The sequence below is a fragment of the Bubalus kerabau genome, chromosome 17, assembly GCF_029407905.1.
Source record: "Bubalus kerabau isolate K-KA32 ecotype Philippines breed swamp buffalo chromosome 17, PCC_UOA_SB_1v2, whole genome shotgun sequence".
NCBI classification, from domain to species: domain Eukaryota; kingdom Metazoa; phylum Chordata; class Mammalia; order Artiodactyla; family Bovidae; genus Bubalus; species Bubalus kerabau.
In genome coordinates this window covers 34,698,174-34,770,262 of record NC_073640.1, presented here as the reverse complement: position 1 = coordinate 34,770,262, position 72,089 = coordinate 34,698,174, and the positions used below count along the sequence as shown (strand labels likewise).

Genomic DNA, 72,089 nt, shown 5'->3' with positions numbered 1-72,089 from the left:
TAGGTTCAGGGAGAAGTGTACCATGGTGATTTTAAAAAATCTACTAATTAGTAAATGGCATAATTTTTGTTGTTGTTGATTTTCTCAATTTTTAAAATTATTTAGTTTTTCTTGAAGGATAATTGCTTTACAGAATTTTGTTGTTTTCTGTCAAACCTCAACATGAATGTTTTCATAGTCAAGAGGTCAGCCCTCTATGGTTAAATCCCCTTGTGCCTAAAAAAATTATTTTCAAGAATCTCCTCTACCTCCAATATATTATTTTAAAGAGATAGATGAAAAGATTATGAACTGAGAATGGAAAGACAAATTTGAGAGCTAGGGATGCTGTGTACCCTTGGGAATATCTCTTGCCCTCTCTGAACAACATTGATATTGTCAGTAAATGTCAAAGATTCAATAAATACTCTAGAAACCACTTCCATACTTGGAAATATACTTTCTTTTCATTTATAAAAACCTCCACAAAGCTATAGTCAGAGGGCAATAGAAGAAACCTAATTCAGATAAATGTTCTCATGGATTGCATTTGCAGTTTGTTCTAGACCAGTTTTAAATTGGAATCATTAAGCTTCAACTCCCATGATGTTCCAGAGGAAATGATAAAGGTAGTTTCAGTAGACAATATAAGGAATAGAAAAATATCCGTTGTTCATCATATTTTCCTGCAAGTTATACTGAGATTTTAGAAGAAAAGAAATAAACCAGGAAAATACATAGAATAGAATATAAATTTCATTCTACAGTACTGTATATTCCACATGCTGAAATAAAGCTATCTAATAAAAGACCAAATAGAAGAAATAACAAGAATAAATTCACCTGCATGGGCATCAGTATACTTATGAGTTACCACGAGATCCCCGGAATATGGGTCTTAAACAGATAATTATATATATATATGTGTGTGTATATATATATGTACACACACACACACACACACACACACATGCACACACATAGAACACAGAGGAAAATTGAAAAATTCAAACTGTTTCCCTGGGTCGGGAAGATCCGCTGGAGAAGGGACAGGCTACCCACTCCAGTATTCTTGGGCTTCACTTGTGGCTCAGCTGGAAAATACTCCTCATGCAATGTGGGCAACCTGGGTTCGATCCCTAGGTGGGAAGATCCCCTGGAGAAGGGAAAGGCTACCCACTCCAGTACTCTGGCCTGGAAAGTTCCATGGACTATGCAGTCCATGAGGTCGCAAAGAGTTGGACGCGACTGAGCGACTTTCACTTTCACTTTCTTTGGTGAACAATTAAGGCTTGGACTGGAAATGTATCATTTAGATACTATCTTTCTTACAAGTAATTTAAAAGAAGACTTTTAATAAATATACCCTCGCCTATATGGATGCTTTCCTAGCCTCCCTTATCCTTAATTATTCACTCTTTTCTCACACTTTCACCCTAAGGTTTTTTACTTTTGGTTTATCATGGCACATTTCAATTTATTTGTGTTTGCACCAGTTCCCTATCAATTCCTGGACTGTATCTTGAGTTCAGTTTCAATGTCTCTTTTAGTTTTTTTGTTGCTACAACCCAGCAGGTTCCTGGCATATATTGGGTATACACTAATGCTTGTGGAACCAATTTCAATAAATTATACTAAGCTGTCCTGCCTTTAAACTTAACTTAAATAAAGTAAGTTTACTTTAGAGAATATCATTAATAAAATTTTATTTCACTAAGCTTGGGTATACATTAGGGTCAACTGATAAATTGTTAGAAGTATAGATTCCTGGACCATCTCAGGTGCTGATTCAGTAAGAAGAAAGCCAGGAATCTATAATTTGAAGAAATCTTTCTTATTTTTATTTATCTTTTCTGGCTATAGCCGAGTGGAAGGTAATTTGAGCAAAGTGATATGAACTATGTGCTTTGAGGACACAGAGCAGGGAATTCTCAAGCATAGCCATCTCTAGTCTCTTTGGAACATGTATTTATCCTCAATGAGCTCCAGTTAAGATTTTACCTTTACCTGCTGAGGATAAGACAGGCTATCTACTTCCCAAGTTCGTTCGTTCATTCTTTCTTTCTCTCTTTTTTTCTTTCTTTCTCATGCTATGATAATGCATAGAGCACCTCTCACATAGTAGAGGTTCAAAATGTTGCACAAGTAGACATGGAAGCTGAGTAGAAGAGTGTCACACCTAGCCTAAGAGTCAAGGATGTGATTCCTGACCAAAGACCCATGAGGCAGGTAGAAACTAATAAGTTGAAAATGGGCACATACGGGATTTTAGACTTTAGGGAGAGTTACAAATAGCAAAAGGGTTGTTCTTCCTTGAAGCCACTGAGAATATGTACTGGACCTTTATACATCTAAAGCTGTGTGGCCTCAAGCATGACATATAAAATCTCTGATTCCTGATCTGTTAGATGAGATGCTAATAAAATCCTCACAGTGCTATTGGAGAATGAAATAGAATAATTTATATAAATTGTAACATACCAGTATCTCAAATTATCTAGCATAGAATTTCTCAAATTATCTAGCATACAGTTTGGGTATAGGAAAACAATTCCATTGAAAAAATGAACAATATTAAGTTATGGTCACAATTATTTCAATTAACAAGTTTAATTTATTTTAATAAACAAATTAACAAACTTGTTTAATTTGTCCAATAAGTGATAATAATTTTTTGAGAATATGTGCATCAGATCAGTCTTGATCTTTTAGGGTACACAAACCAAACTGACTTAGAATTGCTAAGATATGATCAAGTTAAAGAAAACAGTGATCTCTTAAATATAAATAGGAAGGATGTTTGCTTTTTGTTGACCCTTTATCATTCATCCCTGAGTGGGGACATAGTTCTTTTAAAGTTAAACAAAAGATGTAGATCCTCAAGATATATTAATGCTCTTCCAGAATAAAATGTTTGAGGAAATTAAAACAAATACAATAATATCACCACTGTATATGGAGTGTTCTAAGGGAAAAATAGAAAGAAAAGCTCAGGACAGAAATTGTCATCTTTGAATCTATATGTAATGCATATTTTTTTCTGGGCAGTTGAAGATGAGGAATTTAAAGTGTTGAATGGTTAATTAAAGATGAAGAAAATATGGCCTCTGACTCCAAAGATTCTAACCAAAGTGACACAGTTAGAAGTAAATCATTAATTAGGAATTCCATGAGTTCTACGGAAGAGTTGTTCCCAAACAGTTAAGGGAGGGTACTGTCCATTCTCCATATTAAGAAAGAAGTCAAAGAACAAAGGCTTTACAAAGGGAGGAATGATTTGATCGGGAAAAATGAGAAAAAAAAATTCAATACATTCTCATAGGATTGAGAGAAAGTAACATTCCAGAAAGAGGGAATAGCGTATGCAAAGGTCAAAGGATGTGTTTAGAGAATGATGAGCAATTCAGTATGACTGAAGCACAGGCTGAGTGCAGAACTGCCTGGAAAGGCAAGTGAACATGTGCTCTCCAGGGGTTTTATAAGTAATGCCTAGGAGAGCCATTCAAGATGTCTACATATTTGCCTTCTTAATTTTTTGTTGTTCTTTCCATGTGTATAGGCAAGTAATAAACTTGTGTATCACCAAGTGTTGTTACATGCAATGTCCAATTTGATTCTCATATCTCTATGAAGTAGCCATGGCTAAGAATTTTGCAGGTTAGGAAAGAGATATCCAGAGAATGAAATCATTTGAGTAATCTCAGATTATTAACAGATCTGAGAATAATTTGCGTATGTTACTACACAGTTTTAGTAGTAGTGCTGCTGCTGCTGCTAAGTCACTTCAGTCGTGTCCGACTCTGTGTGACCCCATAGATGGAAACCCACCAGGCTCCCCCGTCCCTGGGATTCTCCAGGCAAGAACACTGGAGTAGGTTGCCATTTCCTTCTCCAATGCATGAAAGTGAAAAGTGAAAGTGAAGTCGCTCAGTCGTGTCTGACTCTTAGCGACCCCATGGACTGTAGCCTACCAGGCTCCTCCATCCATGGGATTCTCCGGGCAAGAGTACTGGAGTGGGGTGCCATTGCCTTCTCTGTTAGTAGTAGTGAGGATTATCTAATTTCCTAGAAGAAAATGAAAGTAAAAAGTCAAATGAAATGTATCAAAAAACAATTGAATAGAAGTACATATAATGTAAGACAAAGTCAAGCCAAAATGTTGGACATCCAGAACAATTGGAGTCATGATTGAAAGCCACTGGATCAATCCTGTCTCTATCACTCTCTATGCCACATTATTTTTTTTTTCTCCAAAGATACATTTTTTTTTTCTCTGCAGATTTTTCTTTGTTTTTTTTCACTGCAAATTTTTCTTTGCTTGTTTTCTCTGCAGTTTCACGTACTGGGAAATATGACCATGGACATATTCTATTTTTATATTGTATGACTGACCCAACCCTTTATCTGGTCTTGTGTTAAAGAAAAAGGAAATTGGCTAGGTGCTCAGCTCTGGATGAATCAAGTCAGATGCAGTGTGAAGGAGTAGACTTTACACTGTGGTTAGGTGTAGAGTTTATGTGGTTGACGTGAAGAACATGCAATCCAGGAGGTGACCACAAAAGAGTCGACTTTTCATTTTTAAAGCTATGGTATGTTAAGTAAAATGTGAAGGAGTATTCTTTTTATTACCATGACTTTGAACTACAATAATGATCTGTAAATATTTCTGTTCCCAAGCTAAGCTGCAGTTACCTCCTTCTGCCTGTGAAATATCCAGCCATCATTTCCCTCCCTTGGAAATCTCTAAGAATTGTGTGATATGATAGGTACAGTATTGTTCAGCCAATCAAAAAGATGATGGTTCCATATATAGCTAAATCATTGATTTGGTAGTTTTATTGTATATCCATCCTTTTATCTGTCTGAGCCTATAATTTCCATAGCAGGAAAATAGGTATAATAATGCCAGCTTTGTAAGGATGTCTGGATAATTGGAGTTGGCAAGGCAGTTGACACAAAAATAGTCTCTGTTTAAAATTAAAAGGGAAATTTCTCAAGCGAGACAAAACAAAATAAGTTGGTTCAATTCAATGTAATGTCCATAAATGCAGTTACCTGGCTTACTTTCAGTTCAGTACAGTTCAGTTAATTTGCTCAGTCGTGTCTGACTCTTTGCGACCCCATGAATTGCAGCACGCCAGGCCTCTCTGTCCATCACCAACTCCCGGAGCTTACTCAAACTCATGTCCATCGAGTCCGTGATGCCATCCAGCCATCTCATTCTCTGTCGTCAACTTCTGCCCCCATTTCCTCCTAGCATCAGGGTCTTTTCCAATGAGTCAACTCTTCACATGAGGTGGCCAAGGTATTGGAGTTTCAGCTTTGCATCAGTCCTTCCAATGAATACCCAGGACTGATCTCCTTTAGGATGGACTGGTTTGATCTCCTTGCAGTCCAAGGGACTCTCAAGAGTCTTCTCTTGTACCACAGTTCAAAAGCATCAATTCTTTGGCACTCAGCTTTCTTCACAGTCCAACTCTCACATCAATACATGACCACTGGAAAAACCATAGCCTTGACTAGATGGAGCTTTGTTGGCAAAGTAATGTCTCTGGTTTATAATATGCTACCTAGGTTGGTCATAAGTTTCCTTCCAAGGAGTAAGCGTCTTTTGATTTCATGGCTGCAATCACCATCTGCAGTGATTTTGGAGCCCCCAAAAATAAAGTCTGTCACTGTTTCCACTGTTTCCCCATCTATTTCCCATGAAGTGATGGGACCAGATGCCGTGACCTTTGTTTTCTGAATGTTGAGCTTTAAGCCAACTTTTTAACTCTCCTCTTTCACTCTCATCAAGAGGCTTTCTAGTTCCTCTTCACTTTCTGCCATAAGGGTGGTGTCATCTGCATAACTGAGCTTATTGATATTTCTCCCGGAAATCTTGATTCCAGCTTGTGCTTCTTCCAGCCCAGCATTTCTCATGATGTACTCTGCATAGAAGTTAAATAAGCAGGGTGAGACTATACAGCCTTGACATACTCCTTTTCCTATTTGGAACCAGTCTGTTGTTCCATGTCCAGTTCTAACTGTTGCTTCCTGACCTGCATACAGGTTTCTCAAGAGGCAGGTCAGGTGGTCTGGTATTCCCATCTCTTTCAGAATTTTCCACAGTTTATAGTGGAAAATCCCATGGACGGAGGAGCCTGGTAGGCTGCAGTCCATGGGGTTGCGAAGAGTCGGACACGACTGAGCAACTTCACTTTCACTTTTCACTTTCATGCATTGGAGAAGGAAATGGCAACCCACTCCAGTGTTCTTGCCTGGAGAATCCCAGGGACAGGGGAGCCTGGTGGGCTGCCGTCTATGAGGTCACACAGAGTCAGACATGACTGAAGTGACTTAGCATAGCATAGCATATAGTGATCCACACAGTCAAAGGCCTTGGCATAGTCAATAAAGCAGAAATAGATGATTTTCTGGAACTCTCTTGCTTTTTCCATGATCCAGCAGATGTTGGCAATTTGATCTCTGGTTCCTCTGACTTTTCTAAAACCAGCTTGAACATCTGGAAGTTCATGGTTCACGTATTGCTGAAGCCTGGCTTGGAGAATTTTGAGCATTACTTTACTAGTGTGTGAGATGAGTGCAATTGTGTGGTAGTTTGCGCATTCTTTGGCACTGCCTTTTTTTGGGATTGGAATGAAAACTGACCTTTTCCAGTCCTGTGGCCACTGCTGAGTTTTCCAAATTTGCTGGCATATTGAGTGCAGCACTTTCACAGCATCATCTTTCAGGATTGGAATAGCTCAAATGGAATTCCATCACCTCCACTAGCTTTGTTCGTAGTGATACTTCCTAAGGCCCACTTGACTTCACATTCCAGGATGTCTAGCTCTAGGTCAGTGATCACACCATCGTGATTATCTGGGTCATGAAGATCTTTTTTGTATAGTTCTTCTGTGTATTCTTGCCACCTCTTAATATCTTCTGCTTCTGTTAGGTCCATACCATTTCTGCCCTTTATTGAGCCCTTCTTTGCATGAAATGTTCCCTTGGTATCTCTGATTTTCTTGAAGAGATCTCTAGTCTTTCCCATTCTGTTGTTTTCCTCTATTTCTTTGCATTGATGGAAGGCTTTCTTATCTCTCCTTGCTATTCTTTGGAACTCTGCATTCAGATGCTTATGTATTTTCTTTTCTCCTTTGCTTTTCACTTCTCTTCTTTTCACAGCTATTTGTAAGGCCTCCTCAGACAGCCATTTTGCTTTTTTGCATTTCTTTTCCATGGGGATGGTCTTGATCCCTGTCTCCTATACAATGTCATGAACCTCCATCCATAGTTCATCAGGCACTCTGTCTATCAGATCTAGTCCCTTAAATCTATTTCTCACTTCCACTGTATAATCATAAGGGATTTGATTTAGGTAATACCTGAATGGTCTAGTGGTTTTCCCTACTTTCTTCCATTTAAGTCTGAATTTGGCAATAAGGAGTTCAAGATCTGAACCACAGTCAACTCCCGGTCTTGTTTTTACTGACTGTATAGAGCTTCTCCATCTTCAGCTGCAAGGAAGATAACCAATCTGATTTTGGTGTTAACCATCTGGTGATGTCGAGTGTAGAGTCTTTTCTTGTGTTGTTGGAAGGGGGTGTGTGCTATGACCAGTGCGTTCTCTTGCCAAAACTCTATTAGCCTTTGCCCTGATTCATTCCATACTCCAAGGCCAAATTTGCCTATTACTCCAGGTGTTTCCTGACTTCCTACTTTTGCATTCCTGTCCCCTATAATGAAAAGGACATCTTTTTTGGTGTTCATTCTAAAAGGTCTTGTAGGTCTTCATAGAACCATTTAACTTCAGCTTCTTCAGCGTTACTGGTTGGGGCATAAGCTTGGATTGGCTTACCTTAGTTACCATTATATTTTCAGTCATGGTTCAATAAATATTTATTAGGAAAGCAAATATTAAAATAATAAAATAACTAATTAATTGGATAAGTAAGGATTGGATAAAATTTATTTAATGTGAAAATTTAAAGATTATATCATAAGTAGGATATTAATATTTCTCAACTTCAGGTAAGTCTATAAGAAATATTTTCAAACACTATCAAAAGAGTTAAAATGGTAAACAGATTTCAAAATAGTTGACAGTGCTAAAGTATATTGAATATTGATAATTGATGGAAATATTTATATTTAAAGATATTGAAAATCAAAGTTTTATGTTTTATGTATAATTACAGGAAACTAAATTGCATAAAAGTAAGAAATCAAAAAGAAATCAACCCACCAACAAAAAAAGATCTTTAATCTTGATGACTTCTAGCTAACACTAAAGTTCTTGGCCTTCTATTGTTAAAGCACTGTGTTTTAATCAGTACTTTACTGAAATATAGGTAAAGCTACCATTTTAGAGAAGGGAAAATAATACAAACGGTTTTACACTGTCTATATGTCATTGCATCTTTGTAAATCAATACCTTTACAATAATTTTCTAGGATACACAAAAATTTTTTTTTCACCACCACTTGTTAAGGGTTAAGAAGTGTAATTACCAAAACTGATAAATGTTGTTGAAATCATAATTAATAATGTAGTTATCAACACATTGGATTTCTCTGATTACAGCTTTGACATTGGTAATAAGTGCCATCATAGGGTGATGATGTCTTCTCCTATGAACATGTTTCGCATTATTTACTTAGTTATTTAGCCTCAGTTTCTCTGTTTTAAATATACATCTGTCCTTTGGTATCTAGGACCCCTGCTGATATAAAAAATACACAGATGTCCAAGTCTCTTATATAAATGTAGTACTTGCATATAACCTATGCTCATTCTCCCATATACTTTAAATCATCTCTAGATCATTTATGATACCTAGTACAATGTAAATGCTATGCAAAGAGTTGCTGGGGGATGGCAAATTCAAGCTTTGCTCTTCGGAACTTTCTAAATTCTTTTTTTTTTTTTTCAGTATGTTCCATCTAGGTTGGTTGTATCTGTAGATGTGGAACCTGGGGAGGTAGAGGGTGGAAATGATCTCCCTCTCCCTTTTCTGGGTGCTCTTTGGTAGTCTGTAATTCATTGTAGTATATTTTGTGTGGAGCCTGTGTACTATGAAACTGCATTTCGAAGACAGCACACCTTTTTGGAATAATCCATCTTCACAGTGATGATAGAGAATGTGATATTTCCTCCCTCTAAATCATGCTGGAACAATTCTAACCAAGAGTGATTTGTGTGTGTTGTGAAAACCCACTAAGGAGATTTACGGGACTTCTATCATCAGAGAGCTGCTGTGTCCAGGCTCATTATGTGCCAGAACCCAAGTCCTGGGAAGAATGCCATTCAGGAGTCACGATGCCCATCCTCAGTCCTGGCCTTGTGTGTGGCCTCAGCTATGGAGAGTTCCAGCCAATTGAACTCATTAGGGCAAATTTAATAAATTTCCAGGGCTCCAGAATTCTTCAAATGTGCCTCAGGATCCCTATGTAGGGTGCCTTAGATGCTTAAGCATAGAGTTATAGATCCACATGCATGACTAAACTGGGCCAGCTTAATTTTTTTTAATCTTACACAGTTGCAATTCAGGTAGAATTTTATTTGAACAAAGAGTTGGACAACTTTGATATTCTCAGACTTAAAATAAGACAGAAGCTCTCAGATTTTTAGACTAAAAGATCACACAATGATCTTAGTCGTAATTTAAATATCAAATGAAAATTATAGTCACTGTAGGTTCAAAGCTTTTATTTTGTTATGACTTTTGGGGAGTCCTGTGTTGAAGATACTGAAATTTTAGTGTAATGTTAGTCATCAAACCTAGAAAGAAAGGGGGCTTATAGTTGTTGACACTACTATTATGTTAACAGTCTCATTTTTGCTTGCTTATTTGTTTTCAGAGAAGGCAATGGCAACCTACTCCAGTACTCTTGCCTGGAAAATCCCATGGACAGAGGAGCCTGGTAGGCTGCAGTCCACGGGGTCGCCAAAGAGTCAGACATGACTGAATGACTTTACTTGTTTGTTTTAGATGAGAAATGTGTATCGCTAAGCAATGAATCAATATGTCTAGTATCACAGGGACTAGATAATATTAGGCATGATTTGAAGAATTATGATACCATAACAATTTTACTACCCTAGGTCATCTTAAACAAGGAATTCTATTGACATTATCAGAAACACAGACTTATTATTTATGTACCACTTAGGAAAACCATGTATGTTCTCTTTGATATCATCATTAAGAGCATTTTAAAAGTTTAATGTACTAGGCCAGGATGAGCAAAATAAAGAAGAGAAAAGAGGGATTTCCTGGATTCTTTCCTACAAAATATGTACAGAGTCAACACCTTGTATCCTGAGTGAAGAAATAAAATAACTGCAGAGCACAAACTTTGTGCCAGGCAGCCAAGTGTGGCTAAGTGGTAAAAAAAATCTGCCTGCCAATACAGTGAGACACAGGAGATATGGGTTCAATCCCTGGTGGAAGATCCCCTGGAGGAGGAAATGGCAACCCACTCTAGTATTCTTGCCTAGGAAATCCCATCTACAGTAGACACTGGTGGGCTATATTCCATGAGGTAGCAAAGAGTCAGACAAGACTTAGTGACTGAGCACAGCATTCATATGCACAGCTTAAAACATCCTCTTAACAGCCCTTCACCAATGACTAAGGGGATTAGGTATCTAACACTCCAGCTTTCTTGCTCTTTGAATGGGGTAATTCCAAGGCACCTTCTCTACTTTTTTCTCAGATTTTTCCAATGGGATTGAACCCCAGATGCCTATAACAATCATCTGTTTCTTTAGGCTCCTTTAATCAATATCCTTCCTTCTTCCATGTCGTTTCCTCACCCTGTTATATTCAACTTGTACTTTACTTCTTACCCCAGAGTCCTATTTCTGACGTACTCTAAATTTAAGACACTCGGTTGCTAATTCATGAAGTTGGGTTTCCTTTCTAGCTTCCTCTAACTCGAAACCCATGATTTGCCAACTGTGTGCTGCTGTTGTCTTTAATTGGAGAATACAGTTTTTTATAGTGTTTATGCAGTTTTTAGGCAGGTGGGATTTTTCCCAAAATCGTGGATTTAATTTTAAATTCACTTTCACAAAGCAAAACGTTTTTACACAATGTTAAGATGAAAACACACATGGGCTTCTTAAAAACGATTGAGTGTGGCAACATTCACGTACGGGCTCCACAGTGCTTCCTCTTGCAGTGAGAGAAAGGGAAGGTTTCTGTTACAGTCTGAAGTATCAGAGAGATTATCTCATGGTGACCCTGACTACCCTCTCAAGGCTTTGAACAGGCTTCTTGATGACCTGGGCCATGTGGACATGCTGAGTTATCTTGTGGAACAGCTTCTCATTGGAAACCCAAGGAGTTTGTAACTACCCAAGTATAATACACAACAAATGAACTCTTTTCTCTGAAAGTTTGATTTGAACCAAGAGCAGCTACTGGCCTAAAATGTAAGAATTAAATTCAGTTTTAATAATTACAAAACATAGTAATACACAGAAATATTTTTCTAAAACAAGGAAATCACTTAACAATGTGGGGGTTAATTTAAAGTAATTGCTCTTTAAAATTGAAAGTAATATAATATGTTCAAAAATTGTAGGAGAGTAGAGAAAGTGTAACCCCACTCCAATACTCTTGCCTGGCAAATCCCATGGACGGAGGAGCCTGGTAGGCTGCAGTCATGGGGTTGCTAAGAGTCGGACACGACTGAGCGACTTCACTTTCACTTTTCACTTTCATGCATTGGAGAAGGAAATGGCAACCCACTCCAGTGTTCCTGCCTGGAGAATCCCAGGGACGGGGGAGCCTGGTGGGCTGCCGTCTCTGGGGTCGCACAGAGTCGGACACAACTGAAGCGACTTAGCAGCAGTAGCAGCAGCAAAGAAAGTGTAATACATGATCCCATTATTCCTTCATACAAAATAAAATGTATTTATTTACCTTAAAGTAAAATAAACTCAAAGACTAGCATCAGCCTTTAGTTTTATTTGTGTGTCTATTTAAAATTTGTATCAAAACAGTTTATGTTTTTTTATCCCTTTGATTTTTAAATTAACATTAATTTTATGTTTTTTTCATTATTGTTCTATGACCTGTTGGAAAATTCTGAAAATTTTACACAGACCTTAGACCCCATAATTGGACACATAGACTATAAACATATCTTAGTTATCTGAGAAAGAGTTAAAAATTATTCTTCTTTTCTTCCTGTTTCTACTTACTGTTTCCTCTTTACAAATCATCATGCTCCTAATAACTTAGGATTCAAATGTTGGGTCAATCCATAGCTCATGGGTTAATGATGGGTAGTGTGTAAAACACTTTGTAGTCCACAAGAGGTATTAAATAAATGTGAACTACTCTTAGATTCCTGTCTTACCCATCTCAGGTTTTCAGTTTCTCTTGCTGCTCTCTTAGTTCAGGTTCTTGCAGCCTCCATGCTACTATTGCTGTTAATTCTGCAGTTTTCTCTTTTTTTGCCCTCAGCATAAAACCCAACATAAGTAGAAAATATAAAAGACCATTGAACTCAAGTTTTTGATTCAAATGAACTCAGCCAGGGTTGATTCCAGCTTTGATTTGTCTCAGCTATATGAAATTGAGAAGTAGCTTAACTGCTCATAACCTCAGTTTTCCTTTCTATGAAATGGGGGCAATAAATACCTAATTATCAAGTTTTGTCAGGATTCATGATGACATACATTAAGTGCTCATCACAGTGCATTATAAAGCAAATGCTTCTGGAAGAATAAATATTTCTATGAATGGAGTCTTCTCTCTTTTTTAGCTAAAGTTGCCACTTGACTGAGGGTGGATATTTTTATCATAATAATCCCAGTACTAATCCAAAGATCTGTCTTATCTGACTTGGGGAAAAGAGAATTTCAGGCTATACTACAGCTTCCAAACCAATCATATGATCCTTGCTTTTGAAGATATATAAGTGAGGAATAGCTTTGTCATTTTCATATTTGAAAAGAAGAAAAAAAAAAAAAGCATGGTGAGAACCAGCAAAAACAACAACAACAACAAAATTATAAAATTCCTATCGCAAGAGAAGGCAAAGACATTTATTTAACTCTCTTAAATCAATTATTGTGAAAATAATCTGAATACAACCCATTTAATCAATAAGAGTGAGGCCCAAAACTCTGGGAAGTGGTGTTTTTCTTCTCTAATTTTAATTTCATCTTCATAGTCCTTAAATGAAATTGGATGAATTACAGCAGCTGAAAAGATGAACTGGCTGTTAGTTTCTGTAAGAAAGACCGATGACAAAAATTGGTCTGGACAAAAATACCCGTTATAATCACCAGCCAACTGGTAAGGGGGAGGAAGTGCTATTCATCCCTAATTCCAACTGTTAATTACCTAAAAATATATACATTTCTTACTTATATTTTTGGCATATCATGATTTAAACAAAACATGGTCTGTCATAAGTTTAAGAAAAGCATACTCAATTTATAGGGCATCTTTAACAGTATAATATTCCTGATGATTCAGTGCAATAAAATATAAAAAGGTAACAGAAGTATATACAATATGTAGTGTTGTTAATATACTAATATCCTAAATTAGGTACCAGTTGACAAAATGCTATACTTATTCCTAACCTATTTTACAATTTGTATGATGAAATCTGAGCTGTTTGGCAGAGGTGTTCTGTGGGGTTAGGCAGAGATGGCAATTACTGGTGCTTGGAAGTAATATCCAGGATCCTCAGGTAGAAAATAAACTCAGTGCTAGATCCATGATGAGGAATCTACATTTACACATATATTAAAGTATCTGTTAGAACACACCTTTTATTGTTTATAAGATGTAGGTCAAAACAGCTTTTTTCTTTGTCTCGATTTCTTGTCTGTGAAGTGGAATAATAGAAAAATAGTAAGTTCAAATAATATTAACCTTATTAATGTTTCAAATGATTAGAATTAATCAAGTGCTTCACTTAATGTTCCAAGAACTACTTAGATGGCATCAGGTTAAACCTCACATTATTTATTTACTTATACTTAAATGGGCTTCCCTGGTGGCTCAGCTGGTAAAGATGCCTGCAATGTGGGAAACCTGGGTTTGATCCCTGTGTTAGGAAAATCTCCTGGAAAATGGAATACCTATTTCCATGGACTGTATAGTCCATGGGGTCGCAAAGAGTCAGACACAACTGTGCGACTTTCACTTTCATTTTGATACTTAAATGTAAGTATACTTCAGTTCAGTTCAGTCGCTCAGTCGTGTCTGACTCTTTGCGACCCTGTGAACCGCAGCACCAGGCCTCCCTGTCCATCACCAACTCCCATAGTCCACCCAAACCCATGTCCATTGAGTCGATGATGTCTTCCAACCATCTCATTCTCTGTCGTCCCCTTCTCCTCCTGCCCTCAATCTTTCCCAGCTTCAGGGTCTTTTGCAATGAGTCAACTCTTCGCATGAGGTGGCCAAAGTATTGGAGTTTCAGCTTCAACATCAGTCCTTCCAGTGAACACCCAGGACTGATCTCCTTTAGGATGGACTGGTTGGATCTCCTTGCAGTCCAAGGGACCCTCAAGAGTCTTCTCCAACACCACAGTTCAAAAGCATCAATTCTTCTCTGCTCAGCTTTCTTTATAGTCCAACTCTCACATCCATACATGACCACTGGAAAAACCATAGCCTTGACTAGACGGACCTCTGTTAGCAAAGTAATGTCTCTGATTTTGAATATGCTGTCTAGGTTGGTCATAACTTTCCTTCCAAGGAGTAAGTGTCTTTTAATTTAGTAGTATATTAAGTAAATGGCAACCCACTCCAGTTTTCTTGCCTGAAGAATCCCATGGACAGAGGAGCCTAGCGAGCTATAGTCCATGGGGTTGCAAAGAGTCGGACATGACTGAGCAACTAACACACTAAGTATAAATTTATTATATGTAAACTACCCAGTATTCAAGCTTGTTTTATACTCCTGTCTTCGTCTGTAGAACTGGGGACACCAAAGCACAGTGAGATTAAGAAACTTGCTCAGTGTTGTGCCGTCATCAGAGATGAATGCTGTATGTGAACACAGGAAGTGAGACACACAATCCTGCCATCTTAACCATTCCATCATACAGACTTCGCTACAGGGAGTATATCAAGAAAAAGCAATTGCAATTGTAAGTATAGTTGTTATTACCTAGGAAAATGATGATTGTTGCTGAAGTTGGCAGGATTTCAGCCTATCATAGAAATGCAGATTTTGCTAAAACATAGAATCATTACACGTATCTAGGAAAGATTCCACTAAGAAAAGACTATTCAGCTGGCCCTTGGAAAGTGCACAGACTTTGAAGGTGAAGATGGATAGTGTCCTTCTTAATTTGGGTTGCTGTAACAGAATTTCTCTGAATGACTGGCTTGAAAATGACAGAAATTTACTTTGAATCATTGTGGAGCCTGGAAAGTCCAAGGCCAGGGTGCCATCAGATTCAGTATTTGGTGAGACCTGCTTCTGATTCATAGACAGCCTTCTTGCTGTGTCATCACATTATACATGGGGTAAAAAAACTCTCTGGTGTGTCTTTTGTAAGGGAATTAATTCTGTCCATGGGAGCCTCTCTCATGACTTGGTCATTTCCCAAGGACTCTGCCTCCTAATACGATCCCACTCAGTTCAGAGCAGTTGCTCCGTTGTGTCTGACTCTTTGAAACCCCATGGACTACAGCATTCCAGGCTTCCCTGTCTATAACCAACTCCCAGAGCTTGCTTAAACTCATGTCCATTGAGTTGGTGATGACATCCAACCATTTCATCCTCTGTCATCACCTTCTCCTCCTGCCTCCAATCTTTCCCAGAATCAGGGTATTTTCTAGTGAGTCAGTTCTTCGCAGCAGGTGGCCAAAGTATTGGAGCTTCAGCTTCAACATCAGTCCTTCCAATGAATATTCAGGACTGATTTCCTTTAGGATTGACTGCTTTGATCTCCTTGAAGTCCAAGGGACTTTCAAAAGTCTTCTCTAACACCACAGTTCAAAAGCATCAATTTTTCAGTGCTCAGCTTTCTTTATAGTCCAACTCTCACATCCATACACAACTACTGAAAAAACCATAGCTTTGACTAGATGGACCTTTTTCAGCAAAGTAATGTCTCTGCTTTTTAGCGTGCTGTCCAGTTTGGTCATAGCTTTTCTTCCAAGGAGCAAGTGTCTTTTAATTTCATGGCTGCAGTCACCATCTGCAGTGATTTTGGAGCCCAAGAAAAGAAAGTCTGTCACTGTAGAATTTCACCATATAGATTTCGGAAGGATTGCAAACATTCAGTCCATAATAGGCAGGTATGCTTGTCAGAGGAGCAGGGAAAGTAGAAAACCTATAAGCAAGATGAAAAGACAGCCTTCAGAATGGGATAAAATAATAGCAAATGAAGCAACTGACAAATAATTAATCTCAAAAATATGCAAGCACCTGATGTAGCTCAGTACCAGAAAAATAAATGACCCAATCAAAAAATGGGCCAAAGAACTAAACAGGTATTTATCAAAAGAAGACATAAGATGGCTAACAAACACATGAAAATATGCTCAACATCACTTATTATCAGAGAAATGGAAATCAAAACCACAATGAGGTACCATCTCACACCCGTCCAAATGGCTGCTATCAAAAAGGCTACAAACAATAAATGCTGGAGAGGGTGAGGAGAAAAGGGGCCCTCTTATACTATTGGTGGGAATGCAAGCTAGTACAGCCACTATGGAGAACAGTATGGGGATTCCTTTAAAAACTGGAAATAGAACTGCCATACAACCCAGGAATCCCATTGCTGGGCATACACATCGGGGAAACCAGAATTGAAAGAGACACATGTACCCCAGTGTTTATCACAGCACTGTTTACGATAGCTAAGACATGGAAGCAACCTAGATGTCCATCAGCAGACCAATGGATAAGACAGCTGTGGTACATATACACAATGGAATATTACTCAGCTTTAAAAAGAACACATTTGAATGAGTTCTAATGAGGTGGATAAAACTGGAGCCTATTATACAGAGTGAAGTAAGTCAGAAAGAAAAACACCAATATAGTATATTAACATGTACATATGGAATTTAGAAAGATGGTAATGATGACCCTATATACAAGACAGCAAAAGAGACACAGATATAAAGAAAAGACTTTTGGACTTTGTGGGAGATGGTGAAGGTGGGATGATTTGAGAGAATAGCATTGAGACATGTGTGTTACCATATGTGAAATAGATCACCAGTCCAAGTATGGCAAAAACCACTACAATATTTTAAAGTAATTAGCCTCCAATTAAAATAAATTAACTAATTAAAAAAAAGAAAACCTATTATTTTTTTCATGTAAAGGGAGCAATTATTTCATTGGTAGAGAGTTAGGAAAAGACTGATGTGACTTGAAATTTGAGAAACTCACTTCAGCAGATTCTAGAACATGATGCTGTGGTATATCGAAGAGGAGGGTCTATGAGAATTTGACACAAGATAATGAAATATAAAGATCAGAACACTGGAGCTTTACCATCAATAGTCCAATGGTTAACCAACTTTTTAAATGGCAAGTGGGAAAAGAGAAGTGAGGGATGATGATAGGACCCACTGACATTTTTACATCTGTGGTTTTCACAATGTTGAAATTTGGATTAAAGGAAAGAGATTCTGTTAGCAAGGGGAACCAGCCAGTGATATGATTTCTCCTTCCATTTGGCTCTCCTATAGACTAATGTAACTCTATTTCTGGTCAATGGGAATCTCTGTTGTTTTTAAGATCTCTCAGTTACATTTCTTCAGCTTTATAAGGCTTAGAGAAATCTTCCAGAACACTGAGTTCTGTGCTCATTATGAAACTGTCAAAAGTGATTTTTGCTTTGCTGTAATGTGTGGGCTGCTACAGAAAAACACATTATCAACTGGTACAAAAAGATGCCCTAATAGGAAAAAAAAAAAAAAAAAACACTGTACAGGGATGGAGATGGACAGTTTTCAAGGTAGTGAGCTCCCTGACACAGGACTGCACAGTAAAGTAAAGATGGGATAGTTTGTGTTAAGAATCATGTTAAAGTGTTAGTTGCTCAGTTGTGTCTGACTCTTTGCAACTCCAAGGACTGTAGCCTGTCAGGCTCCTCTGTCCCTGGGATTCCTCAGGCAAGAACACGGAAGTGGGTTGCCATTCCCTTCTCCAGGGGATCTTCCTGACCCAGGGATTGAACCCAGGTCTCTTGCGTTGCAGGCAGATTCTTTACCACTGAGCCACTGGGAAGCTCAAGAATCATATGAGAACCTTGTTTTAAATTTAAATTCTAGCTTCCCTGGTGGCTCAGCACTGAAGTATTTACCTGTCAATGTAGGAGACACGGGTTTGATCCCTGGGTCAGGAAGACCCCCTGGAGAAGGAAATGGCAGCCCACTCCAGTATTATTGCCTGGAAAACCCCATGGACAGAGGAGCCTGGTGGGGTACAGTCCATGGGGTCACAAAAGAGTCAGACACAGGTTAGTGACTAAACAACAACATTCAATCCTAGAGACTTAGTAAGTCTGGGTGGGTCCCAGAGATATTTATGTTTAGAGGGCTCTCAGTGTTTTCGACTGATCTAGGCTATTGACTCACTTTTAAGACACAACAATCTTGATATTATCTTTTTTCTTTTAATACTATTAATAAATCTTAATTACTCACTGGAATGAGCCTTTCAGATCCTGGGCAACAAATTTGGAACCCAATGACAGCAGACAGAGGTACCATGTAGGATGGTGGTGGTGATGATGATTTCTGAATAGAACTTACACTAAGTTTTTCTTCTTTGGAACTATTTTAAGCTTCAGTCTAAAACTTGTGATGTATGGTCAAATTATGAAATTTTAAAGGGTTTTTTTTTTTCCCTCCCAAAACAAGAAATTTAAAACAGGATCATTTATACTAATGAGTCTGGAAGCATGAAAAATTGATTAAACTCTTAATTGTATCTTTGCTTCACACTTAGAATGTATGAAAGATGGCAGAGATCTTGGTTGTGCAGTCTTTGTGGTGGGCTCCCATTCTACAATCAGGAGGTTTGTGAAATTGTTAGTATCCTACAGTATTGTTCCTTTCCAGTCAAAAGAAGAGACTCAGAACAAAGATTTCTGACTTGGGTATGGATACAGCATTTGGAAAGAATAACAGGAAAATGCTGAATTTGGGGGTTGGTTATAAGTCAATTCAAGTTGAATGAAATTGATCAACTTTGGAATCACTAAATGGCAATTACCTACCTTTGCCTCTGGGCACTTTTCTCTTGCCTTTGAATGTGCTATCACCTGTAGTGGAGTGTACTCTTGATTTTCAAACCTAGGCCTGTTAACAGTCTCACCTGGGAAACCTTTGCTACATGAGGTCAGAGTAGACATTGCTTATTATTTTCTGGCCAGCAGAACTGTGTTTGGATTCCAGTTAGGTTGTGGTCACTTATAAGCTTCATCATCCCATAAGAACTACTAAAATTCTCTAAGAATCAGATGATTTGTCTGTGAAACGAGAATAATAAAACTGTTTTTGTGGGAGTTCCCTGATCAGTTCAGTTCAGTCGTTCAGTCGTGTCCAACTCTTTGCAACCCCATGAACCACAGCACACCAGGCCCCCCTGTCCATCACCAACTCCCGGAGTCCACCCAAACCCATGTCCATTGAGTCGGTGATGCCATCCAACCATCTCATCCTTTGTCATCCCCTTCTTCTCTTGCCCTCAATCTTTCCCAGCATCAGGGTCTTTTCTAATGAGTCAACTCTTCACATCATGTGGCCAAAGTATTGGACTTTCAGCTTCAACATCAGTCCCACAAATAAACACCCAGGACTGATCTCCTCTAGGATGGACTGGTTGGATCTCCTTGCAGTCCAAGGGACTCTCAAGAGTCTTCTCCAACACCACAGTTCAAAAGCATCAATTCTTTGGTGCTCAGCTTTCTTCACAGTCCAACTCTCACATCTATACACAACTACTGGAAAAAACCATAGCCTTGACTAGACGGACCTTTGTTGGCAAAGTAATATCTCTGCTTTTTAATATGCTGTCTAGGTTGGTCATAACTTTCCTTCCAGGGAGGAAGAGTCTTTTAATTTCATGGCTGCAATTACCATCTGCAGTGATTTTGGAGCCCAGAAAAATAAAGTCAGCCACTGTTTCTACTGTTTCCTCATCTATTTGCCATGAAGTGATGGGACCGGATTCCATGATCTTAGTTCTCTGAATGTTGAGCTTTAGTCATTAGTATTCTGATTTGTCACTGCCGGGACTCATATTCAATCCCTGGTTAGAGAACTGAGATATTTTTTATTTAAAAAGAAAAAAACATTCTTGTACTGTGAATTTAATTAAAATATCATCCAGTATTGGAAATTTTTTGATGTTTTCCAGGTATCATTAATAACTACAAACATATATGGAGTTATGCAAACAGACTGTATTTTGTTTTTCCCCTAATGTTCAAGTGATGACTAATTTTCATTTTTTGGTCAATTTGACAAATATTTGAGTGCTTATATTAAATTCATACTTCTAAGTGGATTCACCTAGAGGAATCTGAAAAGAAGGTCCACTTTTAAACAGACACACAATGTCCTTACTCTCTTGATGATTGAGAGATGTGATGAATAAGAATGCACATAAGAAGATGTCAGAGGAATCTATTATTATCATCTGTTGATTAGTTGGTTTCTAATTTTTTTCATAATTTTATGAGGATTGTATTATGACAAAGCTGCTGTCCCAGTTACATGCATCTGACCATTCCCTCCATGCTTGATTCCCTCACAAACACAGTACTGACTTCAACTCTGGTAGTGTTATCTAACAGCTTTAAAGCCTCTTCTTGGCCTTTGGTAGGCAACAGACCATTGTTTCACTCACGGGAATAGCTGTTGGCAGAAAGAAGAGTCATCACACTGCATCATAAGTGGAGAGAAAGCAATATTCATGTTAGATAGTTGTTCTAAAGTTTCAAAGAATTTAAAACCAAAATAAAATATATATGTGTGTATATATATATATGCCGGGAGCCAGCGTGAGGAACTCCGCCCATGACAAAGGTCATGAGGAAGGAGGCTTGGCATATGCAAAGGCGGGATCGAGCCTCAGGAGTCCCCCTGGAAATTCTCGAGCATCTACCCCCCAAACCAGAGTCTGCCTACTTTCTGCTTTGTGCTTTCACCTACACCTCTGACTTTACGGGGGGCTGTCCCCCACTACCTCTCTCTGAAAAAAGAGTTAGCTTACAGCTCCAGTTAATAATTCCTGGGTGTGACAGTGTTTCAACCTAAAAACTCCTTTGGAAATCCTCTAGCCTGCCTGAATAGGTTTTTCCGGCCACATGTGATTGTTCAGAGCCTCCCAACTGTGAGAGGCAGGAGATGTTCTAAACTGCCTAAACACAGATTCCTTTGAGTAGTTAAAAGATTGATTAGAAATTGTATTGGTGAAGGGTTTTTCACTTGTTGGGCCGATGTTTGCTGCTAAGTCTCCATACTCCTTACCTACTGTGTCCTTGGCAGTGTATTGATTGATATAATGGGTGTATAGAAATGTAAAATGCAGCTTTGTCCAATGCTTTTTTGGAGGCTGGTGCCTGACTTTGGAATAATCACCTTTAGAGAAAAATAAGTTTCTTAAAATGTTAACAGGCCTCCGGGCCAGAAGATGATGTCAATCACCTGAACTTTTGCATATGATAAGTTTGAAAGCCTGGCTTAGATTAGAACCAGGAACTGCTGTCCTTGCATGACTCCACCCCTTCCCCCATTATCCTCTATGCATAACTTAAGGTATAAAAACTACTTTGGAAAATAAAGTGCGGGCCTTGTTCACTGAAACTTGGTCTCCCCATGTCACTCTCTCCCAAATTCTGGCTGAGTCTCCATCTGGAGCGCGGAACCCACCATGCTTGCTAATTATGCCTGGGCTTCTAAGATCCGACCGGGGAGGCCTCAGTGTCTCCTCTCCTTCGGGAGAACGGAAGGACGCCTGCGGCCTACGTAAGTGGTGCAAACTTCTTGTCTTGAAGTTTTATTGGTCTCCCGCGTAAACCAAGCTACTCAGCCTCTTTTCTCCACTGAATTTTCCTACTGAGCTATCCTTATTTCAGCCGCTTTTCTCCACTGAATTTCCTCACTGAGCTAATCCAGGGTATTCGAAGGAGAGACGGCATAGGCGAGGGTCAGGAAACAACTGCTTAACTACACTTTAATTAAAGATACAAAGAGTAATAGAATAAGGATAGCTCAGTGAGGAAATTCAGTGGAGAAAAGAGGCTGAGTAGCTTGGTTTACGTGGGAGACCAATAAAACTTCAAGACAAGAAGTTTGCACCACTTACGTAGGCTGCAGGCATCCTTCCGTTCTCCCGAAGGAGAGGAGACACTGAGGCCTCCCCGGTCGGATCTTAGAAGCCCAGGCATAATTAGCAAGCATGGCGGGTTCCGCGCTCCAGATATATACATATGCATGCACACACACACACACACACACATATATATATATATATATATACAGGTAAAAAGTCACCTTCCAATGCAGAATACAGGAGATACAGAGACAAGGGTTCCATCCCTGTGTCAGGAAGATCTCCTGGAGGAGGGCATGAAAACGCACTCCAGTATTATTGCCTGGAGAGTCCCATGGACAGAGGAACCTGGAAGTCTACAGTCCATAGGGTCAGTCCCAAAGATATAACTGAAGCGACTTCACATGCATGAACACCTGTATGCATGTGTATGTGTGAATACACACGCATACACACACATACAGTTATATTGTCTTTTGTTTAACGATGACCATGTTATTTAATCAAAAATTGTCTTCAAAATTGAGTTTTGAGACACAAGATCAGAGATATTATTTAAAAAACTACTTTTGAAACAGGCAGCCTTGCTTCAGATCACACTTAGCTCAACATAAACAATCCTCTCATGTCTATTAGCTTCACCTCTGATTTTTTTCTATTCTCTACCCCACTGCCTATTGCAGAAACTTGTATGAAGTACATCAATGAGCTCCCTTGTCTATGATTCTGGGGCTGGATTAGGACATTAGGGAGCCTGGCAGGAGACAAGAGGTAGAAAAGAAATTGAGTGGATTTAGGTCCCCGGATTCCTTTTTGCAGGGTTATCTTGAGCTTGCTTTGTCCTCTGCTCAAGGTCCTTGGTTTTCCCAAGGTGAGCTTTGTAACACAATTCCATATTTCAGTTACTGCTTGTTTCCTTTGTCTCTTCAGATCCAGGGATAGTAACAGCTCTCCTATTACTAGCCCAGGTTTTTGCAACATTCGTTGTGGTTATCCTACCACCCACACTCCAATATATGGTCCATTTTTAGATAAACTTTCCTGAAATTATCCTAATTTGAGCATAGCATCTGTTTCCTGTTGAATTGCTGACAGTTCCAACTATCACCAGTAAAAGCATTCATTCACATACATTAAGTGATTCAGAATAGAGGTAGTAGAAAGCATATCAGAACTAGAAGTTTGGGATTCAAATCTGGGTATACTTTCCATAAATGTGTGCCTGAGGTCAAGTATTTGGACTCTATAAATTTAAATCTCTCATGTGCCAAATGGGGATAATAGTGAGTCAACTGCATAATAAAAGCATGAACCAAAGATATTCTATGTAGGAAACAATCTACATGAGGCATGAAAACAGTAACCCAGTAGTGTTGGTCTTTGTGGCTACACTAGTGGTCATTACATGGCACACACTCTTGATTTCTTCAGCTGTATAACATTAATAAACTAAGTGTTCTTAATTTGCATCTCATCCCTATGATTCCAATTTGGAATACAGGTTAATATGTCTAAGAGTAAGTTCAGTTCAGTTCAGTCGCTCAGTCATGTCCAACTCTTTGCGACCCCATGAATTGCAGCACGCCAGGCCTCCCTGTCCATCACCAACTCCCAGCTGCTGCTGCTGCTAAGTCACTTCAGTCGTGTCCGACTCTGTGCGACCCCATAGACAGCAGCCCACCAGGCTCCCCCATCCCTGGGATTCTCCAGGCAAGAACAGTGGAGTGGGTTGCCATTTCCTTCTCCAGTGCATGAAAGTGAAAAGTGAAAGTGAAGTTGCTCAGTCATGTCCGATTCCTCGCAACCCCATGGACTGCGGCCTACCAGGCTCCTCCGTCCATGGGATTTTCCAGGCAAGAGTACTGGAGTGGGGTGCCATTGCCTTCTCCAACCAACTCCCAGAGTTCACCCAAACTCATGTCCATCGAGTCGGTGATGCCATCCAGCCATCTCATCCTCTGTTGTCCCCTTCTCTTCCTGCCCCCAATCCCTCCAAGCATCAGGGTATTTTCCAATGAGTCAACTCTTTGCATGAGGTGGCCAAAGTAATGGAGTTTCAGCTTTAGCATCATTCCTTCCAAAGAACACCCAGGGCTGATCTTCTTTAGGATGGACTGGTTGGATCTCCTTGCAGTCCAAGGGACTCTCAAGAGTCTTCTCCAACACCACAGTTCAAAAGCATCAATTCTTCAGCACTCAGCTTTCTTCACAGTCCAACTCTCACATCCATACATGACCACTGGAAAAACCATAGCCTTGACTAGATGGACCTTTGTTGGTAAAGTAATGTCTCTGCATTTCAATATGCTATCTAGGTTGGTCATAACTTTCCTTCCAAGGAGTAAGCGTCTTTTGATTTCATGGCTGCAGTCACCACCTGCAGTGATTTTGGAGCCCCCAAAAATAAAGTCATCCACTGTTTCCACTGTTTCCCCATCTATTTCCCATGAAGTGATGGGACCAGATGCCATGATCTTCATTTTCTGAATGTTGAGCTTTAAGCCAACTTTTTCACTCTCCTCTTTCATTTTCATCAAGAGGCTTTTTAGTTCCTCTTCACTTTCTGCCATAGGGGTTGTGTCATCTGCATATCTGAGGTTATTGATATTTCTCCCAGCAATCTTGATTCCAGCTTGTGCTTCTTCCAGCCCAGTGTTTCTCATGATGTACTCTGCATATAAGTTAAATAAGGAGATACACAAGTACCTAATATCAATAAAACAGCTGAATATGCATATCTTCTACTACTCAGAAGCCCTCTTACATTTCTTTTTCTGAAAGTGCAAATTAATAAACATTAATAACTTGTTTAAATGCCCTATACCAAAAGCTGAAAAAAAAAAGTGCTAGTATTAGAAGTCTCAATTGGTTGATGACTAATTGCCCAGGAGGGCAATTGTTACGGGATAAGGAAACATCTGTCTATCTTGTGAAATATTACAAAACCAAGACCTCCTGTTAAAAATCTAATTAGTATAAATGTTGCAGGTCTCTAAAGTTTGTTCATACAAAAGGCTGAGCTTTTTAAAAAAAGATAATGTATTTATTAATCAGAGCAACAATTGGTTGGGTGTGAACAATTTTATGGCCAAGCTCAACACCACCAGATATTTCCAAGCAATTTTCATATGAAGAGGAAAGAAACCCACCTGAGGTATTTGTTTATCCCCAGAGACATTGAGACTGATCTCCAACTAATAGGTCAAAATATAATAAAATTAAACTTTTCCTAACTTTGGGTAGTATTAGTTCCATTGTATAGTGAAAAATGTGGTTGGCAAATGTTACAAAGTGTTATTATTGATAAAAGCAGAACTCAATGAGTTCCTCCTATGTGCCTAGAACTATTTCACATGAACTTATTTTATGATGAACTATTTTACATGATCTCATTGAATGCTTACAATATTCCTTTGAGATAGGTACTAACTCTAAATCAGAACTCTAATTCAGGCAATCTCTTACTCCATTCTTTACTGTAAAGAATACCGTGGTCTTTACTATAAACCTATAGACGTATAACTGTGCTTTGTGCTCAGTTGCTCGGTCCTGTCTGACTCTTTGTGACTCCAGGGTTATGTAGCCTGCCATGCTCCTCTTCCATGGGATTTTCCAGGCAAAAATAGTGAAGCAGGTTGCTATTTCCTTCTCTAGGGGATATTCCTGACCCAGGGATGGAACCCAAGTCTCTTTGATCTCCTGCATTGGAAGGTGGATTCTTTACCCAGTATACCATCTGGTTTTGTTAATTACATTTCTGACTTGTACCAAAATAAAATACCTATCTTTCCACATGCAAATGAAATGTATGATCATGTTTCATTTTGTTATTGACTCTGGAGCTCCATAAATATCAGATACATCAACTTTTCAACCTAAAATGTAACTGGTCAGACTCCACCTGTCAGTGTTTTCCTGATTCTTATTTGTGCCCACTATCAGGGCTCCCTCTTCTTCGACTTTATCATTTAATGTTCCTGAGAACCACCTGTTGCTGGGTACATGGAGCTGACTCTAGCATTCAGTCTTGGTGATTTCAGTGATTAATTTCTGTCCTTTTGCATGAAATGTATCTGCCCAGTTTTTACACAAATATCTATCCACAACTCTTTCTATAGGTGGGTTATGTGTACATACAGAATATTACCCACTAACAAAGAGAATTTTACGGACTGCTTCCATGTTTACCATTTTTAATATCTAACTCCTCAGAGTCTTCCATAAAATTGACTCTCCTCTTCTTTGGCAGTACTTATTGTTTGTTCTAAGACCCCTATCATTCACAGGAATGTCAGTCCATTTCCTTCCATTTCTCAGGAATCTGATTGAGCCACTCTCACTTTAGTCAAAACTTTAGACTTTTACCCATGTTTTTATCTTTAGTAGGAAAACATCAGGCTAAATTGTTTTTCTTCATAGTCTTGCATCATAAAGCTGTTTGGGTGTTGTTGACTCCTGAAATGCGAGGCAGCTGTTAACTCCCTTAGGGCAGGGTTGTATGTATAACGAGGAAACCCAGAGTAGGGATCTCAGACCACAGCAGTGGTAGAGAGGAGGGAGGAAGGAGGAATAGGGAAAAGGCTAGGGGTACGGGTTGAATTTAAGCACTCCTTCTTTAAACAACTTATGGCTTTAAGAAGATGATTTGGTCCTTCTCCCAACAATTGATTAAATCTCCTACTAATAAGGTGTGAGTTTGTAGCTGACTTTAATAAAAGCTTGATATATATATATATAAGCCATTCTACATTAGAGATATGCAGACAACTAAAATCCCATTCATAACATCCCATTCATAAAACTACATTATTTTCCCCACCAGTGCTTCAGTCCTCTCTCTCTCTCTTTCTCTCTCAATAATTTCTATTTCCTGTTTTCAAACATTTTACCACACCTCAAGTCCTCCTCCTATTATGCAATATAAATTTCCTCTCTACTTCCTATTCATCCCTAGGCTTACCTTTGGATATCTGAACATTTCTTACTGTGTGCTTTTAAAGGACAGAACATCTATTCTAGATCCAGCAAAGTAGGACACAAATCTAGGTACAGAAGGTCTAGAAACAGCTTTAGATTGTCATTCCTCTTCTTCCTTCCTCCTCTACTGGTCTCTGAGAATAAGGAAAAACATTCCCCATTAATAATGAATCGTATTATTTATTTCTTAGCAAGAAGAAAAAAGAAAATAACTGAATTGAACTTCCTTTCCTAACCCCTCTCAGAGTCATTTTAGTATAACCACAAGGAAGGTATTGTTATTCCAATATCACCACATGGGAACACACTCAGGTTAATTGATTAATACCATTGATTTAATTGACTAATCTAAATCTCATATCTAATAAAGAGCTGGAGTTGGAATGTGAATGTAGGCAGTTCTACTTCTGTCCATTTTCATTATGTACCGTGTTGCAGATCCATAAAGATAATCAAATATTCCATATGAGCTAGGCAAAAAATAGTAATGTTGAGAAATATCTTAGAATTGGTTAAGACATGTCCTAGTTTCTTACATATCATGCAGAATACATCTGGAAAATAAGAGAACATTACATGGTTAGAGGTAATTCCCACACTAGAATGGCTCTTTCCCTAACTGCATTAGATAGTTTCTGCATCATGATAAGAAAAGGCTTTAGAAGTTCCTGAGCTTTAGAGTGATAGTGGTCTTTAAATTCTGTCTCAAATTGTACAAGTTTTATGATTTTTATCAAATACTTTCTTAGAGTTTCAGTTTCTACGTGTATTAGAAACAGATAAAAACCTGTCTTGCAGTCCACTTTTTTTTTTTTTTTACCTGAAACATTTTTATTTTTCCTTCAGAAACCCACAGCAGTTCTTCAGCAGTCTTCTCTATATCTTTGACTTCTCCTCCAAACAGTTCACTTTCCTTTAAGGATCTTCCCTGATGACCTCTTTCATATCTCTTTTACCACTGGACAGAAAGATTAAGTAGTTCTTAGTGAACTTTATGGCTGCTTCCTAGCAATTATCCCATCCCCTCCCTGAAAGCCACAGAGCTTAAACATCATGCCATCATGTCAAGCTGTACTCTAGTCCTCTGTGTTAGTCATCTTCAGCTTACTCATCATTCCCCTTCACTGCTTGAAGATATTAAACCCTGGCTCACTGTCTCTATCCTGAACCCAACTGCACTCAAAATTCTTAATGACTGATTACCTGTGTAAATAATCCTATCAAGACCCCTGCCTCTCAGTTTTTCCACTTATTCTGTAATCTAACCTTCAACCTTACATGTGCCATCCATGCTCATAACACTGATTTTGATGAGACCAAAATATTCATCCCTTCCTTAATGGAAATTTCAAGCATTTCAACTTCTGTCCATTCTACTGAACACCCTTGAGTATACCAACTCAAATTATTTTTCACTCCACTGAGGTTTTTAATTCTTCGACAGTATTGTTCTTTAATTTTTTCTCATTTCACATTCTCACTTGACTTCTTTCAACTTTAGATTCTATGGTTGATCATTATCATTATCATTATACCGTCAACTCCATTATTCCCACCCCCTGGCCCTGACTTTGAATACTCTGTTGCTTAGCCCAGACATTAGTTCATTCATCTACATTCTTGCAGCTTAATGTAAATGTGGGAGGAAAGGAGACACACAAAACCATGCTGAATGGTCTCACTTAAAATCCACCATGTGAAACTCAAACCAGGTTCCAGTGCTGCCAGGCAGCCCTACTGTGTTCCCCTAGTCCAATTTCTCTTCCATCTCCTGTATCATACTCCTCTTTTCTCAAACCTTTATTATCCTTTTCCTCATCCTACTCTCAGCAGATGACTTATCTCATCCAACATGATGACTTTAAATACTGTGTTTGAACATCTAAATATTTACCTATTTGGATCTAGTCACTAACCTCAAAACAAGTGTATCCAACTTCCTACCCTTATTGAAAGCTGAACACCTGGCTTCTCATCTTTCCAAACCATCTCCTTATCTCCCTTCTCAGTTAATAATAACTTAATTTGGTGTTTCTCAACCATAACCCTTGAAGTCATACCCAATTTCTCTCATTCTATCCCCCTTGCATTTAATACATCATCAAATCATATCATCTGCTTTTGTCTTTGAAATTTACTTGGTATCTGACCACTTCTCATAGTATTCTCTGTCCTCTAGATGGAATTTAGTTGTCCTTTTTTCTTCTTCTCAATACCCATGTCCTCTAGATGGAATTTAGTTGTCCTTTTTTCTTCTTCTCAATACCCATTGGTCTGTTTTCAATCCCAAAGCAAGAATGACCTTTCTATTAACAAAACACATCTGTTATTTCCATTGCACAGCCTTCCAGTAACTTTCTGTCCTATTGGGTAAAATAAAAATCCTTACACTTTCCTATAAGGGTCTGGTCTTTCTCTACACTTTGACCTTATCTCCTATAACTCTCTCTTTTACTCATTTACTCTACACACTAAGACTACTTTTGGAGAAGGCAGTAGCACCCCACTCCAGTACTCTTGCCTGGAAAATCCCATGGATGGAGGAGCCTGGTAGGCTGCAGTCCATGGGGTCGCTAGGAGTCGGACACAATTGAGTGACTTCACTTTCACTTTTCACTTTCATGCATTGGAGAAGGAAATGACAACCCACTCCAGTGTTCTTGCCTGGAGAATCCCAGGGACGGGGGAGCCTGGTGGGCTGCCATCTGGGGTCACACAGAGTCGGACATGACTGAAGCGACTTAGCAGCAGCATGACCATTTTGCTATTTCTCCAAATATTAGCACTTAATCCTAGGGAACATGCTCTATATTTATTAATTTTTAAGTTATCAGCCTTCCCATCCATCTCCACCCCTGTTACTAGATTATAAACTTCATGTGAGCTAGATAAAAACTGTGCATCTTCACTGATGTATCTCCAAAATCAAGGACAGTGCCTGCCTACTACATAATAGATGCTTAACCAATATGTGAGTGAATTAATCAGTTCCAAAATTAAATGTGATGCTTATGTAATTTTTACTGTTGTCTGCTTTTATTTTTACCTCCTATGAAAAGTATCCATCTACATTTTGCAGATAGAAAAACAGAATATCAGCTTAACTGATTCTTAACGAAGGATGTTCTCTCTTTTCCTAGTTCACATTAATAGTATCATTAATACTATTGATAGTATGTTACTATTAATAGTAATACACACACACACACACACACACACACACACACACATATCCTAGACCCAGTAAAATTTAGGTGGGTATTTGCAGAGTGTTTAATTGGTTGCCTTTATGATTTTGTTTAGAGGGAACCTGTGTTACACACTTGACTCAATCTTGAAGTCCTTTAGGATACCTAACCCTTGTTTCTTAATTTCTTCTTTTTCACTTTGCATAGAACTCTTCTAAATTTTTTTCATTCCCCTTGCTACAATATTCCAACCAACCTATCAAAGTAATCAGGATTCAGTCTTATCTTATACCTTTACAGTATCAAATCCTGAGGTATTAAGTGATTATGGAGTGGTTTGTATCTGTCCAGTTATTGGTGGTGGTTTAATTGCTAAGTTGTGTCTAACTCTTTGCAAGATCATGGACTATAGTCTGCCATGCTCCTCTGTCCATGGGGTTTTCCAGGCAAGAATAATGGTGTGGGTTGCCATTTCCTTCTCCAGGGGATTTTCCCCACCCAGAGATCAAACCTGGGTCTCCAGTTATTGCTGCTCTGCAAATAAAAGTGTACCTTTGGGCCTTGCTATTGGAAGGTTAAATGGTAAATTGCTCTCTTATAGATAGTGGGAATGAGAGTGCCAGTTGTCAAGGAAGGATGTTGTGCAGGGGAGCTTCCACCAAAGGCTGTAGCAGTTTATCTTGTAGAGTGTCTAAATTAATATCTTGCCAAAATGAGAAATAATATTCTTTCCAAACCTCTACTGAGTCTATATGAGAATTTGTGGTAACTTCTAATAGTGCTGAATTTCACAGAAACTTCTCATCTTTAACCTTTCCCTTATTATGCTAAGAAGCATCCTTACCATCTCCTCATTCTGTCCTCTTAGTTATTGCACGAACCATCCTACATTAACTGGTGATAAGTAGTGTCATATCCAAATTGTTTCCTTTGGAACTCAGAGGAGAAAATATTAATCCTCCCAGCTATACTCATTATATTCCCATGCAAACAAATATTAAGAAAATGTTTTTCCCTTTCTTTTCTACTTGCGTATATTAAGTCAGTTATTTTACATTCATTATCACTGAACAGACTCATGGTAAATACACAATAGAAACTATTGCCCATGAAATTGCCACCTACCTAACTGCCCAGATGTATCTAATACCCACTTTGCTTTTATTGACACCATGTCTGATTCTGATTAATACTTTTATTTTAATTATGCCTGCAACTTTGTACATAGTTAAGGAATGTGTAAAAATCCATTGATTTTCAGGTAGAACTCTTAAAAGAAACACTACATAGAATTGTAGACATTTTTGAATTACAAGGAATGAATATACATTTGTCATACAAAAATTGCACTGGACACAGTTATATAAAGACTTCATTCAAGACTATTGCAGCAGGGAAGGGAGATTGAACCCAACTCTGCTGAAACAAAGGATTAAGGGTTTTTGAGGGCTGGGGAGATCTAGTGGAAAAGTACTGGAGGATTTCAGAGGGGAGCTTGGCCAGTGTGAGCAAGTCATCCATGTTTGTTAATTGTCACTTTCAAAGTTAGGCCCCTTCCTACCATAGAGACAGGGAACAAGGACACTACTTTCCTTGATGATTACATCATTTCAAGGATTGACTTCCAGGTCCTTGAGAATGACATCCCAGGGTTGTAAAACTGGCAAGAGGCAAGGAGAAGATTTACGTTTCACAGGGATGGAAGAAGACTTTACAATTGAAAATTTTCTAAAGTAAATGCTGTCAGTAAAGGGAGGTCAGTGACCTGTAGTCAGGGAATAATCCCATCTAAAGTTTATTCAATTTTAGTGGAACATGAAGAATGTCTAGGTCATTTTAAAGTTCTGGTACATTAGGCACTTTCTTTTGAATAAACTTAAAACATCCTGAACAGTAGGGACTATAATGTACATTATATGTAAGAGAAAAAGCACTCAAAGTGAGAAGTAGCCAGCCTAATAGAGAAAAGGGGGAGGGTAGATTTTGGATTCTCTCGGGGTGCTGTAAAAAAGCCTTGCATCCTTACCCATCACTGTCCAAGTTATTTCTTCTTTTCTCTGTATTTCATAAAATCCCTGGGGAAGCCACACGGAACGCCTCATACCACCTGTCCTACCAGCTCCACAGTGTCTACAGTACTTGCTATAGGAAAAAGTGCTTTCTAATCTCTCCAAGATCACCTCAAGTAATCCCAGGCCTCTCCCCTCTAAGCCTTCAGCCTCTTTTGGCTTCTTCCCCACCTGGAAATGATTATCCTCATGCAACTCCAGATAGTTTGCATCAAGCAGTTTTTGTTTTTTCCCTAAAACAGCAACTCAGTTCGGATCCAATGGAGTTATTTTTAAGTGATCATCAAGGAAATCACTTTGGAGAAAAAGGTCCTGAGGTTAAAAAACAAAAATAACAAAAAGACAAGCTACAAGTGATGAGGCCTTTTGATTGGTGAGAATAAGATCCACTGCTGGGCATACACACTGAGGAAACCAGAAGGGAAAGAGACACGTGTACCCCAATGTTCATCGCAGCACTGTTTATAATAGCCAGGACATGGAAGCAACCTAGATGTCCATCAGCAGATGAATGGATAATAAAGCTATGGTACATATACACAATGGAGTATTACTCAGCCATTAAAAAGAATACATTTGAATCAGTTCTAATGAGGTGGATGAAACTGGAGCCTATTATACAGAGTGAAGTAAGCCAGAAAGAAAAACACCAATACAGTATACTAACGCATATATATGGAATTTAGAAAGATGGTAACAATAACCCTGTGTACAAGACAGCAAAAGAGACACTGATATATACAACAGTCTTATGGACTCTGTGGGAGAGGGAGAGGGTGGGATGATTTGGGAGAATGGCATTGAAACATGTGAAATATCATGTATGAAATGAGTTGCCAGTCCAGGTTCGATGCACGATACTGGATGCTTGGGGCTGGTGCACTGGGACGACCCAGAGGGATGGAATGGGGAGGGAGGAGGGAGGAGGGTTTAGGATGGGGAACACATGTATACCTGTGGTGGATTCATTTTGATATTTGGCAAAACTAATACAATTATGTAAAGTTTAAAAATAAAATAAAATTAAAAATATATATATATATATAAAAAAAGAAAACAATTGAACCATTTAAAAAAAAAAAAAAAAAGATCAACGAAGAGAAAATTCAGTTCTTTGAGCTGACATCTCCTCCCCTTAGATTACTCCTAATGCTATAATTGTCTTGGTCTTCAGCTTTGATGAGATCTTGCAACTGGGACAAAAATCTTGCATATTGGAAAGATCATCCTCATTTTCAAAATAATTTCATAACTCTATTCAAAGTGAATGCTTGATGAAATGATTTAATTGGGCAACTTTTCATTCTGTGATAAGCTCCTATTGTATATTAGTTCAAAGGTGTGGTGGATAATCATGTTTTATATATTCTGAGATTGTAGAGTGGGAAATAAGTGAGTTTGCAGTGCATTTTATTAGCACAGACCGTGATCTCAGATGACTTAGGTTAGAGCCCTATGTGTATTTCTCAAGAGAAAGTATTGGAACCTGGATAAACCATACAAATGTTATTGCATATGATTGTGGAAACTTGGCTTTGGTGAGAGTTAGAGCAATGCAACAAATATTTATTGAATGCCCATTTATTTCTTTCCTGTAATATAGCCTCCACATTCTCAGCTAGAGTGATCTTTTTAAATCACAAATGTGATCTCACCACTCATATTTTAAAGACCACCCCCCATGATAGGCTGTTTGTTAGCTATCACTTTAACTAGAGTGCCCAAACACTAGGGGTACAGTGGTCTGCCAAGGATATCCACAGTACAGGATAAGGAATTGATACTGAATTTATTTTTTCAAATATTTGAACACAATATTTATTTTGTATAAAAACTAATCAAAATGGTTAGAATATGACATTCACACACATTTTTAAAATTTTTATTTATTTATTTTTTGACATTCACACACATTTTAAGCTAAAGTAGGACATTGTATAAAACAAACAATGTTATTGGAGGCATTTTGGACTATATCTCTAGTCCCCAGAGGATATGTATTCTAGCTCATCATCTATTAGAAATACATGAATGGAAGAATTTGAGAAACAATTGACCAGAGTAAGATCCAAATTCTTCAGTAAACAATGCTAAATCCTCCATTATCCAACACATTGTTCTTGCACCGTCACCATTTGGCACCTCTTGTTCACACTATGCTCCATCAATTTCAGACTTTGCTTTTATGAAAGTGCAATACTTTGCTTTTATGAAAGTCATTTTACTCAGAGTATCTCCCTCTCATCCTATTCTTCCAAATACATTCCTATGTGTCCATCAATATCTTGATTGAGAATCATCTTCCCTCTTAAATGTTGCTTGAAAATTCCAAGTATAATTAATTCACTTCCATCTCTATAAAAGCATTATGACTATCATATTCCTGCACAGCAGGAATAAGACAAACATGGTTTCACTCCCAAGGAGTTTACAATCTAGAATTGGTAGACCGGCAATAAATGAGTTTGTGTCATTTTCTTCTTTGTTCACTAGTATGAAAATATGCTATGCAGTAAATAAAGCGATAAGGATTGCCAAGTTTGATTAGCCAAGAGAGTCTTGGGTAATAGTCAAGATTTGAATTTGAATAGCCAAGAGAATCTCTCTAAAAAGATACTATCTAAGCATAGATCTTTAAAGGGAGCTCAATCATACCGAATTTAATTAAAAGAATTACAGCAAAGGGAAGAACTGTTGCAAAGGCCCCAGATTAAAAATAAGCTTGATTTGTGTAATAAAGAGAATAATGTGAGTATAGCTTAAGAGTAATGTCAAAAAGAGGGGGTATGATATTATGAGGGAAAAGTAGACAAAATAAATATGCAAACCAACAAAAGGAATTTGGATTTTATTCTACTTTGTTGAGCAAAACATTGAATGTTTAAGCAAAAGAGGATTATAATTTCTTTTCTTAAAGAAGAAACTTATTTTTGCTTCTGTGTAAAGAATGGAACATAGTAGCAATGAGAATGGAGGGAAGAAACTATTCAGGAGGCTTTCAAGCACCAAAAGTGAGATAGTATCTTGGGATCAGGAAATAATAATAGACATGTGGGCATGACTTGTAGATATTTTAGGTGTATGGTATAAAGGAAAGAAAAGATGCAAAAGGAAATGCTTTATTAGCCAGGTGAATAGCTAATAATAGTTTTTCTTTGAAAGGAAAGAATGAGGAATGACAGGTTTGGAATGGGTTAGAGGGATTAAGGGTCAGAAAGAGTATTTGCCCATAGTAAGCATTCTTTTGTATACACAGTCAATGATGCCAAGTAAGAAATGTGACATATAAATCCGTGTTGAACAAATGAATGATTTATTAAAAGCTTAGCCAAAAGTTAAATAGATAAAATCCTGTTGAAGGTCAATTCACAGGAACAGAATTCTGCAAATGTCATTACATTTTAAGTCTCAACATTTGAACATCCCAATTCTTTCCCTATCACCATTAAAGTGTGCTTCTCTTAACTAGCAATTACAATATATAGATTGACCTTATAGTTGCATTGCATTTGAATTTCTCTTCTTCTTATAGATTAACCTGGAATGTGCTCTCATGTAGCTCTGTTGTGCTAACTGGAAGGGGCTCAACCTCAGCTGTGATTTAACCTTTCTCCTGTGAATATCAAGTGTGTTTTGGTGTACACACTGGTGATGAGTTTGAAACCTATTACTTGTATGAGAATGTTTGGGGACTTCTGGCACCATTGTCCTTCCTAATGCGCACCATGAGTCATCAGTGATAAGGTTGCCAAGATTACACAGAACCTAGATATAGTTAAAATTGCAACTTGGTTTTGCAGCCATTTGTTATCTGCAGATAACAATTGGCTGCAAAATTTTAACTATATCCTAATTACAAGAAAGATTATACAATATCCATGTGATAACAGAAGGGCCTTTAAGATGGCATGAAGCACAAAGTAATTCTAAGCATGAATTTAAGAATGCTTAGCCAAGAAAAACTTAAGACATAAAGAAGCATCATATAAGGGAGAGGACTATAGAGGGAAAACCACCACATAATTTACAACAGTTACCTCAACAACAAAAAATACCAACAGTAACAAAAGCAAGACTATTGAAAGTATCAACAACAGAGAGGCAGACCCAAATTAACCACTGAAAAACCTGTTACTTTCAAGTAGTGTCTTGGTGGTAAGGTTTCCCTTAGTTTCTTTATTATGTCATTTTCAACTTTATTTTTAATACCCGAGAGCATATTTTAATTCTTTCATCTCATATATCGTTTTTCCCCCATGAAGCTGTTTCTTTCTTTAGTGAACCATATGCCTTCTACACTTGAATCCACGCACATTCTGTCTGATAGTCCTTTTAGATCACTCTGAACTTCAGGGAGGAATGAATGGCTCACAAAATAATAATATATAAAAATAAAGAGTGGATATGAAGTCACTGCCATACAGTAGTGATTCTTACATCATTAGTTTTTCCCATAAACACATAACACTTATTTATCTAGTGCCTACCTACTATCACCAAGTAATCTACTAGGTCCTTATTCATGAATGGGTATAGCAATAAATATTAAAATGACACAAATAATCAATAACATGATTGATTTTACAAAAGAGGATGTAGAGAGTACTCTGGAAGCTTGACTTTTGGCACAAATATCTTCTTGGGACTGGGCTCTTGAATGTGAAGTTCCAAATGATTTTGCGCTATTCAAATGAAAAAAATAATAAAGCTAAAATACAGGCAAACTGGAGTGGGATAGAGAATCATTTTTTCTTATATTGTTAATAACTAATAGCTATATATTATTTACATCTAGTCAGAGGAACCACTTCCCAGATTGTCTCCAACACCCGCCCCACCCCCACCCCCTGCCACATAAACACACCCATTCACACACACATATCCCTCATACATGTCCAGTTGAAAATGTGAAACTTCTAACTTGAAATATGAAAAGAAAAAACAAAGAAAACAATATGGCTTCTTGGTGTGTGGAAGATTCTCCCATTCTTCTCACTGTTTTGCCTCTCCCCATACCTAACCCTCCTCTGCTTTCTGCCTCCCTCTGCCCTCCATTCCTCTCTCTCTCCTTCTACTCTTCCCTTCTTCCCTCTCTTCCTTCCATCCTTTCTTCATTTCTTCCTTTCTTTCCTCCATCTATAATATGGTAGCCACTGTGCCAGGAATTGGAATACAATATTAAACAAAATAGATGACTATTAGGATTACCTTATCTCCTCAGCATTTCACTCACATGGATATCATATATTAAAACTTCGTAACCTCCAATCTTCTGAATCTGCATTTTGACCAACAGCTCATGTAATTCTGATATTGACAATAAGCAAGTCCCTCTTTGAGAGAAGAAGAAAAAAAGTCTATTTGGTAGGCGACTAATTCTCATGTGGCCTAAATTTGCAAACTGAGCTATCTTAGCACTTTATCATTATCATCATCATTATTACATTTTTTTTTTTTTTACTATTTTTATTTGGCCTATATTTTGTGATTGGTTTAAAATCTTGTCACCTCACTGTCTTCCATCATCACTACTCCAAATACATCCAGGAAAACCTCCTGAGTCAGGGCTCTCCAGGCTCTGTGGAGCTGCTGCTCCAAACTAAATGAGATTATATCCCATTCCCCAGTTCTAAAAATGACAGCAAAACCCAAGATTACTGGCTAACAGGGTAATTACAGAGGAATAACACAAAATAAAATAATGCATTGTAAAATGTATTTTCAACATCTTAAACAAGTATAGAACTGTATCATCTAGTTTATTATTCCATAAAGAAATCAAACCCAGGACAGTTCAGTTCAGTTCAGTCGCTCAGTCGTGTCTGACTCTTTGAGACCCCATGAACCACAGCATGCCAGGCCTCCCTGTCCATCACCAACTCCCAGTGTCCACCCAAACCCATGTCCATTGAGTCTGTGATGCCATCCAACAATCTTGTCCTCTGTTGTCCCCTTCTCCTCTTGCATTCAATCTTTCCCAGCATCAGGGTCTTTTCAAATTAGTCACTTCTTCACATCAGGCAGCCAAAGTATTGGAGTTTCAGCTTCAACATCAGTCCTTCCAATGAACACCCATGACTGATCTCCTTTAGGATGGACTGGTTGGATGTCTTTGACTCCAAGGAACTCTCAAGAGTCTTCTCCAACACCACAGTTCAAAAGCATCAATTCTTCAGCACTCAGCTTTCTTCACAGTCCAACTCTCACATCCATACATGACCACTGGAGAAACCATAGCCTTGACTAGATGGACCTTTGTTGGCAAAGTAATGTCTCTGCTTTTTAATATGCTGTCTAGGTTGGTCATAACTTTCCTTCCAAGGAGTAAGCGTCTTTAATTTCATGGCTGCAACTACCATCTGCAGTGATTTTGGAGCCCAGAAAAATAAAGTCAGCCACTGTTTCCATTGTTTCCCCATCTATTTCCCATGAAGTGATGGGATTGGATGCCATGATCTCAGTTTTCTGAATGTTGAGCTTTAAGCCAACTTTTTCACTCTCCTCTTTCGCTTTCATCAAGAGGCTTTTTAGTTCCTCTTCATTTTCTGCCATAAGGGTGGTGTCATCTGCATATCTGAGGTTATTGATATTTCTCCCGGAAATCTTGATTCCGGCTTGTGTGTCCTCCTGCCCAGAGTTTCTCATGATGTACTCTGCATATAAATTAAATAAGTAGGGTGACAATATACAGCCTTGATGTACTCCTATTTTAATACTCCTTGACTATTCCTATTTTAAATCAGTCTGTTGTTCCATGTCCAGTTCTAACTGTTGCCTCCTGACCTGCATACAGATTTCTCAAGAGGCAGATCAGGTGGTCTGGTATTCCCATCTCTTTCAGAATTTTCCACAGTTTATTGTGATGCACACAGTGAAAGGCTTTGGCATAGTCAGTAAAGCTTAAATAGTTGTTTTTCTGGAACTCTCTTTCTTTTTCAATGATCCAGCAGATGTTGGCAATTTGATCTCTGGTTCCTCTGCCTTTTCTAAAACCAGCTTGAACATCTGGAAGTTCATGGTTCACGTATTGCTGAAGCCTGGCTTGGAGAATTTTAAGCATTACTTTACTAGCATGTGAGATGAGTGCAAACATGCGGTAGTTTGAGCATTCTTTGCCCTTGCCTTTCTTAGGGATTGGAATGAAACTGTCCTTTTCCAGTCCTGTAGCCACTGCTGAGTTTTCCAAATTTGGTGGCATATCTTTCAGGATTTGAAATAGCTCAACTGGAATTCCATCGCCGCCACTAGCTTTGTTCGTAGTGATGCTTCCTAAGGCCCACTTGACTTCATATTCCAGGATGTCTGGCTCTAGGTGAGTGATCATACTATCGTGATTATCTGGGTCATGAAGATCTTTTTTGTAAAGTTCTTCTGTGTATTCTTGCCATTTCTTCTTAATATCTTCTGCTTCTATTTCTCTCCTTTGTAGTGCCCATCTTTGCATGAAATATTCCCTTGCTATCTCTAGTTATCTTGAAGAGATCTCTAGTCTTTCCCATTCTATTGTTTTTCTCTATTTCTTTGCTTTGATCATGAGGAAGGCTTTCTATCTCTCCTTACTATTCTTTGGAACTCTGCATTCAAATGGGTATATCTTTCCCTTTCTCCTTTGCCTTTCGCATCTCTTTTTTACTCAGCTATTTGTACAGCCTCTTCAGATGACTGTTTTGCCTTTTTGCATTACTTTTTCTTAGGATGGTCTTGATCACTGCCTCCTGTACCATGTCATGGACCTCTGTCCAAAGTTCTTCAGGTACTCTGTCTAATGAGATCTAATTCCTTGAATCTATTTGTCACTTCCACTGCATAATCATAAGGGATTTGATTTAGATCATACCTGAATGTTCTGGTGGTTTTCTCTAGTTTCTTCAATTTAAGTATGAATTTGACAATAAGGTGTTCATGATCTGAGCCATAGTCAGCTCCTGGTCTTGTTTTTGCTGACTGTATAGAACTTCTCCATCCTTGGCTGCAAAGAATATAATCAATCTGATTTTGGTGTTGACCATCTGTGATGTCCTTGTGTAGAGTCTTCTCGGGTTGTTGGAAGAGGGTGTTTGCTATGACCAATGCATTCTCTTGGTAAAACTCTGTTATGCTTTGTCCTGCTCATTTTGTACTCCAAGGCCAAATTTGCCTGTTATTCCAGGTATCTCTTGACTTCCTACTTTTGCATTCCATTCCCACTTAATGAAAAGGCCACCTTTCAGGGTGTTAGTTCTAGAAGTCTTGTAGGTCTTCACAGAACTGTTCAACTTCACTTTACTGGCTGGAACTTTGACTTGGATTACTGTGATATTGAATGTCCTATATTTGTCAGTCAATGGTATTTATATCCAATGATATTATTATGCATATAAGATTCTAAAACAATGAGGTGGTCCATAAAATGTATTCTCTGCTTCTCAGTTAATTCTTTAGTAAAGCAGGGAAATATGAAAAACATAACAGATAGTTTATGATATGCATTTGCATAATAAGCAGCAGCTGGTATTATTAATTTATGATTGTTTTTTCTCTGTTTTGGGCCCCTTGACCTCAAGGACACTGGTTTATCCAATTATCTATTTCCTATGTCTATCACAATTCCTTGATAACCTTGAAAAATCTTGCTATATATCATATGTGCCATTTCTAACAAAAGTAAGGTGAAATCCTCAGGTATTTTTCTTAGAAAGTTTTAGAAATCATAAAATTGATGAAAGGGACTTAAAAAGTGATGGGACTAAGTAGGTGCTCAGTAAATATGATTTATAATTATTACCCTTAATCTTTCTCTCTAGTGTACCATTTTTCTTATGTGTTATTAAAATGGATAATTGGTACCAGATATTTATTTGATTGTCTATTATTCAGCCCTTAAGGGACTTGATGATAGGTCTCTAGTTTGAGTAGGCAAAGTATTGCAGGAAAACTATCATATGTTCTTAAAATACTCATTGGAAAGTTATCTACCCGATCTCACTTTAGTGTCAAGGTGCTTTATGTATTATTCAATAATGACTACAGTTAGTAGTTTAGGTTCAAAGAAACTAAATCACAGGCTCAAATGAGAATAGTCAAGTCACGATTTGAACCTTAGTCTCTCTTTCTTTGAAATGCTTCCTAGCTCCAGGATTTCGTACTTCCTCTGGGTTTTGCCATCTGTTTTCATAACATCTGCCCAGGTATCGCTAGTGCAATTGTTCACATAGTACAAGGAATATATGGGCAAGTGGTCCTAGATTTCTTTGTTAATTACATTTTCCTTATCTCTTAGGTATCCTGCCAAGGCTTTGACTCATCCAGGTGATGACCTTTTGAGAAACACAGACTTTAGTCTGCCAGTTCCTAAGTAGCCATCCTAATGAATAACTCATGGACAGCCTGTGGCTTCACAGGGACTGGAATGAGAATGGGCAAAATGTATCACTTAATAGAATGTGTCTAGTAAATGAGCTAATTGCAGTATGTCATTTAGTTATCAGGGGCATTCTATTTTTCTTTATGGTTTGAGTTCTCCAGTAAAAAAAGGAAAAAGAAAAATATAAACCATGCCATTTTTGTTTGTTTTATTTGCCAATGCATATTTTAGAAAAACATCTTCTGAGGAAGGTGATATCAATGTGCTTATTAGGACTTTGTAAAATAGATGATAAAATCAGGGACATGAAAAAGAGAGCCTCGGAAAGATACTGAATAATCTCATAAAACCACCAATCCACATCAGGAGAGGTGGGCTTGACCACTGGGGCAACTGTTGAGATGTTGACATTTTGGGAGCTCTCAGTTTTGTGCTTTGACATCTATCTGCATGACAGTTTTATGTATCTTACTTTCTGTACATGACAGGTTTTTTTTCTTTTTTTTTTTTTTTTTTCATTTTATTTATTTATTTTTTTTTAATTTTATTTTATTTTTAAACTTAACATAACTGTATTAGATTTGCCAAATATCAACATGACAGGTTTTTTTTCTTTTTCTTTTTCTTTTTCTTAATATGATGGAAAGGACAGCACCTGACAATTCTTAGTAGTATACCTTTAGCCTCTTATTCCTATGACCAATAATAAGTCTGGGAAGGGAGTTATCAGCACAGCCCATGTCTATTTCTAGGGCAAAGTGGTCAGTGGGAGTCAGGATGATTGACCTAATTTGTATAAGGTGATCATTTATGAGCTAAGCAACTAGGAGATGGGGTCATGCAAGTTCCTATCTAGTCCTACCTGAAGATTGTATGGACCAGGTGGGGAGAAGTCACGAGAGTGGTATCTGACAATCGGAGTAAGGTGGCAACGGCAGTGTAGGGATCACTGGGGTAAGAGGACATTATGCCTTATCTTCCCCATCCCTGCTGTGTGCCCAGACAAAGCTGTGGCTCATTCAATAAGACTGCTAACTTTCAGGACTGTGGCTACTTCTCCCTGCTAAAGAGCAGTTTCCCAAATTGCAAGTGGGGAAACCAAGATTCAGTAATGAGCTCAAACACTTGGAGCATCACAGCTAGTGAGTATTCTGGGTTCTTTTATCTACATCAGTGGTTACAAACAGGTATAATTTAGAGAACTTCAGGAAATTGTCTGTGTTTAGCAATGTACTTCTCAAAATCCTAGAATGTTATCAATGAATTTTAAAACCAATATCAGGGTATGAAGGAAAATAGTGACTTCAGGTACTCTAATTTTAGCTGCCCATTTACATTTCACATAACCTAACAAGGGTCACTAACCTATGCTGGTCGGACAGTACACCAAACTAAAATCTTCTAACACCTTAAAATTGTTCTTCATTTTTGCATAAACACTTTATAAGTGTAAAATGAATACCATATAAAAGTGAATGCTCTATATAATGTGTGTTTTCTCCAATTGGTTCATCTCTCTTAATTTTTTTCACCTCTCTAAGTTCATATATGTGCACTGTCTGGCCCCTTTCTGTTTGAATCTATACACTCAGAACCCATTTTGAAGAGTTCTTCCAACTTGAGTGTGAATGCTTCCAGTAACAACTTCTCTACATCCATACTCAGACTTCTTCATTATCAGATAGTCTTAATTAGTGAATCATTCCTTATATTGATATGAATCTGCCACCGTTTAACTTTCTAACAATGATCATTGTTCTCCTTTCTATGGCCATCAGGAAGGATCTTTTTCTCCCGAATATGGAATGCAATAGAATATTTGAAGCTATCCCTGCCTTTCTGCTTGACAGCATAGCTACCTTATGCTTAATTTTGCAGACCTTTCAAGCTTTGCTGTTTTTCCTGACAAAAACTTTCATTGAATATGTTTCCCTCTATCCTACCTTAACCTTTAGGGCTTGAAACCTATCATCACACCATTGTCACAGTGTAGTCCTTCTGTAAACTATATACACCAGGTAAGGACAGGGACTTCTCTCCTTTTCACTATTGTTCAGTTCAGTTCAGTTCAGTTCAGTCGCTCAGTCGTGTCCAACTCTTTGTGACCCCATGAATCGCAGCACACCACACCTCCCTGTCCATCACCAACTCCTGGAGTTCACTCAGACTCACGTCCATCGAGTCAGTGATGCCATCCAGCCATCTCATCCTCTGTCGTCCCCTTCTCCTCCTGCCCCCAATCCCTCCCAGCATCAGAGTCTTTTCCAATGAGTCAACTCTTTGCGTGAGGTGGCCAAAGTACTGGAGTTTCAGCTTTAGCATCATTCCTTCACTAAATGCCTATTGTAGTCCCTGATATATTGGAATTGTTCACTGAATGATTTGATGAACAAATGAAGAGTAGCTCTTCATTAGCATTGTGAATAGGTCACCTATCACCCAAGTGAGAAAATGTTAATGTTAATGTAAATATTAAATTGGAAACAAATGCTATATTTGTTGAAAACTTTCTAGTCTATATTTAAAATTGAACTAAATCTTGAAAATATGTTAGTTATTCAAGGGTACACTTTTGTATTTCTCCAATCTGAGGGCGAAAGCTGAGTTGAATTCTACTTTCAACATTCCACTTTCTTCTCTTGGGCTTTTCACAAACAAAGCATGGCTGCATTTTGCTTCTGTCAATATTGGTATAAACTCAGTAAATTCCTTCTCTTCACTTGCCCCTCATGTACCATCAACTGCATTTCCTTCTGAGAGTTCTACTAAAATTTTCTGCATCTCTTCATCCCACTGCTGCTGATTTTGAAAGATCAGCTAAGGTGAAGATGGCTTGAATCAAATCCAGTTCTGATGATGCAACTTTATTGTATGTGGTTTAAAAATATAATCTTGAAGAACATTTGACTTTCATTCTCCCATGCTTTGATGGCTCAGTAAGACCTGAAGGCGAAAAGTCTTGCATCCCACTCTGAAAGTCTTCATTAACCTTATAAAATTGCATTAATTGCATATTTATTTGTGTGATTATTTGAATTGTCTGCCTCCTCCACTAGACAGTTTCATATTCTCTAAGGGGGCATGGACCATATCTATTTTAATCTCACTCCACCTGCAGCCACTAAGGGATAAGGAGTTAAGGAAAAAATGTACTGAATGGGTAAATTGTAATCCCCAATTCATGAGTTTGTAGAAAAATTCCCTTTTGCAGCCTCTTTTTTAGTTCTCCTTGCATGCCATCTATGAGGTCCTTTTGCTCAGCCATTTAACTTAACTCAGGTAAAAACACTTTACTAGCTGATTCACTTGCTAGAAATTTCTTTTTTCAGTTCATAATTTCTAGGTCTCTAATTTCAGTTAATTTTAAAAGGTTCAAACTTTCTCCATTTATATGAATTTGTCCTAAATATCTGATAGGGCTGTATGATAACCCTACCATGGACTCTAACACTGTACTGTGCTTAGTTGCTCAGTCCTGTCCGACTCTTTGTGACTCTATGGACTGTAACCCACCTGGCTCCTCTGACCATGGAGATTCTCCAGGCAAGAATACTGGAGTGGGTTGCCATGCCCTCCTCCAGGGGATCTTTCCAACCCAGGGATCAAACCCAGGTCTCCCATTTTGCAGGTAGATTCTTGACCATCTGAGCCACCAGGGACATTTTCAGGCAGTTACCCATTTATTTGTTTCTCTCCCCAACCTCCCTTCTCCATGAAAAAAAAAAAAAAAAACTTGCGAATAGGGAACCCTTTTTTATTCAGTTCTCTAAACACTTAAAACAGTCCTTTGAGAAGTTCACCTTGTGGACGAGTGCTAAGTCACTTCAGTCGTGTCTGACTCTTTGCGACTCTATGGACTACAGCCTGTCAGGCTTCTCAGTCCATGAGATTCTCCAGGCAAGAATACTGGAGTGGGTTGTCATGCCCTTATCCAGGGGATCTTCCTGACCCAGGGATTGAACCTCTGTCTCTTGAATTGGAGGAAGATTCTTTACCACTGAGCCACTGGGGAAGCCCAATATAGTAATAAAAGTGAATGCTTAAATTTGCCAAAAAAAAAATGTTTTAGTTTATAGATAATTTTATTTTCTTCTTCCCTCATAAATACTTCAATGAATTCTATCCTTTGAAGGTAAAAATAGCAACATACTTTCTCTTTGCCAATATTCCTTGTCTTTTTTTTTGGTTTGACAAATGCAGCAGATCATACAGGTGTAGTTGTAGAGAAAGACTGAAGGGAACTGGAGGGCATCTTTCCCAGGAAGCAGCCCATCAGGCAGCACTAGCCATTTCTGGTAAGAAGATGTCTGTGCTACAAAGACTACAACTGAACATTTCCATAGTAATTCCTACTCAACTACAATGTGATATAACATGTACCTCGGCATTCTGGAGAACAAGTTTCTAGCAAAAAGGTTGTATTATGTTTTAGTGATCTTTAAAGTGGTATATGTGTGTGTGTGTGTGTGTGTGTGTGTGAGAGAGAGAGAGAGAGAGAGCGAGAGGAAGGGAGGGAGGGAGAGAGAGGGAGACAGAAATTTTAACTGATAGTTTTGATTTTCCATAACTCTTAGATTGTTGACAAGCAATTCAAATTTGGGGAAATGTTGTATAATAAATATATTCAATTTACATAATAATCCTATATAATAGTATGGTCGTTCCAAACCATCTTCCAAGAGCAAGCTTCTGAAAAAACTACTCGATATACCTTACCTTCTTTTTCTCATTATTTATTAAAGTGTCTGGCATGAGGTCCACTCTGATTTCAGACTAGAAGTAATTTATTCAACTTGCAATAGAGATTAATACAATAAAATCTAATATATTCAATATTTGAGAATACATAACCTAGAGAATAAACAATCAAATAATCTTGTGAGTTAATATAGTCATCATCACTATTGTTGGAAATCTTCCGTTTCTCAATCTGACTTCAAAATCCAAGGACAATTGAAAAGCACCATTACATTTACAGTTAGTAGTGTTAACTTTAAATCAGATAACTACCTGCCTGTATGAGTGAGGAAAATCAATTAACCTCTCTCAGGAAAGGCTTCCTAGTTAAAAATTAGGCCAAAGATTCTTTTGTCACCTCCATCTCCAGGTAGTTAAGGATCAAATTAGATAATTCTAAATGAGAAGTTTTCTGCAGCATGAAGTGTCATGCAAATACAGGCTATGATAACATCTCTCTGAAAACAATAACATAGGGCATGAGCAGGGATGGCTGGATTGTCCCATCTGCCTGCTCAGAGTGCTAGACCTAAACTCCACTGCATTTGTTTTGTTGTATCCATTGCAGCCACATTTGAAAACTTGTTGCTTCTTGAATACTTCACACATTTCCACGTGTCCATGTCTTTCTATACGCTTTTCCTTTGCCTAAATATTCTGTTTAATCTTTACCACTGATCCACTCTGTTAACTTCTGCTCTTCTTCCAAATCTCAGTCCTTCTTTGCTGCTCTTTAAGTATGTCATCCAATCCCACCCCCGCCCATCCAGAGTTGCCACAGCTGCTCCTTGTTTCTGCTTGGAAAGATGTTGTCTATTCCTTCACCAAATCAATTATTTGCAGTTATTTATTTATACATCAGATTCCCCAGCTATTGCATCAGGATTTTAATGGAATGGGACAAGTCCTAACAGCCATAATGAATTAAATACCTAATCTGTGTTAGGCAACATATCCACATAATTATGTCCTATTTTTAGAAACAACTCAGCTCCATAAATCTTATAGGAAGTAAATGACTCCAGTTATATTGAAATTGACACTTAGATGCTATTTTTTTTATTTGAAAGCTCAGTAAGAAGAGTTTTTCTGTGTAATTTCTGAGTACCAGGGAACTCCAGGTTCGTTCTGGGCAGACACCATACTTGGCACTCTCCATCTTCTTCCCAACTGTTTGCATGTATCCTAGACATTTCCTCAAACAGTGATCATTGATTGTTGATGATGTGTGTCACTTCTTTATTCAGGATTCAGGACTTGAGATCAAATCATGATATTGACATATCTTGCTAGTGTATGATTTCTTTAGTGCCTTTTCTGTACATTGTCAACATAGCAAATGTCACAGCTCATAGCTGTTTCTTGTCCCTTGGCCTTTCTGCTTATGTGTGGTTTATCAGGATTAGCTTGACAAAAGGTTGTAGTTCTTTTTTTTTTTTTATTTTATTTTATTTTTTAACTTTACAATATTGTATTGGTTTTGCCAAATATCGAAATGAATCCGCCACAGGTATACATGTGTTCCCCATCCTGAACCCTCCTCCCTCCTCCCTCCCCATACCATCCCTCTGAGTCATCCCAGTGCACCAGCCCCAAGCATCCAGTATCGCGCATCGAACCTGGACTGGCGACTCGTTTCATATATAATATTATACATATTTCAATGCCATTCTCCCAAATCATCCCACCCTCTTTGGAAGTCAATTGCTCCATTATGTATATGTTTCTCTAAAACACACAGTATAATTAAAATTTTATATAAGGAAACAAGAAATTTTCTCTGTATCTTAAATTAATGATCTGCATGTTCTTAGGAATGGTCTTTTAGTCTGGATCCAGGGAATCATAGATGACTTTTGGGGTTCTAGAAGCCTATGAAACTTGAAACTGAATCATTGCTTTTTTGGCAAGGTACACATTTATATTTCTCTGAAAACAGTAGCCAAATTTTTTTATTTAATTAATTTATTTACTTTACAATATTGTATTGGTTTTGCCATACATTGACATGAATCTGCCATAAGTGTACATGTGTTCCCCATCCTGAACCCCCCTCCCACCTCCCTCCCCATCAGATTTCATGAGACTTATTCACAGAGAAAGGTAGAGGAAGAAATATTTATGACAGTATTATTGTTTTAACTTCAAACTGAAAATAATCCAAATATGTATCAGTACTTAAATGGATAAACAAAATGAGGTATATCTATACAATGTAATATACTTGGATGTTTAAAAAAAAACCATAGATGTACACAACATGGACAAAGTTCAAAAGCACGCTAAAGGAACGAAATCAGACACACACACAAAAACTACTTACTTTATGGTTCTATTTGTATGCAATTTTGGAAGAGGCAAAATTATAGAGATAGAAAGCATATCAGTGGTTGCTTGAAGTTGGGGTGAGAGTGGGGATTGACATTCAAATAGACATGAAACCCTTTTTTTGGAGTGATGGAACTGTTATAGAACTGGGTATTGGCTATGTATTGGTATAAATTTACTGAATATGAATTTACTATATATATACACATGCAATGGGTGAATTTTAGGTATATAAATTTCATCTTAAGCAGTTAATTTAAGAAGGTAAGACAAGAACTAGAATTTTGGAATACATTTCCTCTTTATATCTAATAATCAGCTTACAAAGTTACAGGTCCACCAATATTAACATTTTTTGGCAAATAAATTTAGAAATCGATACATATGTCAATAAGACTGAGAAAAATCATTTAAAGACTACAGTCACTGTGAAAATGTCACTACTTATGGAAAATGCAAAAACCTAGAATAAGAGCAGTTTACCATTTTAAATATCTCTCTCTCTCTCTCTCTCACTCTCTCTCACACACACACACACACACACACACACACTATGTATGGTGTAATGAAATCTATTCACATTATAGCAAAAGATTTAAATGTACTTAAGATAGGATTCAGAACTTAGAGAATAATAGTCTTGACACTAGACATTCAGATCATGGCATAAGTTTAATTATAATATTATAGTATTATAATAATATATATTCTATGTGCCAGGTACTGTTGTAAGTACTTTATGTACATTATCCCAATCAAAATTTACAATAATAGTGTACATTATTGCTTCTATTCTCCAAATGTTATATTTTCAGAAATTGAGTTTCAAAAAGGTAAAAGTAATTTTGGCTACAATTATATGAACCTTTGGTGTTCAGCTGTCTTTATATTCCAACTCTTACATCCACACATGACTACTGGAAAAACCATAGCTTTGACTAGTCAGAACTTTGTCAGCAAACTAACATCTCTGCTTTTTAATATGCTGTCTAGTTTGGCCATGAAATGAAAAGACACTTGCTCCTTGGAAGAAAAGTTATGACCAACCTAGACAGCATATTCAAAAGCAGAGACATTACTTTGCCAAGAAAGGCCCGTCTGGTCAAAGCTATGGTTTTTCCAGTAGTCATATATAGATGTGAGAGTTGAATTATAAAGAAAGCTGAGCACCAAAGAATTGATGCTTTTGAACTATAGAGTTGGAGAAGACTCTTGAGAGTCCCTTGGACTGCAAGGAGATCCAACCAGTCCATCCTAAAGGAAATCAGTCCTGAATATTCATTGGAAGGACTGATGTCGAAGCTGAAAACTCCAATACTTTGGCCACCTGATGTAAAGAACTGACTAATTTGATACCTCATAGTGGTTTTGATTTGCGTTTCTCTGATAATGAGTGATGTTGAGCATCTTTTCATGTGTTTGTTAGCCATCTGTATGTCTTCTTTGGAGAAATGTCTATTTAGTTCTTTGGCCCATTTTTTGGTTGGGTCGTTTATTTTTCTGGAGTTGAGCCGTAGGAGTTGCTTGTATATTTTTGAGATTAGTTGTTTGTCAGTTGCTTCATTTGCTATTATTTTCTCCCATTCTGAAGGCTGCCTTTTCACCTTGCTAATAGTTTCCTTTGATGTGCAGAAGCTTTTAAGGTTAATTAGGTCCCATTTGTTTATTTTTGCTTTTATTTCCAATATTCTGGGAGGTGGGTCATAGAGGATCCTGCTGTGATGTATGTCAGAGAGTGTTTTGCCTATGTTCTCCTCTAGGAGTTTTATAGTTTCTGGTCTTACGTTGAGATCTTTAATCCATTTTGAGTTTATTTTTGTGTATGGTGTTAGAAAGTGTTCTAGTTTCATTCTTTTACAAGTGGTTGACCAGAGTTCCCAGCACCACTTGTTAAAGAGATTGTCTTTAATCCATTGTATAGTCTTGCCTCCTTTGTCAAAGATAAGGTGTCCATATGTGTGTGGATTTATCTCTGGGCTTTCTATTTTGTTCCATTGATCAATATTTCTGTCTTTGTGCCAGTACCATACTGTCTTGATAACTGTGGCTTTGTAATAGAGCCTGAAGTCAGGTAGGTTGATTCCTCCAGTTCCATTCTTCCAGGTTCGATGCACGATACTGGATGCTTGGGGCTGGGGCACTGGGACGACCCAGAGGGAGGGTATGGGGAGGGATGAGGGAGGAGGGTTCAGGATGGGGAACACAGATATACCTGTGGCAGATTCATTTCGATATTTGGCAAAACTAATACAATATTGTAAAATTAAAAAAAAATAATAAAATTAAAAAAAAAAAAAAAGAACTGACTCATTTGAAAAGACCCTGATGCTGGGAAAGATTGAAGGCAGGAGGAGAAGGGGCCAACAGAAGATGAGATGGCTGGATTGCATCACCAACTTGATGGACATGAGTTTGAGCAAGCTCTGAGTGTTGGTGATGGACAGGGAGGCCTGGTGTGCTTCAGTCCACGGGGTCACAAAGAGTTGGACACGACTGACTCAACTGAACTGATATGAACCTTTGGAGCTAACTTCAAAGTCCCTGCATATAACCTCAGTGTAACTCATTACCTTATCACCTTCTATAATAAATTATGGTATATATAATATATACTACTAAGTATGCATACCATGCTAGTTGGTACTAGAGGAAGTTGGACTTCCTACTGGAAAAGAAAGGCAACAAAAGAATCATACAGTATCAAACTTAAGTCCTGTATTCACATTTCTCAAGCATTCATTGTTAATATCAACTACTATCATGGAAGCTTTGCTTGAGGTATTACCACTACTTCTTCTTTTTTTTTTTTTTTGGCCTTTTGAAACTCTTTTTTTTTTTTTTGATGCTATATTTTTTTAATTTTATTTTTTAACTTTACAATATTGTATTGGTTTTGCCATATATTTCTTTAACACATTTGTCTCAAAATAGACCAGTCTCCCACCCACCTTCTGTTTGAGTTAGCTTATATCTTTCAAAAAGACTAGCTAACTCAGGTTCCTCTCCAAGAAACTAGAACTAAAGGGAGGATTAAGACATGGTGATTTGTGGGAAGTAAATTTTCATTTCAGGCCCCAAAGTTGTCTCTTCCACCAAAGGGGATGAGGATAGCTTCAAATGTATCCTTTTTCCTGTTCAAGATTATCTCTGAGACTGGGACAAGCAGGACCTGTGACCTCTGCTAAGCAGGGCATAGGACCAAAGTACTGTCATATTTTATAAACAGACTAACCACCAGCGTAAAGCATCTACTAACTTTTTTCCTTAAAATTAAGTGATAGAGAGGGGAGGAGAGAATCAGATAAGCTAGTCTAAGAAAATACTTGTCAGTTTTTTTTTTCCTCCATTTGGTTAACTAAATCCTTTTCCCTCGGGCTAAAAGTTGTCTCATTAAGAAGGCATCGGTGTATTGACAGTTATAAACAATATTAGTTGTGCTTGTCAGTGATCCATGCTGTCCCAATTACCATTACTCTAAAAAGATTTCAGTCACAAGTCATCCTTTATACAAAGAAAAGATCAAAACAAGCTTGCAATTAGATGTGTAATTTTAGAGCGTCTTTTTACATTAACGCATTACTGTGTCTTCTGATAAATGTCCCTTTTGGACAAGAGCAAATAGCATGAGCTTTCCTCATTAATAACTGATTCTGTTTAAAATTCTTTAATGTCCAGAATGAGATGATCATGTCTCAAAAGAATTAAATACCTCTATTCTTCATTGCAGTTAAGCTGAATGTAGCATGATGGAGGAACACTATTATCTGAGTTGCAATTAGGGTACCTGTTCAAGTTGTGACAGATAAAGGTAATTGTAATCAAAGAACAATTAACAAGTAATTATACTGTTACTACCTAAATTCATGGCTGGAGTGAGCAGAGATCCTGAATTTCAGTCTGTGACAATTTAGGTGAATTATTTATTTTCATTGAATAACTATTGAGGAAAGCAAATGAGGTAAGAACAGATATCATCCATTTATCTGACAAAGCTAAATATAATAGTCAATAGACTATCCACCTAATAGGTGGAAGTCCATTTGGAAAAGATTATTTACATAACTGTTCTCTTGGAAAATAATTATGCAGTAAGAAAGTTTTAAAAATAATGTTTTAAATTATAAATTAGCAGTTTTATTATTTAAAAAAAAAAACTAAGTTGGTGTAGCCAATACGCCATTTGACTTCCACCTTTTTAGTACTTATGACATTGCTTTTGAACCTTGAAACAATCTTACTCTTTATGAACTATAGATTACTTTTTGTTTCTACAGGGTCTAAAGGTTTGTCTTGTGCATAGTGCGTGGTGACAGTTTGTTGAACAACTGGACTGTGTAACTACTGCCCCAGTTAGACTTCAGGTGTTGACTTCTCTACCATTCCATTTGGAATGTTGTTGGAAATTCTAAGTATTCCGTCATGGGGTTTACAACTTGGCAAGGTCAAATTAATACATATATAGTTAACACTTCAGTGGTATATTACTCAGCTGAGAATTTGTTCCTCAATAGATGTTTATTGAACCCCTGGTATGTTCTAGATCCTGGAATAGCTATGTTCTTGTATCACATGTAATCCTTAGAGACACCTTGTAGTAGGCTTTCTCACCTCTTTTTTATACTGAGGAATGAGGCTCAGAGAGGCAGCATTGATCAGGGAAAAGCAAAGGGTTTTTGATTCCATCCAACCTGATTCAAATTCTGACTCATGTATGGATTAAACTGTTATTTACATCTGTGATGGTGAAGTGAAGTGAAGTGAAAGTCACTCAGTCATGTCTGACTCTTTGCAACCCCATGGACTATAGATTCCATGGAATTCTCCAGGCCAGAATTCTGGAGTGGGTAGCCTTCCCCTTCTCCAGGGAATCTTCCCAACCCAGGGATCGAACCTAGGTCTCCCACATTGCAGGTGAATTCTTTACCAGCTGGGCCACGAGGGATGGTGGGTTTTAACCAATTGTAATATGGAGGCAGTAAGGAGGTTGCTACTGGCTTATAAATCCTGTATTCATAGTGTTCAGTACAGAACACAACTCATGGTAAGCATTTAATACATTGAGGATTTTTATATTACTGTTGTTTTCTTGTAGTGATAATAAAGGTGTTAATCATAACAATAGCCGATGAGTTTGCTTCCCAAAAACATGATGTTAGACGTGAATCATAATAATATCTCTTACACTTATTGTTAGACACCAACGCCAGTGATATTTTTACTTTAAATTGTCACTCATTTATGAGATTAGTGAAAAATAGCATACACAAACACACTCACAAACACACAAACCCACATAGGTGTGCATAAAGGATAATAGAAAATATCTGAACTTGGCCAAGTAACCAAAAGAAGAACACAGAATGTATTTCCTGAATCAAATAGATTCAGAAAATAAATAGTTTAGGCCACTCTAGGAAACAATCAATCTCTCAGTCATGTCCGATTCTTTGCGACTTGGTGGACTGTAGCCCACTCTGTTCCTCTGTCCGTGGGATTCTGCAGGCAAAAATAATAGAGTGGGTTGCCATTTCTTTCTGCAGAGGCTCTTCCCCACCCAGGGACTGAGCCCTCTCCTGCATTGCAGGCAGATTCTTTACCAATCTAGGAGACACAAATATGCACACACATACACACACACACATATATGAAAGTTTTTTTATAGAATTAAAGGAACTCCTACTTTTGTCCTGGCACATTGTAGATACATGGTAAGGAATGCATAGTGTAGTAAAGGGTAGTGTATATTAATCAAGTAATAAAATAAATCTATGTAAAATCTCAGTGACAACAAACACACACACATACTATATGTGTGTGTATATATATATATATATATATATATATATAATTTTTTTACTTGTAAAAGGATGGTATTAAGAGAGCGTGAAGTTTAAAACAGGTGTTTGCAAACTAGACAGACCAGGAAGGGAACACAATAATGATCTAATATTCCATCTGAGATCTGAGGTGAACAGAAGCTAGCTCATTGAAGAGAGGAAAGCAAGATCTGTGCAATAAAATGAATTTGTAAATATCATTGTTCAGTAGTTCTGTGGAATTTATAAGTTATGGTATTTCTTGAGTGGAAAAGAAAAGAAAGAAGAAGCTGGTGTATTTCAATCTGGAAATAGCAGTAGAGCTTAGCCCTTCTTGTTTTTACTGTTTTTCTCTATGTATTTTCACCATTTTGAGTTCTATTTACACTGCCTTTTTTTTTTTTTTAAGCAATTTCTAGTGTCCTTTTAATGTCTACTGTTTTGAATTTTTCTCTTTAGTCTAGGTCTGTTGCCTTACTATTCTATTGTTGTATGGATGCCCATTTTTGCATCTCATTTTAATTTCTATTACAAAAGGCTTCATATTCTCAATAATTTTCAAAAGTGCCAAAAAACATTTTTTGAAATTTTCATTTCTGTTCTGGATTAATTTTTAAAATTAAAATTTCATCAATCATTTAGAATCTTTAATATTGAAAATGTATTAATCATTTTTATGTGCCTCTCATGGGTTTATATCTCCTTTTCCTATCCCCCAACTTTTTTTTTTTTTTTTTTTCTTATTCTTTGAATAGCCCTGAGAAACATCTTAACATTTTCCTTAGTTGTGTCTAAGGTATGGTGCTACTATTTTCTCATGTGTCTTCATTGTCTTTCATTCTAGAATTATCAGTGCACTAGAAAATCTGGTCAAAATTTTTTCAGAGAAGCATCATAAATCTTGTTTCTGGTTTGATTTAATTTTAAAAACTTGCTTAATATTTCTCTATGTTTTAAGTCTGCTTAACAGATGTAAAATATATCTTCTCCCTTCTTTAACTGACAGGGATATTTTCAAGATTAGTGGCATAGTGTTGAGGAAGAAATATCAGTTGGATAAAGAAATGAGTGATAAATTAAATATCCAAATGGGGCTAATCTCTCTCTCTCTCTCTCTCACACACACACACACACACACATGCATTGTCAGTCACACCTTTCATCAACCTAAAATTTATTACTGTGTTTTTGTGTGCATGTAGGGGTACATAGATGTTAATTAACTCATTACCTATTTTTTTTAATCAACTTTTAAATTTTTTTTGTTTTGAATTATCATGATTGTGAAATTATATATTATGATTGTTAAAATTTCTGTCATTATTAAAAAGTCTTTCTTCAAAGTAAGACTTTGAAATAAATATGTCACATTTTGTTAGCCATTTAAGGTTTAACATTTTCCTTTAATCTTACGTTTACTGAAATGTATTTTACTGCCTCCTTTCCCCTAAAATCCTAACCAGTTATTTCAATTGCACTTGCCAAAAAACATGTCCTCTCTTGCTGACTAAAAATGTTGGCATTATCATATTCTGAATTCAGTATATCATATAAACAGCTAATTCTATTTCTATACCAGGACTAAAGTAAAGTATACATGTGGATGAATATGTGTGTTCTCAAATGTATGTTTTGTATTTTTATTACATATATATGGTAAAGCTCTTCTTCTATTAATATATTTTCTTTCTTTTTTTCTTACCTCCCAATAGGCTGTCCATCTGGATTGTTTTTGCCAAATGAGCTTTTCAAATTTGCTAGAGAAATATCTTTAGGATCTCTTTGAATTCATGTGTCAAGTTGAAAATGCCTTATATCTTTGTAAGAGTGTGCCTTTCCATACACGGATTTTATCCCTCTTTCATGATTCCAGTAATGAAAAATAAGTGAGTAAACCACGATAGATAATTTCTTATGGCCCTGGGTGAAAGGAAGAAAAACTGAACTTGGGCAAAGAAAACTTGTAAAGGATGTGGATTAGATTAAAATGTCATTTCTGTAGTAAATATAGTGAATACTTTGTTAGATATTGAATTTGGATTTTAAGGAGAACCAATAAAATATAGAGTTCTTTTTACTTAAAAACAATTGTCTTGCTCTTAAGATTAACGAAAATTGGTATCAGAGTGAAAATAGAGATCTGGATCTGGTTATTTAACAGAGCAATTTTTTGTTACTCCCTCTCATTGAGCCTAAATAACAGATGGAGATCTATAAGAATGACTGGGGAGAAAGCAAATGAAAATCAAGTGGACAATTGCTCATTAGGTTGAATAAAGAAAATATTGTAGTAACTGGGGATTTAGGAACCCTTTGCGCATATGTGCATATAAGATGCATACATGCATAGTAAGAAGGCTTCTAATATAAATTTATTTTTATGGGAATTGTATATAAATGGCCTCATTTTGGAGAGTACTTAATCATATATGGGCTTCCCTTGTGGCTCAGGTGACAAAGAATCTGCCTGCAATGTGGGAGACTTGGGTTCAATCCCTGATTGGGAAGATCCCCTGGAGAAGGGAAAGGCTACCCACTCCAGTATTCTGGCCTAGAGAATTCCATGGACTATACAGTCCATGGGGTCACAAAGAGTTGGACACAACTCAGCAACTTTCACTTTCACTTTAATCATATATACTCATTATATAATATTTTATATAAAACTATAATATATTTATATAGCATAGTAATAAAGTGAATACACCCAACATAAAAAACTATGCATTATTAATATCTTTGGAGATATCATTGTCTTGAACTCTATTTGGCCATATGGAAGCAAGATGTGCAAAATTACATATCATTTGTCCCTGCTGCAAATCTGATTCTTCACCTTCTCTATTTCTCTTAAAGTCTATCATCTTCTTTTCTTTTATCACTTACCTACTCTCTGGAGTAAGGGATGAAGCAAGGAGTTTGCTGTTTATTCCTCTCATTTCTAAAACTGTGTAATTGTATCCTCTGAGACATCTTTTAAATGAGGTACATACATATCACAAAAGTCAACAGCATGGGATGGCATTTCAAAGGAAATGGCTGTATTTGTTTTTGAAGTATAAAGACAAAGTTATAAAGATACTTTTCAGAAAAGTTAAAACTGTGAATGGAGTCAATGGAATGAAAACAACACAAGTAAGAATGGAGTTTGAGGATTATGTCCAGGGACTGAAGTAGAAACATGAGGAGGAAACATGTATCCATGACAACGAGTGTATTTTGGATACACTTGTTAAATGCCATTGATAATGGACAGAGTGCTGTCTCAATGAGGGTTGTATGCTAAATATGAAGTACTTGTTAGAAATGCGGATGGAGACGGCTGGAAGGTGGTTCTTTTTCTTTGAAAAAGAAATGTGGGACTTAACCAACTGGCTAAGTCTAGATATTATAGGTTTCAGACTCTCCTGCATGCAGATGATAATATAAACATCACAAATTAATGAATTTATGAGACATTTAATATTTAAACTGATATTTAAAGAAAGTTAGAGACAGTAAAGAAATAACTACACATAAATAATGAAGGAAAGAGGGACAGCTATAAAATAAATGTATTTTGGAGTACAGATTAAATTGTACAAATTTGGGATGGTTAAAAAAAAAAGGAGCAGTACAGAAATAAAGGCAATTTAGTGTAAATTTATGAGCACAAGAATTCAGAGGATATGACTGAAAAATTACTTGAGTCCTCTTTACATTTGATTCTAGTGTGATATGAGATTAGTTGATTGAGGGATGTGAAGATGGCAGGTGTAAATTAAACTTTTGCAACAATTTGTTTCAGCTTTAAAGGGTAACATCGCAGATCCCCAGTATTATCTACAAACTTCATGGCTGAATTTTCTCGATTATAGAAAATTTTCACTTTAAAGGAAATAACAGTGGTCAAGGTGGATTGTTTCATATCATCACAATATATAGTATGTGTTGTTAACTGCATATCATGCATCATGAAGATTTTAGTATTAATCCACTGAACTCTTAAACTTGTAATTTTAGAAAGTTTTGGTTATTAAAAATTTGCCAATATAGTACAAAGAGTTCTCACAAACTGCATACAATATCCTTTATTATTAACATATTACTGTGACAAACTTGTCACAATTACTGAGTCAATATTGATGTAAGTAAAGCCCATACTTAGTAGTTATTTAATGTCTTTTTTAAGATGCTCTAGGTAGGTCTCATCTAGAATATCACATTACACTTTCTCATAATCCACCTTAAATCTCCTTTTGACTATGACAGTTTCTCAGACTTTTCTTGTTCTTGATAACCTTAAGTTTTAGTCAAGTATTATAGAGTGTCCTTCAATCTGGATTTATCTAATGTTTTTCTCATAATTAGACTGAGGCTATGAATTTGGAGAAGGAATATCATAGGGGGAAATGGTGTTTTAATCACATATCAAAGGCACATATCAACTTGATTTATTACCATTGATGTTAACCTTGATCACTTGGCTAAGGTAGTATGTTGGCAATTCCACCGTAGTTTATTTTTTCCTCTGCTTTTTCATACTGTTCTCTCCGGAAGGAAGTCATGTGTACAGACAATGTTTAAGGAGCGGGGAATTTTGATTTACCTCTTGAGGGCAGAGTATCTATAAATTATTTGAAATTCTTCTCTATAGGATATTTGTTTCTTCTACCCCATTTATTTAATCATCCAATGTGTCATTTATATCTGTATGGACTCATTGTTTTTTATTTTATACTTTGGTTTATAATCCAATTCTACTTTTTAAAAATTACTCCAGCTTTTGCTTTTGGGAACTCTTTATTTGGCTCTCATTTCCCTTTGAAATACTACCACCATTGAGGGATACTTTTTTTAGCACTCTCTTATATTTTCTTACTACAGGATGCTCCAAGCTCACCTTGTATAATTCTTTTCATGTACTTAATTAGCAGTTGCTCCTGGGAGCCTTTGTTTCTTTTACTGAAGAATGGTATTTGAATCCAAGTTCTGGGTGCTAAGTGTGATTATTGCCAGTCTAGTATAGATGCTCCTGGACCCTCTCAGATGATAAAACGTGGACTTCTATATGAGTGTACTAAACTCTGTATATACATATATGTACAAATACTCCTATATGTACACATCTACATTTATAATAAGTTAAACATGGCTTCATACTGATACATTCAATTTAAATGCATTACCACATGAATCATTCTAGCCTTCTCTTGTTTATTAGTAACCTCCTAACAGTGAGGAATCTAACTCTTACCATTGGGCATTTATTTGCATAATAATTGTTTCCAGTTTACATGTAAGGCAATATCACAGCTGTTAACCTGTACCCTCATAGTAAACCCTTTCATCAGCTTACTATACTGCTTTGTTATTGTCATTTAGTTGCTACATCATGCCCAACTCTTTTGCGATCCTATGGACTGTGGCCTGCCAGGCTTCTCTGTCCATGGGATTTCCCAGGAAAGAATACTGGAGTAGGTTGCCATTTCCTTCTTGAGGGAATCTTCCAGACTCATGGATTGAACCCATGTCTCCTGCATTGCAGGCAGATTCTTTACCACTGAGTCACCCGGGGAGCCCCAGTATAAATACTGCTTAAGTAGTTTATTTTGCCTTTAGTCTTAAGATTCCACTTGTTTTCAAAGTTACTTAGGTCAACATCCTTTCCCCCAACATCCTGTAGTAAGGTTAGTTCATGTATCTGTAATGGAGTTGTTTTATCACCTTCTTAATTCCATCTAAGGATCCCATAACATTCTAAATGAGTTTTTAAAATTTGCATACATTAAGGTCCACTCTTTGTCCTAAGTTCTATGGATTTTTGGCAAATTCACAGTGTTATGAAATAACCATTATGGTTTTATATAGAAAAGTTTCACCTACAAAAATTCCTTTGTACATAATCTCTACAGTAGCATCCCATCCTCCCAAACTCATAGGAACCACTGATTATTATTATTATTATTATTTTTAAACAATCCTTATAGTTTTCCTTTTTCCAGAAGAGCTTACAATTGAGGACATTAAGTGTATAGTCTTTTCAGACTGGATCCATTTACTTTTGTGAAGGTTTTTATGAGGACATGAGTTTTCGAATAAGTTGAATGGATACCTAGAAGCATGATCACTAGACCACATTAAGACTATTTTGCCTTATAAGAGATTCTCAAACAACTTTAAGAAGTATCTTTACCATTTTGCAGTCTCATCAGCAAAGAGTATGAGTCACTTTTGTTCTTCATTCTCTTCAACAGTAGATATTGTCAGGGTTTGGTTTTGTTTTGGTTTATTTGTTATTTTTGGGGGGAAAGGACATCTTAGTCATTGTAATAGGTGTGAAGTGAAGTCTTGTTATTTGAACTAGAAGTTCCCTAATGTAAAATTATTCTTATTTCCATCCACATGTCTTCTTTGGTAAGATGTCTTTTTAGACTTTTTGCCTATTTGTTTGGGACCATTGTTGATTATTAAAAGTTCTTTCTATTGTCCTTTATCAGAGATGATTTCTGTTCCAGTATGTTTCTCCTTTTCATTATCTTAACAGTGTCTTTCACAGAGTAGAATTTGAAATTTTAATGAAGTCTATCTTATTAAATTTTGTTCTTATAAATTATGCTTTTGTTATTACATGTCAGCATTCACCTAAGGTCCTTAAGACTCTCTTCTATGTTTTCTTCTAAATGTTTTATAGTTTTCCATTTCACATCTAGATCTATAATCCATTTTTTTTATTTCATTTTAGTGAAAGGGTTACAGTGTGTGCCGGTTTCAGATTTGCACATGGCACATGGATATTGAATTGCTCCATTATTATTTGTTGAAGTGATTATAATTTTTTATTAATTGGACTTTGCTCCTTAGTCAAAGTCCAATTATATATATATAGATCTATTTCTGGGGTCTCTATTCTGTTTCACTGATTCTGTTTAACCAATACTATGTAGTCTAGGTTAGTATAGTTCTATAGTAAATCTTGATAAAGGATAGTGTGAGTCCTCCAACTTTCTTCTCCTTCTCCTCCTTTTCCTCTTCCTACTTTTTCTTTTTCTTTAGTATTTTGTAGGTTATTCTAGGTCTTTTGCCTTTCCTTATAAATTTTAAAATAATTTTACAAAGATTGATAGCAATCTTATGATTAAATATCAGTCTTTAGTGGACTTGTGTCCCTAGGTTGTGACCTTTACAAGTAGTTCTTATATTTGTCCACTGTTGTTGAGACAGGAAGGCTGTAATGGTAGGCTGTAATGGTAGAAATACCCTTTTCTCAGTTGGGATAGGCTGTGGTAAAGTCTTTTCTATGGAGAGCATCCCTTTGCTATAGAGAATGCTCAGGGAGCAAAGCCAATACTCAAAGTTTTGTTTGCTGACTCCTTTCATAGTTTCATGTTAGGGTAACATTTTCACCTTAATGTTAATTGTGGGGAATCAATGGTCCAGAGGTATTTGTGCTAAGAATGGAAATTTTTGTATGAATTAAACGATATCTTTTTGCATACTAACTAAAGACTTTGGTCAGTTATTGTGGATCCTGGATAACTGAGAGTCTACTCTCCTGCATCACTTAGGGTGGCCGTAGGAAACAAATGAACCACTCAAATGAGTGTAACTGGAGGAAAGTTTAATTAAGTACTATTCATAAAAGTACAGGCAGGGAACAGGAGAACACACACAAAAAATAAGGTGGAAACCCAAGATTAGCAAAAACAGAGATATAACTACTGCAAACCCTGAAGAATAGGGGAAAAGAGTAGGTACCAATAACCCAGAACCAGAGATGCAAAGAGAAAATTCCCTGGAGAGGCACAGTGACTTCTGGGTGAATGACAGTCTAGACAATCTATACATTTACTGTCTTCTTTCCCTTCATGCCCACCAGTGCACCCATTCATCTAAACACAACTGAAGGAGCATATCAGGGAGTCTGCAGATGCAGTTCTTTTTTTCAGCCTCCCAGGACAGCGAGTAGTGGAGAGAAGGGAGGAGAGTAGGCATGGGAAGTGCAATAGGCAATATCCAGCAGAGTAACTACTTCTTTGTTAAAAACCGTGCCTAAAGCAATGATGTGTTGCTCAATTCGTCTTTCTGTCGTTTTGAAATATATTGTACACACACACACACATGCACACACCTTGGTGCATCCCAAAATAATGTTAACATTCCATTTTAAAAGCTGAAGATTGATAGGAGGGATAAACATACTCCCTAGAGAGAATTCAATTTTCACTTTTACGGAAATTACATTCAGTGTTAATTCATGTGTTTAAGAACTCATGTGAAAAACAAAACAAAGCATTGCCAAATTTTTTAAGAAAGGAATATTTATATACACATTTATATACATATGGATTTCCCTGGTGGCTTCACAGTAAAGAATGTGCCTGAAATGGAGGAGGTGCAGGAGGTGGACTTTGATCCCTGAATCTGGAAGATCCTCTGGAGAAGGAAATGGCAACCCACTCCATTATGCTTGCCTGGGAAATCCAATGGACAGAGGAGCCTGGCGGGCTGCAGTCCACGGGGTCAAAAAAGAGTCGGGCTTGATTTAGTGATTAAACAGCATGTTTAGTGACTAAACAGCAACAATATATCACATATTATATATATATATATACACACACATTATGTAGATATATGTAGATATAAATATAGAGTGTGCAAAAATCTAATGTTCCTATTATGATTTTTAGGTATCCATTTTCTTAAATGAAATATAAACATCAAACAATAGCTTAACAAACTGACCACTGAATTTTTATCTGACATTTGGTAGATACAATTTAACACTTTTTTTCACTTCTACAACATATATTAAACAAACATATTAAAAGTCTAATATGTGCCAGACATTATACTATACTGATTTATTTCTAAAAAAAAGTAAAGTGAGTACTCTGGAGTTACTTTCCAGATTCAGTGGCTGGAGGTGGAAAGTCAAAGTATTGGCCTGTACTTCATAAAGTAGGATTTGATTGGCAAACCTAGTGATAATATGCATGTGTGTGAATGCCGGAAAATGGAAGTAAACAACCTGGTAAATTAATCCTAATTTAGTCATAATTTGTCTGTGGGAATTCAATCGCTATAGTCCTTGTGTGATTCCCACCCCCTATCAGGAAACTTTTTAAGCTATAAATGTAAGGAGATATTGAAGTCGATGAGCTAGCATTGTGTAAAATCACAATTCACTCCACAGGAGTGAGTCAATAAAACACGGAATAGAAAATCTCTGTGAAAGGACGTCAGTTTATGGTTGGGGTAGTGACAGGATAGAATAAGCCAAACAGCAGGTATCAGATACTGAGTTTTGTTGTTGTTTTCCAGTTGCTTATTCATGTCTGACTCTTTGCAACCCTGTGGAGAGTAGCATGCCAGGCTCCCTGTCCTTCACTATCTCCTGGAGTTGGCTTGAGGTCATGTCCATTGAGCTGGTGATGCTGTCCAACCATCTCATCCTCTGCTGCCCTCTTCTCCTTTTGCTTTCAGTCTTTCCCAGCATCAGGGTCTTTTCCAATGAGTTGGCTCTTCATATCAGGTTACCAGAGTAGTGGAGCTTCAGCTTCAGCATCTTCTTCCAATGAATATTTAGGGTTGATTTCCTTTAGGATTGAAAGTTTCGACCTCCTTGTGGTTAGGTTGAAACAAAACAAAAACTAACAAGCAGAAAACCTGAACATGTGAAAAAAATATTGCAGAATTTCTAGCCTGATTTTGGGAAGAAAACCTATCATCATGAAGGCATACAGAATATATAAGAACACCCAAGCTCCACATAACCTAAAGTATTCATTATAAATAAGTGATTTTTTGTTGTTCTGTGGCCCTTATGAGCCAGAGTCAGAGGTCAAACCCAACCCATATGGATCTGGGGTCTTAAAGCCTATTTTAGAGTGAGGAAGTCAGATCTATAACTGACTTCTCCCATCCTTTGGACATAGTTCTTTTATCTATCCTAAGTATTCATATCCTTGATGGTCTTGGGACCCTTAATCTTCAGATAAGTTTGGAAGCAGTACTAAGTGGAAGAGATCTTACATTCCTCTAGGTACTCAGCAGAAACAATGAGACTATCTCTCTAGAGAAAGCCATATCAATCTGTGTTTCTAGGAAGAACCCAAATTTAATGTTATTGGACAATTGCAAGCAACAATAATGAGGAAGCTTATAACTAAAACAAAAGGGAAAAAAAAAAGTATGCCAAAACTAAACAAATTATGCTCATATATCTGTATTATTAATGGAAAAATGGAAGTCAAGGCAAAGTCTGTTACAGATAAAGGTACTTGTTACTTGAAAACGATAAGTTGTGAGTGAAAAAAATCACAATTTTAATTACTTTTTTCCACTGAGTAATGTGGTCTCAAAATATATAAACAATGATAGAAAAGAAAGTGAAAGTGTTATTCACTCAGTCATGTCCAGCTCTTTTGTGACCCCATGAACTGTAGCCTGCCAGGCTCCTCTGTCCATTGAATTCTCCAAGCAAGATTTCTGGAGTGGGTTGTGTATTCTTCTCCAGGGGATCTTCCCTATCGAGGAATCGAACCCAGGTCTCCTGAATTACAGGCAGATTCTTTACATCTAAGCCACCAGGGAAGCCCAATCTAGAAATGTACTACATAATAATCTATGAGTAAAAACAGCAAATAAATAAAAATAGGTTATGTATTGACTTGAATGATAAAGAGAATAACTCATCAAAAAATTGTTTCACTGAAAGCAGTACTTGCAGCACAATTTAAAATGTATGTATGTTAACACATACATAAATTTAACACATACACAATTTAACTGTATGTTAAAACCAGTCAATTCTAAAGGAAATCAGTCCTGAATATTCATTGGAAGGACTGATACTGAAGCTGAAACTCCAATACTTTGGTGCATCTGATGTGGGGAACTGACTCATTGGAAAAGACCCTGATTTGGGGAAAGATTGAAGGCAGGAGGAGAAGGGGACATCAGAAGATAAGATGTTTGGATGGCATTACCAACTCAATGGACATGAGTTTGAGCAAGCTCCAGGAGTTGTTGAATGATAGGGAGGCCTGGCGTGCTGCACTCCATGGGGTTGCAAAGAGTCAGACATGACTGAGCGACTGAACTGAACTGTATGTTACAAAAAGGAAAGAAATAAAACTAATGAACTAAGCTTCAGAACAAAGTTTATGAAAGAGTAGCAAAATAAAATTATGTATAAGGAAAAAATATTAAAGTTGAAGGCAAATTTAAATGGAATAGAAAGCAAATATATAGAGGATGTACAAGATTCAAAGTAAATTATTTGTTGGTTAGCTTTGGAAAGACTAATAATATTGACAAACCTGTAATAAAACTTATCAAGAATTCAAAAATGGAAGAAGACTTGAAACTTCTCTGGCAGACCAATGGTTGAGACACTGCACTGCCACTCTTAGGGGTACGGATTCCATCACTGGTCAGGGAAATAAGATCCTACATGCCTTAGCGCAACAAAAAATAAATAAATAAATAAAATAAGAAGGAAGACCTTTTGATGCTACTCTGGAGCATTGTCCAGTGGGCTAATGCAAGGGTATTTAATTTGTTAGAGGGATATGCCTTTGTTTGACTTCTACTTACTATTGGTTAGGGCCCAAATTGTGAAATTATATGTTAACTTACAAAGATTTTTCCAGTAGAGGTTTAAATAATTTCAATCTAGTAGAAAAAAACAAACACAATGGTTATGGTTTTATTATCCTGTAGGAATTAGCCAGTTAGTCTCTAGCTCAGAAAACATTTCGGCGTAATTTTCTATCATTTCCTTGAAACCCAAGTTCCCTCATTATTAACTTAAATAAATATTTGATACAAGTCCATTTAAAAAAATAAATAAAAATGGAAGACAAACGTGAACAGAAGTCATTGCTCCAGGTATGTAGTTAATGAATGCTTAATAATATAAGGGCAGTAGCAATTTTATGTTGTTAAATTTGAAAATATTGATGAGATGGATGTATTCCATGTATGCAATTGATATTTCATTAAGTTTTTGACTATGCTCTTTTCAATAAATGTTGTTAAATTATGTATACACAATTCCATGTATACCCACCATCCATCTAACAATTCAAACATATATATATATATATATATATATATATACACACACACACACATATATTCACTCAGTATGTACACACACTTCTCTATAACACGTATATATACATACATGTGTTATATACATATATAAAAGAAAAATTCAGTCCTGACTTTTACAATATACCATACACAAAAACACAATTCCAGATAATCTAAATTGAAAGATTAAAAAACAAGTAAATAAATAAAATTTCTAAATATAGGAGAATATCTTTGTTTTGGGGGTAAGAAAAGTATACATAAAAAGGACCCAAAAGTTTTAATCATAGAATAAAATATTAATACATTCAACTTGTTGAATTTGTTGTTGATGTTCAGTTGCTCAGTTGTGTCTGACTCTTTGCAACCCCATGGACTGCAGCACACCAGGCTTCCCTGTCCTTCATCATCTCCTGGAGTTTGCTCAAACTCATGTCCATTAAGTCAGTGATGCCATCCAACCATCTCGTCCTCTGTTGTCCCGTTCTCCTCCTGCCTTTAATCTTCCCCAGCATAAGGATCTTAACCGATTTAAAAAATATCTCACAGTCTGGTTCTCTTTGATATTCTGAAATAAATATTTGTACTTTTAAGAATATCAAGATAATGAAGAACCAAGGCAGACTGAGGAAAATTTCAGGTTGAGAACATTAGTGATATGACAAATACATCTCATGATCTTCAGATTGATAACAGGCCAAATTCTTTTTTGTTTGCAATAAAGGCGATAGGGAGACAAATGGCAAAATTTGAATAAGGCTTGTAGATTGGATGATATTACTATATCAGTATTAATTTTCTGATTTTGATAATCCTATGGTTAAGAGAATATAATTATTATTAGGAAATACACTCTGAATTTCTTAGATATAAAGTGACATTGTGTATTTAATGTATTTTCAAGTGATTCAGAAAAAAATAATGTGTATGAGAATGTTGGGGGGCAGTGAGAGGGAAAGATAAACAGAGAGCAGAGTTAGTGGAAGGGAAAGAGAAACTGGAGAAAAGTATACTTAAGTCCTTGATATCATTTTTGCTACATTTCTTTAAGTATAAAATAATTTTAATATACTTCCAAATAAAATGTGAAAAATTAAGATTATGCTCATCACAAGACACAATATTAACTTCTAGTGTTAATCATGGCCAGTGCTAGCAATTACTTGATATGTTTCTAATACTTTGGCCACCTTATGCGAAGAGTTGACTCATTGGAAAAGACCCTGATGCTGGGAGGGATTGGGGGCAGGAGGAGAAGGGGACAACAGAGGATGAGATGGCTGCCTGGCATCACTGACTCCTTGGACATGAGTTTGGGTAAACTCCAGGAGTTGGTGATGGACAGGGAGGCCTGGCGTGCTGCGATTCATGGGGTCACAAAGAGTCAGACATGACTGAGTGACTGAACTGAACTGAACTGAATAAATATGCAGTATTACCTCATAAACTTCTCTGAGTGGAAATAATAGAAAACTGAATTTGCAAAGAATTTTAGCCTTTACCTCAATTTTATAAGACACATGATATTCAATTTAATTATGACAATAATTAGGTTAAAAAGTATGTTCATACTGCATATGACATTCAGTGAAGTTTTTTTGAAATGTTACTACCATATTTAATAAATATTTTGCTAAGAATTCCTTGTATGTAGTAATTATACTTGCTAAAAATTATTGGCTGCGTATGTATATTCTTAAGTGTGCCTATCAGAATTCAATTGCATGTGCAGTCTTGTAAACATCAATTACTTGTCCACTGTAGTGCATAGAAACCTGTATTTCTGGCTTGTGTCAAAATAGTTGACATCTGGCAACAGTGAGCTTTCATTTTTCCATGGCAACAATTCACTGGAACATGTGTTCTCCAGTTAGCCTAGGTCCCTGCCTCACTGTTGTGGGTATTTCACAAATATTCATTTCACATGCCTTCCTGCCCTTCGTAGGCATTTTAGTTTGTGGTTTTGGCCTGAATCTGCCCTTTGAGATTTCATGGATATAAGAAATCATTTTTCATATTTTCCCCCCATAGCTGCTGCTGCTGCTGCTACTGCTGCTGCTGCTAAGTCGCTTCAGTCGTGTCCGACTCTGTGCGACCCCATAGACAGCAGCCCACCAGGCTCCCCCATCCCTGGGATTCTCCAGGCAAGAGTACTGGAGTGGGGTGCTACCTCCCTCTCCGATAGCTAGTATAAAGTAAAGCTTCAGTTCAGCTCATGAAACAATATTATTGCACCCTGCAAATTAAAGAACTTTTGAGTCAGCCCAATATGAAAGTATGGAGTTTGGCATATCTGAATCTCAGTTCCCAGCCTGAAGGGCCATCATTTCTTTTTCTTGTATCTCAGTTTTCTCATAACGAAATGAAGATAAACATGCATACTTATGTTGAGAGTAAGGTAATTGTGTGACATGTAATAAGCACTCAAATACAGTAACTACTTCTTTTCCCTCCCTCCACAGTATACCAGTGCTTTCCAGACATGTCCTCCTTTCCAGATATATTCCTCTCACTAGCATTTCCGTATTTCATGTAAGGAAAAAAGACATTTAATTTAGTTAGTTTTATAAGGATCTAATAAATAGAACTATTACTGAAGTGTACATATCAAATATAATTAGATACTACCAATTTCCTACAAAATGACAACAATATACATTTACATAGCTTTAGAAATTAGACCTAAAACTCAAAGAGTGAATGCAGAATGCCCACTTTGTAGTACCCACAGTCCCATGTCATATTTGGTGACTGGTCTTGTCCTGTCTCAATTACTATGATGCTCTATTCTCAGAGTAAATTGTGAGTGTAATTATACATAGAACCATGTTCTTCTGACAGATGGAAGAGAACACATTCTCCTTCTAACACATCAGCTTATCAGCTCATGAGCGATTTACTTCTTGGGTTTAACATAAGCAATTGTTAGAAACATTAGACTCAATCCTACATCATACACAAGGGGAGTGATCTTATTGTCTTGTCCTCATTTGAATCCCTAGGCCAGACATGGTTCCTGGGACATCGCTAATATTCAACAGTTATCCAATAATTAGATGAATGAATGAAAATAGTGTTATAAAATATCCATTTTATAAACAGTTTAAATGGTTGTGATTACAAGTATCAGAAAACTCCAGTATGATAGAAATCAACAATACCGAATTATTAGCTCACATCATAATGACTTTAAAGAATGGGAGCTCAAAGATGAATTACCTCATATGTTTTCAGCAGCCCATGATTTTTTTTCCTTAACACTGGGGCTTTTTTCTCTGGTTAGCTCTCTACAGTGGGTGGCCTCTTGGTTGCAAGGTTTTATAAATCACATGCAGCATTTCATTGACCGAGAGTGGAAGAGCAATCTCCTCTGTCATGTGTCTATTTTTAAAAGAAATTAAATTCTTTACCATAAGCCCACATCTAGGCCTCATCTTACTTCGCACTGATCAACACTGGGCTATGTAATCAGCTCTACTAACAAAGAGAAGGGGCTTTTGCATGATCAACTTAGAAGACTTAGACAACTCTAAATTAAAGAGGAGGTTGGCTCTCTTTATCTGAGTTAAAGTGAAGGCACAGAATGTCTAAATAATACTGGAGTTTTGTAAGGGGAAAGGGACATCAACCACACTGAAAAAAATGTTTTAATGAGAAAACAGATTAATATTTCTTAAAATTTAATTTCTCTGAAAAACAGATTATTTTGTTCAACTGTTTAAGCAGTAGATTTCAAAGGTAGTGTGTATAAGCAATAGTATAAACTTTTCTCTCCATCCAGTTTTCCTGAGCTATGACCTCTTATAGTAAGAGCTGGAAAAAATACTTTTAAACAAAGTTTACAAGTTTAGCCCTGCCTAAGCACAATAGTCATAGATATCACTTGCACATGTTTCCTAAGAAGACAAGATATTTACTTAAAGCCTCCTTGCACAGCCATACAAAGAGCATATACTATAATTTTACAATATCAGCTCCCCATTTTCATAGATGAGGAAGCTGAATATTAAAAAGCCTATTTACTTTGCAAGGTTATATTGCTGAGAGTGATACAGTTAGGTTCAAAGACCAAACTGCACTGACTCTGAAGTCTAAGGTGAGCTGCCTCTAAATGAAAAAATGTGTACAGGAAAATTCTATCTGTCCACTGAAGTGATTTCAAAAGGAAATAACGTTCAAAAGAATTTCAAATAAGGGATATTAACATTTCAACAATTTTCATGTTATTCAATAAATGTTTCTTCAGCATACACTCCATATCCAAAATACTGGAAAATAAAAACTCAGCTGTATCTTCCCTTCTATTGTGAAGATGTGGAATACATTATTTTTAAAGCTAGAGATCAGTTCCACTGTAGTAGATAAATCAGTGGAAAGTGTTGAAAGAAATATACATAGGGTCATGGGCAGAATTCATTATAATGTCATGGACTAAATTTTATCTGATAAGCTTCATAGAAGTAAAAAGCAGAAATCTAAATTAAACCTCAAGACTAAATAGAAAATCTATTGGTTTATGTGTCTATGTAAATTGTGCCATGTTTTCCCTTAACACTCTTTTTTTAGATTTCCACTTTTTTTTCTAGATCTTACTTATTTTAATCCAAGTGCCTTCATCAAAGAAAACCTCTGAAAAAGAATATAAATTAACTTAAAAATAATTAGCATACTAAATGGAGATGTTAATTACCAGCAACTGATTTGCTTCCATAAAATATAGGAACTACTGTTTAAACATTAGTATGGATAGATATAAGTGGAGGAAATTTAGATAAAGGAATAAGTAATTCACAGAAGAAAAACTCTATGGAGAAATTTAACATCTAAATAAGTGTTTAATCAGGAGAATTTAATGAAAGCAATGATCATAGAGGGGATATATGAGGGGAACATGGCAACCCACTCCAGCATTCTTGCCTGGAGAATCCCATGGACAGAAGAGCCTTCTGGGTTATAGTCCATGGGGTCACAAAGAGTCGGACATGACTGAGGGGACTTAGCACACAGAATGCACACAAACATATATATATACAACAGGCTTCTCTGAGAAATTTCATCTTTGAGTATGTATGTGGATATTCACTGCAGTATTGCATATGATCAAGAGCAAAAACTGAGAACAATATAAATATCTTTGTGTAGAGGAATTATTCAATCACATGCAGTATGTTGAGAAAATAGATTTAGAAATATAGTGCCGATAAGCTGGCAGCTGGTTGCTGACAGCTAGGAGCTGACAGGTCAGCTGTATTCCCTAGTGAACATGAAGAACTTTCAGAGAGTATGAATA

At 37.0% G+C, this 72,089-nt stretch overlaps 1 long non-coding RNA gene across 1 annotated transcript; it reads right to left on the bottom strand.

Annotated features, from left to right (window-relative positions):
* Window positions 1-27,593: 27,593 nt before the first annotated feature.
* LOC129632397 (uncharacterized) lies at window positions 27,594-32,555 on the bottom strand. The gene is made up of 3 exons (XR_008704497.1): window positions 32,452-32,555; window positions 28,058-28,195; window positions 27,594-27,791 (listed from the first exon to the last, which is right to left on the bottom strand). It is a non-coding gene; the product is annotated as an uncharacterized LOC129632397 (long non-coding RNA).
* Window positions 32,556-72,089: the final 39,534 nt, after the last annotated feature.